Raw genomic sequence first — 72089 nt, 5'->3', positions numbered from 1 at the left:
ACAACTTATCTTCACCTCCAAAACTAATATCATCAACAAAGACTTCAATAATCAATTTGTCATCATTACCTTTAGTGAAACCAAGCTTCAAAAGATATTTATCCAGTCTTGCATACCAAGCTCTAGGGGCTTGTTTCAATCCATATAAAGCTTTCTTTAACCTATAAACCATGTTTTTGTCATCAAAAAGTGCAAATCTATCAAGTTGCTCAATATAAACTTCCTCTTCAAGATCTCCATTCACAAATGCACACTTAACATCCATTTGATAAACCTTGTAGTTCTTATGTGCAACATAAGCAAGAAATAATCTCACAGCTTCAATCCTAGCTACCAGTGCAAAGGTTTCATCATAATCAATTCCTTCCTTTTGAGAATATCCTTTACAAGCCAATCTAGCTTTATTCCTCACAACTTGTCCATCTTCATTCAATTTATTCTTTAAAATCCATTTAGTTCCAATAACATTCTTATTTTTAGGTTGGGGAACTAAAGTCCATGTGTTATTCTTTTCTATCTAATCTAATTCCTCTTCCATAGCTTTCATCCAACATTCATCTTTACAAGCTTCAATTACTGATTCCGGTTCAACTTGAGAAATTAAACATACCTCATCAGCTGCCACCCTTCTTCTTGTCATCACTCTTTTTTTTTGTCTCCAATGATCTAATCTTCTGAATGATTCAACCTTACATACCTAGGAGTCTTCTGATTTTTTGTTCCTCTACCCTAATCTTCAGTTACTGTTGAATTTTCCAATACTGTCGGAGTAACTGGTTCAACATTTTGTTCTGGTGTAGGTGCTACCAGTTTAGTTATGATCATTTCCACTACTGGTTTTCTCTAATAAGTTTTGATTTGACTTCTGTTCTGCTCATCCACCTTGATATTTGTGCTCTCCATAATTCTTTGCAATCTTTTGTTATATCATCTATATGCTTTTCTTTCATTAGATTAACCAAAAAATATTCCTTCATCACATCTAGGATCAAACCTTCCAATGGAATCATCTCTTTTGATATAGAATTTACTACCAAAGATTCTGAAATACTTAACTGTTGGTGTATGACAAAACCATAACTCTTAAGGTGTCTTACCGATGTCTCCTTTGATATGAACTCTATTATTTGTGTATACCGGCGTGCTTACAGCTTCTCTCCAATAGATATGAGGTAGATTAACTTCCATCATCATAGTTCTAGCTACATCCAAGATAGTTTTGTTCTTCCTTCCCACAACTCCATTCTGTTGAGGTGTCTGGGGTGCAGACAATTGTCTCCTTATCCCATTCTTCTCATAATAGTTGTTAAATTCACTAGATGTGAATTCTCCACCCTGATCTAGCCTTAAGCATTTAATCTTCAATCCTATCATTGTCTCAGCTTTAGCTTTAAAGATAGTTTTAAACTTTTCAAATGCTTCAGACTTCTCCCTTACAAAAGTAACCCACATCATTCTTGAATAGTCATCAATGATTAGCATGAAATATCTATCACCCTAAAAACTTTTGATTCTAGCAGGACCACACAAATCAGTAAGAATAAGATCAAGAACATCATTAGATTTATCTTGTATACTCTTAAAATAGGTTCTGACTTGCTTTCCCATTTGATATTCCTTACATACCGGATTATAGCGCCTTACAATCTTAGGTATATCTCTAACTACCTTAGTAGAGTTGATATTCACAATGCAATCAAAATTCACATGACAAAGCCTCTTATACCATAGCCAACTCTCATCAATTTGTGCAATCAAACATGTCTTCTCACTAGAGTTCAAATGAAAGATGTTACCTTTAGTCTGTGTACCAATTGCAATCTCCAATCCAAATCTGTTGATAATCTTGCATTTTCCATCCTTGAACTATAACTGAAATCCCTTATCCACCAACTATCCTACACTAAAAAGATTATGCCTTAAACCTTCAACATAATAGACATTATAAGTTTTATTCTTACCATCCAATCATATTGTTCCTCTTCCCTTGATCGTGCATGCTTTGTCATCTCCAAATCTAACCAGACCACCATCAAATTCTTGCAAAGATAAGAACTTCCTTTTATCTCCAGTCATATGATGTGAACATCCACTATCAATCACCCATTCATCCTTGTCTTCAATTTTAGCAGCAAGGGCCTTCTCTTCAAGTACCAGATCATCTTCCTTGATAGCTAAAAATATCCATCCCTTTCTATTATCAGATCCACTAGAAGAATCTTGTGTCGGTTCATCATCAAAATTAGTCACGCCTTCCTCATCAGCAAAGTAGCATGGTTTGTCTTTGTTCCTCCTATACTTATGCTTGTTTTGATAATCATGTTTAGGCCTAAAAGATCTCCTAGCTCTTTCTTCAAATCTTGAATTCCTTTCAAGACATCTAGATGCAAAATGACCTTTCTTATTACATGCAAAGCATTTAAAAGGTGATTTTCCTTCATACTTACTTCATGTTGGTCCTTTAGGAACTCTTCTAGAAAATAAGGCTTCAAGTTGCTCAAACTCTTCATCTTATTTCTTCATATCCTCTAGTTCCTTTGCATATAAAACTTTCCAATCACTCTTTCTAGTAGATGATATAGATGCATGAAAAGAAGGTTTATATTTTATAGCTCCAAAAGGTCCAAATTCCTCAAGTTTAAAAGCAGATAACTTCCCAACCAAGGTATCCCTTGATGGACTTGAAAAGCACTGAGAGGGGGGGGTGAATCAGTGACACCAAAACAAACACAACTTCAAACACTAACTGGTAGATGAACTTAACCAAGCATTTAAACAAAAAACATGCTATCCAATATGAAATAAAAACATCCACATAATTAGAACATCCACCATAACACAAGTGTTTATACATGGAAAACCCAAATAGGTAAAAACCACGGTGAGTGGAACTCACAAGTTAACTATCTGCAGTAATAGATACCTGACCGGTTAAGGTCTTACAAAGAGCTCTGCTAGGAGTGAATCTTGATAGAGATCCCAAGCTTGATTAGAAGCTTATACCCTGTTAAGAGTATTACCCTATTAGGAGTAACCTCGCTAGAGGATTTGAGAATCCAAACTAATGGATCAACTTGATAGAGGATTTGTACAATGAAGCTTCTTAGAGCTTACCCGGTTAGGGGATTTGATTTTGTTGTAATGATTAGAAAACAACAAGAATGGTTTGATCTATTCTGAGTAGCACAATACTTACTTGATCAGATCCTTCTAAGTACATTCAACACTGCTCTTCATCTTAACACTTATCTCTCTTCAACAAAATATTTCACTCTTTATGCATATCAGTATTCACATAATCTCCTCTTCTATATCAGTTATCAATCTCAAATGATTCACTAAGATTTCTTTAAATAGACACTCAAATCTTATGTCGGCCATAGGAAATCAAAACACAATTTCCTAGGTGCAGTGTATCTAGACAAGTAAACATAACTCATCACAAAAATGACTGCCAAGAAAACGGTGCTGGTAACTCATCACAAAAATAGATACCGATTAGAACAGTCAATACCGATTGGAACAAAACATGTGAATCATTGTCTTAGAATCTTCTGCTTGATCTACATCTTCATCTTCATCTTCATTTTGATGCCAACTTAATGTAACCATAGATTATCTCTTATGCACATACCGGTTGACACAGAGTACTAGTTAGAGATGAACCTTAAACCTACCGGTTAACAGTGTAAACCAATGAAGTTACAGCAGTAGTCAATGTAATCATACGTGTGTGTGTGAGTGTTTCATCAATAGGTGATGAATACATTACAATCATCATCAAGCCAACAATATCCCCCTTTGGCATTGATGGCAACACTTAGAAAATTTTAGAGTAATACAATACCACTAAGTGTGCATACACAACATATTTACACATGTATTCATACTCCCCTTTAATGCTATACTCCCCCTTAATGCATGCATAAATACAAAATTTTCAAAAACACACATACATATTATTACTCCCCCTTTGACAACAATGCCAAAATGATAAAGTAAAATATATACATATATATAGAAAATTTGTATCAAAGTGTTCAACATATATTACAACTTTAAAAAAGTTCATGCACTGGCTAGTCTCATAAAATATCATTAAAGTTTTGCTTCATCTGGGATAAAGAATTTTCCCATGATTCTAGTATGTTAGCAGTATACCCAAATGTAGACATCAACTGGGAATGGAATTCTTCCATTAAGTCTAGCATGCAGGTTTAAGGAGTAGCAAGAATAGCTTATGCATTGGAGTAGGCTCTCTGAACAATGTCGACCTGTGAGGTGAGCTGACTTTTGAGCTCTCTTAGAGATCGGAATCTCTTAGCCTTCTCATTATCATTCCTGATCAATTTGTCATGCAAATCATCTACAGACCAGTTAAAGGCATGAATGGAGTCTTGGAATGGGACATATGCCTTGCATAACCTTTCCATTTCCTGCTTGGTTTCAAATTGACTCTTAGAAATGTCAGAATAAAAGAAAGTAACATTGGAGCTAGAGGCAAGATACTTTCCTCCAGATTCAATAGCTTTCTTCAACATGCTTCCATTATTAGATAGAGCTATTTTGCCACTTTCAATGTTCTTTGCCAGTTTATCTCCATATTTCTTCTTGTGGCTCTTCTCAGCAGACATTTGAGTAGCATCTTCAAGCGACTTGATTTGATCAGATGCATCTGCAACTAACTGACCAAGTTTGTTGATGGGTATAGGATGATGTGCAACTGTTGTTTCCGGTAGTAAACCAGACAAAATTTCTATTGCATTCAGGATTGTCTCTGCTTCAATCCTTTTCTCTTTCAGTCTCCTCTTATGTGCTTGAGATTGCATAACATTAGCAATCTTCATCATTTTAGACGTGCTCAAAGTGTTCATGTCAATGGGTCTTGACATACTTAAAGAATCATCATCATCATCTTCAAGTAGCTTCTGCTTCGCCGGTTCAGGGGGTACACTTTTAATGATAGCTCTTTTTGTGTTCTTCTATGTTGTTTCTTTAGTTAACTGAGTGACAACTTCCTTAGTAGACTCCTTTTGAGTATTTTCAATAATCGGTGGAGATTGGGGTTTCTCCAGTTGTTCTGTTGCTGGTTCATTGTCCACTGTTAGTTGAATACTCGGTTGTTCAACTAATGAAACCTGTACTTCAGTGATTGTAGGAGGATCCATATCTGGTGCAGTGATGTCTCTAGATAGGTATATTGTATTCTGATCATCTTCATCAACAAGAATAATAGAATCATCCTTCTTCTTGATTGGATAGACTATGTCAGCTTGAACAATATCCTCTTCATCCATTTTCGGTCGAGGAACATCATTTGTAGTATCATCCTTATTGCTAGAGTGGATGACTTCTTCCCTCTTTTTGATTACATGGGCTAGCTAATGTGTCTCAGACTCAACAACTGACCTTTTTGCATTAAGAATCTTCAATCTTCTCACTTTAAAATCAATACTTTGTATTGCTCAACTAAAGCACTAATTCCATCCGATGATAAATTGGGAAAATATTGTACAAATATTTCATCAATAATCTTCTTTTCCAATTGAATTTCTTCCTCCCATTTATCTAACTCCGTATTATACAAAGAGATTGACATATCTTTTCCAATTCACACGGAAATCTATTGTAATGACCCAAAAATGTTATTACCTATTGGATTACTTGCTTTTTCTCATCTTCAGTGAAAGAATCAAAATATTCTTTGACAATATCAAACCTATTTCTTCCTAATGTCTTCATTGTTCTCTCAAAAACTATGTCAGGTTTGTAGGTAGCAATATCTATTGGTGTAGTTTCCTTTGGCACTACCTTTAGCTTCTTGGGTGTTCTGCCGATTTCTTTTTCCTTCTTTGGTTCTTCTTCAAAATCTATACCCTCAAGCTCTGGTTGCAAAATAAATTTTTGATTTCTCTTCTTTGGTGCATTCTCTTTCTTTATATATACTTTAGGTGCTAGTTCCTTCTTGGTTAGGACACTCCGAGTCACCCTTGTGGTCTTTTTCACAGTATATTTTTCATCAGACTTCTTTCTCTTTCCTTTCACTTTGGCTACTGGTATAGTACCAGTTTCAATTGGTGCAAATTGGACTGCCACAATGTCTAATTGTTCCTTTTGTTATCTTTAGGCAATGCTAACAGGGTATTAGCATAGTTGACCAGTAAATCATGATTAAACTCATAGCTCATATCTTCCATCTCTTCCTCTCTAGGTTCAATTGCTTGCATCAAGTAAAAGTCAGTGGTAACAGTGAAGATTATATCTTTTGCAAAGTGTTTTACCACATCTTCAAGTAACCTCATTCTCATGCTCATCTTTTTCTGAAATTCATTAAAATATGTCTTCATGACAGTTGAAAAAGTATTCTTCACAACCTTAATGTTGTTCTTGATATGTGCATTGACTAGTTGTTCTTTGGACCATTCAATATCTCCTATACCCGGTAGGAAGTTCTGAAAATAGAAAAATAACCTGGCTAATCACTGACCATATTTGAACTTTTGTGTGTTGTCCTTCTTAATGGATTTCAAATTTTGAAATAATTTCTCTCTAATGGCTTCACAAATATCATAATCTGCATTATCAACAATCATTCTATGTTTTGTGTGAATTGTTACAGATGGAGCACTGTTAAGTCTACTGGAGTAAAATACCTAGTAGCCTATCACCATTGCTACAAGTTTCACTATAGGGTCTCTAATATTGTTGATAGACAAAAGCACGCTTATCAGATATAGAACTGGTTAACTTGAAGACAGTATCCTTTGAAATTCTTCTTAACACATGAATTTCACTGGTTGAGAAATAACCCATTACAGCCCTAATATCTTCCTTGGTTATTGTATGAGTCCTCTCCAAATACATATTCTCTCTGTGGACTCGACTCAAAATGATCCTGATGTGATCATCCTCAAAATCTTCAAGAAAATAGGCGGCTTTATGAAAACCCTTTTTCAAAAACCCTAGCATATTTTGTTTCAATATTTCCGCTCTTATCACAGAGTGATTTCAACTGAGTATAGATGTGCAGAGTTCCTAAATCTTGTATCTTGCAATCTATATAGCTGGACAAGTCACCTTTGACCACAACACCGCTCGGGACTTGCAACAATGCATTATAAGACATAATTTCATCTGCCTTTAGAGCTTCCTCAGGCTCAGCAGTGATCATCAAACTCTCTACAGACTTAGAAGTAGATATCATTCTAGATAAACAAGTTTCAAAGTGGTATACAAAGAAATACCTTGTATCTTGCATGTCACTTCGTTTCCTAGTTGAAATGTTCAAATGCACACCCGTTCGCTTCTCTGCAACTTTCGATTCAACTTGATTTCTCTAATCACAAAGCAATTTGCCAATTCACACCAAGACAATCTTGTTCTGCTCTGTAATCACTTCAAATTTATTTTTCGAAAGAGTTAGGGTAAAAATGATAAAGTAAAACTTGTTTTTATCACTTTTTACCAATTGTAATAAATGCTTGCACTTTAGGTTACAAACCCTAATTTTACCGCTTAAGTGAAATATCGGTTGCTAACACGTCAACAAAAAGTCACCAAAAATTCATAATTCAAAAATTCTTTCGCTTTCATTTTACAAGGGGTCTGGAGATGTTTTACCATTAAGCTCCCCTTAGCCATGTTAAACAGGCTTAAGTCATTGGTGCTAGATTCTCTTAACTGGGTGAAGGAATAGTTTCTTCTCCAGTCGATTCATCACCTTTCTTTTTCCAGATCTGATTCATATCTTCTTTGGTTTCCTCAATATCAACTTTTTGCTTGCCTTTCTGATCCTTGAAAGAGTTGATTGGTTTACTATTTCTTGATCTACAAAATTTGCTAAGTGCCCCAGTTTGTTGCAGTGATAACAAACCATACCAGATGATCTCCAGGGTCCTACATTTCATCTTCTTGTTCTTCTTCTATAGTTCATAGCCACATGACCAAAGTTATTACAAAAGGTGCAAACAACATTTGTTACCTTTTCCATTTCAAATGGACTAAACTGGTTGCCATAAGATCTTTGCCAGTTCCGGTTTACCCTGTTATCAAAGTTCCTTATCCAGTCACCATTTGGTCTAGGATGCATGTGTGGTACAGGATTGTCTGCTCTATATCTGCACTCAATATGTCTATGCCATATATTCCACATGTGTAGCAATGACCTCCAAACTTTCTAGACACATACCTAGCATTAGTATTGTAATTTGCATTTTGTTAGGTTTGTCTCTACAGACATTTGTAGTATGACTAGGATTATGACAAACAAAGAAGACAGGTTTAAAAACCTTCTTAGTGATAGTCTTATTGACTTTAGGAGCAGTTTTGTTCTTTGGATAGTTGCTCTTTGTACCGGAGGATTCATCTTTTTCAGTTGTATGCAAACCAAGTCCAGAGATATCACCCTTCATTCTCTGTGATTGAATTTGTTCTTCCAACATGGTAGAAATTTTGACGAACTTCTCCAATTTCTCATTTGCTTCAGTAAGATTTTTGACAAGATTTTCATTATGCTTAGATAAGTTCTCTTTCAGAGACGATGCCAACTCAAGGTCTAGCTTTAGGTTCTGGTTTTCTTCTATTTCAGCAATCAAGTTCTCATGCATAGTGTCTTTTCCCCATTTGATCTTTATAATCTCTTGATCTCTTACCTTGATAAGGTCCTCAACAGCTCTTCTGGCTTCCAGTTGCCGACTCATGCAAATAGTGAGACCTTCTAACTCTCTTCTTAGATTCAACTTTTCACCATTCACCTTTTCAACTTTATTAGCCAAAGCTTCAATATTGGCTTCCTCTGAAGAACTATTATCAGATATTTCTAACATTTTTTCAGATATCTCTATCCTTTTGACTTGAGAAACTTTCAATTTTCCCCTAAGGGATTCAATTTCATTTCTGCTAGCTTCTAGCTCTCTAACCATCTCAAAGTAGCTCCTATCCCCCATGATAGTTTCAAGACTCCCTTCTAAGCGGTTACGCTTCAAAGAAGTTAGGCTCTGATACCAATTGATGGAATTGAAAAGCACTGAGAGGGGGGGTGAATCAGTGACACCAAAACAAACACAACTTCAAACAATAACTGGTAGATGAACTTAACCAAGCATTTAAACAAAATACATGCTATCCAAAATGAAATAAAAATATCCACATAAAGTAGAACATCCACCATAACACAAGTGTTTATACATGGAAAACCCAAATAGGTAAAAACCACGGTGAGATGGAACTCACAAGTTAACTATATGCAGTAATAGATAACTGATCGGTTAAGGTCTTACAAAGAGCTCTGCTAGGAGTGATTCTTGATAGAGATCCCAAGCTTGATTAGAAGCTTATACCCTATTAAGAGTATTACCATGTTAGGAGTAACCTCGCTAGAGGATTTGAGAATCCAAACTAATGGATCAGCTTGTTAGAGATTACCCGGTTAGGGGATTTGATTCTTTTGTAATGATAAGAAAACAACAAGAATGGTTTGATCTGTTCTGAGTAGCACAATACTTGCTTGATCAAATCCTTCTAAGTACATTCAACACTGCTCTTTATCTTAACACTTATCACTCTTCAATAAAATCTTTCACTCTTTATGCATATCAGTATTCGCATAATCTCCTCTTCTATATCAGTTATCAATCTCAAATAATTCACTAAGATGTCTTTAAATAGACATTCAAATCTTATGTCGGCCATAGGAAATCAAAACACAATTTCCTAGGTGCAGTGTATCTAGACAAGTAAACATAACTCATCACAAAAATGACCACCAAGAAAATGGTGCTGGTAACTCATCACAAAAATAGATACTGGTTAGAACAATCAATACTGGTTGGAACAAAACATGTGAACCGTTGTCTTGGAATCTTCCACTTGATCTCCATCTTCATCTTCGTCTTCATTTTGATGTCGACTTAATGTAACCACAAGTTATCTCTTTAACTGTGTAGTGTTTTCCTGGTTTCTATTGTTTTGTTGTTTCTATGGTACTCTGTGTCCTGATTAATTAGAGATGAACCTTAAACATACCGGTTAACAGTGTAAACCAATGAAATTACACCGGTAGTCAATGTAATCATATGTGTGTGTGAGTGTTTAATCAATGACAAGAAGTGATGAATACATTACAATCATCATCAAGCCAACAATATCCCCCTTTGGCATTGATGGCAACACTTAGAAAATTTTAGAGTAATACAATACCGCTAAGTGTGCATACACAACATATTTACACATGTATTCATACTCTCCTTTAATGCAATACTCCCCCTTAATGCATGCATAAATACAAAATTTTCAAAAACACACATACATATTATTACTCCCCCTTTGACAACAATGCCAAAATGATAAAGTAAAATATATACATATGTTGGCATTATAACAAGCAAGAAGAGATTGTTGGCATTTCAATAAGGATATTGAGAAGGTTGTTGATGATTATGGATATAACTGATTAAGGATGTTTTACTGTCTTAATATTAAGATTTTGTCATTGATGTCAAGAAATTGATTTTCTAATTCAGTATGATGTTGCCATATCTTGAGAAGTATGACTTGATGAGTATAAAGATGTCGGTAAAAGACACAGAAATAATATGATGAATAAGGGGAGGAATAAGTTATTCAATGGGCAACTATTACCGAGTTAGACAATGATGAGATCATGATGTTTAGATTGTTTTGATATCATACATATGTTATTGATTGTAAGGTTAATACTATACTATGTTACTGAGCAAGGAACCTAGTCGGTAAACCCTAAGGTTATCGCTATTGGTTAATGAAGGCAGAATGTCTATCGAGTGAAGTTTAGTATTTACCGAGTTGCAACCGAGTAATAACAGAATGCATTAAATGATTACATGCATTATTTAATGAAGGAAGCTAATGAGCTGGCTATGATTAAATGATTGGTATGTCATGAATGAAGTTTGTTAAAGAATCTATGGCAAAGGAAAATCGGCAAGAAGATCTACAACTTAGATTGAACTGAAATACCCTAGCACAAGTTCCAAGAAATGTATGCAAGTTCCAAGGTGGGGTAAAACGTTTTCAGATTGAAGGATACATTGAACCTGGTCAAAGTTTGAAGATCTGATGGCTATGATTGATCATGGGAAATGTGATCAAGGAGATTAAGCAGTTAGCTATTGTTTATAAATAAGGAACTATTGATAAACAATGTATGCAGACAAGTGTATGCACAGGGATGCTACATAGTGATTACCGAGCACAAAAGCTTGAAGACCTCTTTGAATAACAGAGTATAGAGCTCAGCAGATGGACAAGATAAGTCCTAAATTGTATTGAGAAAATAAGAATCTGCTTTAGCATTTTAGATGTGAAGTTGCAGATAGATTTTTATTACTGTTATTTTGTGAAGTGACAGAAAATCTCTTAACCGAGTGGACTTAACAGTCTTATTTATAAAACCCTCTAGCAAGGTGACATTCTGATTGAGTGTTTGAAATCCTTTAACAAGGTCACTTCTAACAAGGTGAAGATCCTAACAGATCTGAGGGAAATCCCTTAACCGAGTCACATCTAGCAATGTGTTTGTAATCTTTAACAGGATTTTCTTTTAACCGAGCATACTCTAGAAGAGTATACTTCTTAGTGGGTCTGAAATCCCACAATGGTTTTTCACTATTCGAGTTTCCACGTTAAATCTGGTGTTATGAGTATTATGATGTTTATATTCTTTTGAGTTTGCATGTTTAGCAGTTTTGGTTATATTACTGAAGCATAAGTTACCGAGGTTGAATCTGATGTTTTTATGGAAGATTAAGTTTGTATGATTCACCCCCCCCCCTACCATCTTATTAGCTTGGAATCTATACTTACATTAAGTATCAGAACTATCAATTGGTATTAGAGCTTTGGACTCAGGAAGAAAAGTTTAAAGGTACTTGAGGCAAAGATCCAAAGATGTATAAGAGGGATGCACCAAAGCTGAACAAGTCAAGTTTCTCTACATGGCAGAAAAGGATGAAGCTGCACCTATCAGGAGTTGGAGAATATGTTGTATATTATCTAGAGAATGATTTCATCACACCGAGCACCTATCCATTGACAATGGAAGAGATAAAGGCAAAGCAAGAACATATCCAAGCAATGATTGAAATAACCTCTGCATTGACCGATTCAGAGTTTAATGATCTAGAAGGCTGCAATGATGCAAAGGCAATGTGGGACAAGTTCATATATGTGTATGGTGGAGATGAACATGTTCAAAGAGAAAAAGTGGATAGTCTAAGAGGAAAACTTGAATCTATGAGGATGAATGAAGGTGAGAACATAACCCAGTATAGTACAAGACTAAAGGAGATTGTCAATCAAATCAAAGGTGCAGGTGGAACTATTGAAGAAAAGGATATAACAAGTAAGTTGTTAAGAACCCTTCTACCAGCTTATGCAATCCGAGTCTCTGCAATCAATGAATTGAGGTCTGTACCTAATATGCTAGCTTCTTTAGATGCTACTATTGGTAAGCTACATGCATTTGAGTTAAGTAACTTTGATAATAGTGGGTCATTGGTAAATAAAGTTGAATTTGCATTTAGTTCTTTTCATCTTGATGAATCTAATGATTACAATGAAAGAAAGTATAAGTACTCTAAAGGAGATCACAGTGGAGCAAGTGAAAGATTTTGCAAGAACATGGAGGAAGTACACAAACTATATGAGGAAATCAGAAAGCAAGAAGAGTTTGAAGCACTATTAGCCAGAAGGTTACCGAGAGGCAAAGGTAAGTATAAAGGAAAACTGCCTTTGAAATGTTTCAATTGTGATAAGATAGGACATATGGCTTCTAACTGTCCTGACAAAGAATCTACTGAAAAGAGAGATTACCAAGATGATAGACAAAAAGATAATCATTATAGAGGACACCAAGACTTCAGAAGAAGAGATAGAAAGTCATGCTTAATAGCCGATGAGGAATCCAATGATGATAAATCAGATGAAACTGATATAGAGGAAGTAGTTTATGTGGCTATCAAAGATGGATCAGATGAAGAAAAAGCCTTAATATCTCACATAAATACTAATGATTCTTGGATCATAGATAGTGGATGCTCACATCACATGACAGGTGATAAACACAAGTTTGTTATGTTAGAAGACTATGATGGAGGCTATGTAAGATTTGGTAATGATGCACCATGTCCAGTAAAAGGTAAAGGATCTATAACACTTCTTGATAATGCAAGATGCAATGATGTTTATTGGGTTGAAGGTTTGAAATACAATTTGTTGAGTGTAGCACAGCTAAACAATACAGGATACCGAATAGAATTTCAGAAAGGAATTGTCAAAGTTCATGACAAGCATGGAATGTTAGTTGCTATCGGGACACAAACAAAAGGTAACACATTTCACCTTGACTCAACTCAGAATAAATGTTTGTATGCAAAGATAGATGATACCTGGTTATGGCATAAAAGGTTTTGTCATGTAAATTTTGATAATCTAATCAAAATAAGCAAGAAGCACCGAGTAAGAGGTCTACCAAGTCTTGAAAAACCTGAGAATGCTATGTGTCGAGGATGCCAGATAAGTAAAATGACAAGATCAAGCTTTACAAGTAAGTCCTACACCTCTACGGGAATTTTAGATCTTGTGCACATTGATCTTTGTGGTCCTATGAAAGTTCAAAGTTATTATGGTAATAAATATTTCATATTATTTGTGGATGACTCAAGGATGATGTCAGTAATGTTTTTGAAAGAAAAATCAGAAGCTTTTCAAATGTTTAAATGGTACAAGGCAAGAGTTGAAAAAGAAACAGGAAGACAACTGAAATGTCTTAGATCAGATAGAGCAAGAGAGTTCACATCTGATGAGTTCAACTTATTCTGCAATGATCATGGTATAAAAAGACAAGTCTTTGCACCAAGAACTCCACAGCAAAATGGAATAGCTAAGAGAAGAAATAGATCTATTGTGGATTGTGCCAGAACCCTGATGATTGAAAAGAAAGTGCCACAAACATTTTGGAGAGAAGCAATAAGCACAGCAATTTACACCTTGAATCGAGTACAACTGAAGAAAGGTACTTTGAAGACACCTTATGAAATTTGGTATGACAAGAAACCTAATGTGAGTTATTTTAAAATCTTTGGAAGTAGATGCTATGTACACAAGGATGATAGAAATGGCAAGTTTGATCAGAAAAGTGAAGAAGGAATATTTCTTGGTTATTCTTCTAGAAGTAAAGCATTTAAATGTCTAATCAAATCATCTAACAAAATAGTAGAAAGTGCAAATGTGAAAATTGATGAATTTGCAGAAAGAAATGATGAAGGAAATTCCAAAGAACCAGAAGAGTATGATGAATTTGTCTATGTTCAACCGACAAGTCCTACCAAGAAAACTGCAGAAGGAAATGAAGAGAATATTCAGTTACTGAGTGATGAAGAAGATCATACAGAGCCTACCAAGCCTGTATTAGCCAAGTATGTCAGAAGACATCATGCACCAAGTCAAATTATAGGAGATAAAGATGATCCAGTGATGACAAGGAACAAACTGAGACAGAACACATGTCTGATATCTGAATTTGAACCGAGAATAGTGAAAGAGGCATTTAATAGTGAAGATTGGATAAATGTTATGACAGAAGAGATTGATCAAATCAAGAAGAATGACACATGGACACTAGTCCCAAGACTGAAGGACAAAAATGTAATTGGTACAAAGTGGATTTTCAGAAACAAGCTGAATGAAAAAGGAGAGGTCATTCGAAATAAAGCAAGACTAGTTTGCAAACGTTATGCCCAAGAAGAAGGAATTGATTATGGTGAGACTTTTGCACTTGTGGCAAGACTTGAAGGAGTAATAACATTGTTGGCATACACTGCTTACAAGAATTTCAAGGTATATCAAATGGATGTCAAATCTGCATTTCTGAATGGTATATTAGAAGAAGAAGTTTTTATTGAACAACCTAAAGGATTTGTTGAAGACAATAATAAAGATCAGGTATGTAAATTGAATAAAGCTTTATATGGTCTGAAACAAGCACCTAGAGCATGGTATGAAAGATTGCACTCTTATTTAATCAAGATTGGTTTTATAAGGACAAGTGAAAACAGTAATATTTACATGAAGAATGATGTAAATGGAATACTGATCTCAGCCATATTTGTTGATGATATTATATTTTGTGGGAATGAGTCTCTATGTAAGAAATTTGGAAATGAAATGAGCAAAGAATTTGAGATGTCATTAATCGGTGAGATAAAGTATTTTATAGGTTTACAAATACTACAAATGAAAGATGAGATTTTCATTACTCAATCCAAGTACATAAAAGAAATCTTGAAGAAATTTGGAATGGAGGATTCAAAACCAGTAAGTACTCCTATGACTACCAACTATAAACTATCAAAGAATGATGAATCTGCATCTGTTGATGAGACACTTTACTGATCTATGATTGGAAAGTTGCAATATGTTGTTCATAGCAGGCCAGACATAGTACATGCAGTAGGTATAATTGCAAGATTCTCTACAGATCCTAAGGAAACACACATGACAGCAATCAAGAGAATTTTTAGATACTTGAAAGGCACTGAAGATTATGGCTTAGTATATCAGAAAAGAAATGAATTTGATTTAAAAGTTTATACTGATGTTGATTGGGCAGGCAACATTGATGATAGAAAAAGCACAAGTGGAGGAGATTTCTTTTTAGGAGAAAGACTAGTGAGTTGGCTTAGCAAGAAACAAGGATGTGTTTCACAGTCAATAGCAGAAGCTGAATACGTTGCTGTAGAATTGAACTGTACCAACATAGCATGGATCAAACAACTGTTGGAAGGTATAAATGAGAAAGTTACCGAGACTATATTCTGTGACAATACTAGTGCCATTAACATTTCAAAGAATCATGTTATGCACTCTAAGACAAAGCACATCTCTATCAAATTCATTATCTTAGAGAAGAAGCTCAAGAGAAGAAAGTGGTGTTGGAGTATGTTAGCACAAAGGAACAAATAGCAGATATCTTCACCACGCCACTGCCAAGGGACACTTTTGAGTATCTCAGAGGTAAGTTAGGGGTCCTACCCCTATCTTCTACTCACTGACCGAGTTCGGTGAAAGCATCAATTCGATGACTCTACAAAATATCTTTTAGGAGTTGATGCTGATTTACACACTTTAGGAGGTTTTCTAAAGGTGTGTAGGAAACAATACAGGGAACAAGAATTGAAGACATAAATGGTCTGACCGAGACTAAGTTGATACATAACAGCAGGAAATCACTTCATACAGGAAGAACTTATGTTTTACTTCTTTACTTTTTGGCATTGTTGTCAAAGGGGGAGAAGATTGAAGAAAAAGCAAGACTGAAGAGAAAAGAAGAGAAGACTAATGTATGGGGGAGAATTTTGATGACAGGAGGAGAGCATTTCAGCATTTTAGAATCTGATAGCAATCCGAATCAATTAAGTCAAATCAATTGGTTTTGCCATCAATACCAAAGGGGGAGATTGTTGGCATTATAACAAGCAAGGAGAGATTGTTGGCATTTCAATAAGGATATTGAGAAGGTTGTGATGATTATGGATATAACTGATTAAGAATGTTTTACTGTCTTAATATTATTATTTTGTCATTAATGTCAAGAAATTGATTTTCTAATTCAGTATGATGTTGCCATATCTTGAGAAGTATGACTTGATGAGTATAAAGATGTCGGTAAAAGACACAGAAAGAATATGATGAATAAGGGGAGGAATAAGTTATTCAATGGGCAACTATTACCGAGTTAGACAATGATGAGATCATGATGTTTAGATTGTTTTGATATCATACATATGTTATTGATTGTAAGGTTAATACTATACTATGTTACCGAGCAAGGAACCTAGTCGGTAAACCCTAAGGTTATCGCTATCGGTTAATGAAGGCAGAATGTCTACCGAGTGAAGTTTAGTATTTACCGAGTTGCAACCGAGTAATAACAGAATGTGTTACTCTATTTCAACTGGGGTAACGCATTTTAGTCTTACCGAGGTAACGCATCAAGATCATCCACCAACATGTTACATAAACTGGTCCATAACCTAGATAACACCAGACCCAAAATAGTTCGTCATAAACCAAATCCAACACCATCGATCAATAGGAACACTAACAAGATAACCAACAAAATCTTGAAAGCCATCTAGAAGCCGCACCAACACCACTTATCACGCACATCAAAAGATCTTCAACAAAGCTCATCTAGTAAAACCCTTATTAGTGACCAAAAGGCTTACTAGAACAAATGATAGTATCTGAGTTATCAAATCCCAACCCAACTAATCATGATACGCATCTGAATATCATGAATGACATATCCAAACCAATTCCACAAACCAAAGTATATCGGAACATACCAGATCAATATCATAATCCAACCACTACCAGAACCAACCAGAAACTGGTAAACAACCAAAACAGCCGGTGTTGCCATCAATGAGAAAACATCAATGCAACACATAGTCAATTCCTCCAAATTGTCAATATTCATAATGTGGATGTGTGTTATTTTACATGGTTTAGTTATTGCATCATTGGAGAACCTAATGGTGCAGTCATGGCAGGAGTAAGTCCTCAAGGAGAACAGTCTGGACCATGCAACAAATGAAACACAATGCAAACAACTCAACGTGATGGAGGCAATACAGAAAATGAATTATATTATATGAAGAATTCAATTACAACTATCAACAACATGCGAGCTTACAAGATTCAACACACATGCCTGATTACAAACATGCTCAAATATAGTATCCAAGCTCAAGTGAGAATGCGAGCCAACTTCAGAACCTCTATCCCTATCTTTTTGCCTCAAACTTGTGTCTATCTATTTGATTATATTGATTTATATGTTCTTCATAGCTCAAGGAAGATCCGCCTTAGCCCAAGATGGAACAAATGACAATGAAGAAGATGTAATTTGTAAAACAACTAGGTCGACATCCATCAAAGAAATCCCTCTAGAAATAGCATAGAATGATGTGTGGACCCAAGGGAAGGTCAGCCAGATGACAAGGAACGTTGGAAGCAATGTGATGCAGGAGCATACCCGGTTCTTGGCAATCTTGCATCAACAAAAAATATTTCTTTTCTGTTTGTTTTTTGTTTTGCAGTTTCAGCATTTCATTCTACATTTTCTTGCATTGGCTCACCGGATCTTGTGGAGTTGGATATTGCTTGAGGACATGATCATTTTCTGGCAAGTTATCGATTCTAGATTTCGAGGCACTTTTCTGGCACTAGAACCGTTTGGACCTATTTGCATTGATGAATCTACTGGATCCCTTCTATATCTTGTGGAGCCCTATGCATTGATTTTGATGTTCCTTGGCATGTGGTCGACCTTCCCTTTGATCCGCACTTCATTCTTTGGATTTTCCAGAGGAATCTCTTTGGTGGAGCCCAACCTATTGGTTTTACACGTTTGATCTTGTTCTTTGGTATTTGATCCCTTTTGGGCCAACCAGTTCTTCTTGGATCATATAAATCATTGTAAATGAGCATTAGAGATTAACCAAATAGAACATAGTAGACAAATCTTAGGTTTGGAGGTCCGAGAGTGACCTGTTCTATAATTAAGCATGTTTGTAGCAGGCCAGTGAGACGAATCTTGTAACTAGGATATTACCGGTTATCTGTAATCAGTTTTCATGATCTAATTCATTCAATTCTACATTGCCTCCATCATAGCCTCTTGCTTCCGTTGTGTTTACTCTTGTTGCCTAGTCCAAATTGATCTCTTTGAGGTCCCTCCTAACCGGTGACTACACCACAATGGAATTAAGATTTGCAAGAAATGGGAAAGATCTACAAGATTCTCCATTAGCAAATAGGTCCAAGCGGTTCCGGTGCTTTGAGCTAGAAAACTATCCTATATTTTGGAAGCGATAACTTGCCGAAAAAACGTCCAAACGTCCTGCAAACAAAGGATAAGGTAGATGAAAATGTCCATAAATAAAATCCAGCTCCACAAGGTCTGTTGTACAAATGCAAAGAAACGCAAAAAGAAATGTTTAAACTGCAAAACATAAAGAAAATGTTTTTGGTTGATGCAAGATTGCCAAGAACCGAGGATGCTCTCGGATCACTTGGATAAGTAGATTTGTGGATTCATGTTCACTGATTGGTGAAAGTTATTAGTGGTAATTAATGTTTAAGGTAAAGTGAAAATTAGATATATTAATTCAACACCCCCCCCCCCCCCCCCACCTACCCTCTCAATATATTGTGTGCTCTTCACAATACATTATAAGAGGCCAATTCATAAGGAATAGGATCAAGGAATAAAATGAAGAAAAAATAATAATGTCATATTTGTGGGAGCTAACCTTGTCACTAAGGACATGCATGTGTGAGGTAATATTTTGACATTCTAGGATTCCATATATTCATAGTGAGCATCATGGTCAAAAGTGTCATCAAAAGTTGGGTTTTTTAAGAGTAAGAAGAGGAGGAAGGATGGACAAGCATGATTAAGATGAAGCTTCTATTAAGGAGGGAGTAAACTATATTATATCATGTATTGTTTGTTTCTTACTAGAGAAATAATGCATCTAGAGATAGATCAAATCATTTTAAAGCAGTATGAAACAAACAACACATGATATGCCCAAGGAAAGCCTTTTGAGAAAAATCACCATTAAAGGAACAATCAATATATCAAACTCAACACCTACATTACAATGCATTGTTAAAATATCAATCCTTCAATAAATATTTTGAACACAATTCTAATGAAATTTTATGAGCATAAGTCCAATAAATCTATAACCATCTAAGCCTCCATCTCTATAATTTAATTCATATACCAAGGAAACAAATATTAACTATATAAGTGGTAAATCATTAATCATGCACCAAACCAAGGGACCTAATTTGGGTGACCTAATTGGTCTCAAATTCTAATGTTCCTTATTATAAGTCCACCTTTCAAGAGCAACTTAAAATTTACAAGTTCAAGTATACTCCTAACCAATCTTAAGTGCTCCAATATAGTCCATGCATATCTCATACATAAATTATTGTGCTACTAATCAAAGGACTCCTCCATAACATTTTCAAGTCTACTTTGTAACTCCCTTGTATAGGCTCTACAACATAGATTCTCTTAAATATTTTACAATGTCATAGATGTTCCTGAACATCTTACAATGGCATAAAAGCTCCTACACACATCATGTAGAAATGCCAAGTGGTGCGGTACTATCATCACAAGGAATCTTGAGATTCCTCACAAGTAGGATGCTCTTTTCTATGTGACTCCATGTTTACAAAACAAAACATACATATTAAATAAATACAAGGTTACATGAATTCACAAGTGTACAATACCTAATCCTATCACATTTTCAACTCACTTCAACTTTGATATCTTTTATGCAATGTTAAATATAGAACAATGTAGTTTTAGATAAGATTGAAACATAATTCAAGTTGTACTTGATCATATATATTCTCATTCTTACGGACTAGTTCTATTCCTTATTTTATTGAAATTTCCCACCTAGGTTCAAATTCATAATTTATGGGGCTAATCCATGTTAGCAACATAATTTGTAGAAATGAACTACTAACTATAAAAATTGGCATAAAAAACTGGGTAGGTTTCCCTCCCTTCCAACTAGTTTTTGTGTTGAATCATAATGAAAAAGGTTTCACTTGTTGCCTTTAAAGTTGTATTTAAGGACATTTACCTAGTTACTCAAAGACTATTATCGAAGCATCCATACTACATCATTTTCTTGCACCAACATCCAAGGCATATTGCATGATTGCCTATTATCTTAGTGTAGCGTCGTAAATTGTACGCACTTGCTAGGGTGGTACAATTTCACACCTAGTTTAGCACCCGCCTTGGCGCATTTTGTATTTTGCATTGCATTTCCCCTTTAGCACTTAATTAATCAAATTAATTAGGTCTAAGGTTCTATTTCATCATCTTTCACATCACAAAGTTGGGCCCTTTCATTAAAGCGTGCCCCTTTCATTTTATTCCTCCAATACATCATTTAATCAAAAACCCTAATTAGGTCCTATTTTGAACTTAGGGGCTTGATTTCAGGGGTCGAAACATCTCAAAATCACCTGTAACTTCGGGATTCTCTCTAAAATCATCATATCTGGCAGTCCTGAAAATTTGGTGAAAAGTTGTCGAGACCATGGCGCCCGGAGTGCAACATGGTCCCGGACATTTTTCCTGAAATTTTAGGAGCGCGACCCAATCATAAAATAAAGCTTAACCCCAAGAAATTGGTGGGAGATTCAATCTCTAAGTCGGCCTAAAGTTGAAATTAAGACCTAGGGTTTCATACATAAGAGCTCTCTTTCTTCATTTGAAAGGATCCGATTTTTGGCTTTCAAGGACCTTCTAGGCAGCGAAAGAGCAGATCATTGAAGACTTCAACAACATTCAACATCCTTCTATCAAGCATTTATCAATTTCATTCATCCATTTAGGGCTTGGAAGACATTGAAGAACAATAGGAGATTACCGACTGAAGATTGGCTTGTACTCCTCCCTTGAGGGTTGGGTATGATTTCATGTTGTTTTCATGTCTTTGCATAAGCTTCAACATATCCTTTATTCATGCTTTAGATCACTTTGCATCTTGGTTTAGAGCATTTACATTATCATTTACAAGCAATTAGGGTTTACTTTCTAGGTTGCTCTAGTTTGCTTTCTTGCATTTAAGGACCTTGCACACACACTAGGTCTACACACACAATACATTTTACAATACAACTTGGCTATTCGTGGAGGTGGAAATCACTGAAGCGGGGGTTTGACTAAGGCAAAACCCTATATAGCCGTCCACCACACCTTTTCAGATATAAGTGCAGGTTTCGGAATTCGGACGACACCGCAAGTTACAGATCCGGAAGAAGCAGACGGAGACCGAACTTCACACCAAATCTCAGAGCAAAAGACCAGGACAGGGGCGTGGGGCACCCTGGTCCTGCCAAGACAGGGGCGTTGGGCGCCCTGGTCCTTTTGACAGCAGTTTTCAGCATTTTTGACAGCTTTGCAAAACAGCAGTTTTCGGAGTAGTTTCAGGGGCAGAATCAGGACAGCGACGCCCGCGCCCCCGTCCCGAACATTTTCAGTCAGATTTTAACTCCGGGTATGCATTTGCATTCTTGTCTTGTCCTTATGTTTACAGCTTTCCATTGTTTAAGTTCAATTCTGCAATCTTGTTATTAGTTCATACTTGCACTTTGGGGTTAGGGATTGAACTTGCATCATTCTATCTATCATTTACAACAAAGGAATAGAAATCCTAATAAGTAGCCCGTGGCTCTTTCTTCCACAAGGAGAAGTAGCCAATTGTGTGATACCTCTAGGCTCTTTCGTATTCCACAAATGTGTGATTGAAAGTGAGATTAGGGCATGTTTGCTTAGTCTCGCTTTTTCCCCCACACATTTTGGTGAACCCGACGTGAATCTATCATTGCTTCCTCTTGCATTGCATTTGTTAGATCTAGATCTAGATTTAGTGTGTTTTCATTTCATTTTCATTAAAAAAGAAAAAAAAAAAAGTGTGTTTCTTTGCATTGTGTGTTTAAATTTTATGCAATTTCAAAATGTCAGATTTTTATTTGCAAGATGTTCATATTTGTGATGATTATGAGTTAGATGAAGCTTTAGATGAATTTTTGAAACCTAAATATACCAAACCTTCATTTTACCAAAAACTCATAAACATTGTTACTATGCCATTTCGTTGTGATGAGAAAGACAAGTCGAATGATTCCTCTCAAGGGTACATTCCTATCAGCTCTTCCACTAAATCTAGTAACATGGTTGTTTTCAATGATCCCCTCTATGAAGAGATATCTCCTTTTGAATCAAAAGATAAACCTTTTAATAGATATGATCATGCTTTGTTGAATGATGCCCTTGATGCCTTCGTGTCTCCTAAAAAACACTCCCTTCATGAGGATCCTTTTGTGCAAGAAGATGACATTATCTCTACATTTCCTAGTGATGGCATTTCCTTTTCCAACAAAATTCCCACTAGAGATGATGAATTAATGATAAATGCTTACCCTTCTCCTAAAGTTTGTCTTATCCATAAGCATCCCTTAGAGAAAGAAGATGAAATAATAAGCAATTTCCTTAATTCTCTCTCCCCTAAAGATCATATTGAACATATTTTGAGGAAAGAGGATGAGTTTAACATATCTATTGATGCTCTCTCTCCTAAGTATGAGGAATTAATAAACAATGTTATCTCCTCTCCCGAAATTGACAATACTTCAAACATTCCTTTCAACAACTTCACTATTTGGGATGAACCATTAGAAGAAGGTGTAGATTATACTCTATCCCATGAGAGAACCCTAGCCAAAGGGGATGAAATCAAGATTGGAAACTCCCTTGCTAGTTTCTCCCCTTCCTTGAATCTCAATTATTCTCCCTCTAAAAATAAAGCATCTCCCTTTCCTCAACTTGGTTCTACTCATAAGGAAACCCTAGTTCAAAGCAAGATGGTTAACATTTCTTTCAAAGATCTCCCTCTCAAAAGTGAGACTTTAGAGAGTAGTGTTGATCCTTCTCCTAGAGAGTTTATTCCCCATGTAGATCCTGTGATGATAAAGGATGATATGACCTTTCCTAGTATTACTCTTCCTACTAGAACATTAGTGCCTACCCCTTGTCTCTCTCCTAAAATTGATTTAATTCGTGATAAGATTTTAGTGCAAGAGAAGACTATCAAAAATTCTTCCAACACTTTTGTCCATTCCTCTAAACCATCCTTAATCAATTTGATACATGTGAATGAGACACCTAACAAACCTCTCTTCACTATCCAAGGTGCTTGTCCTTCTCAAAATTCTCAACCTTTAAATAAGCCTATCTTAGTGGTTCAAGGTGGTTATGCTAATGATTCTTTTTGCACTCCTAACAAACCTATTATTACTGTGCAAGGAGGTTATTCTACTAAGAGCCCTTATGAGTATGCTAAGCAAATGACTAGAGAGAGTTATCATGCGGTTGCCCATACCTATAACACAAGAAACAATAGGCAACCTAATCCTCCTCCAGTTATCCCAACTTCACTTCCTCCTTCCCAACCTATTCTTCCTCAAGCTCCTCGTATTTCACAAGTTCTTGGTAAGGAATATGATCTCATAGAACAACTTAAAACTACTCTTGCTAAGATATCCCTTTGGGATTTGATCCAAACTTCTTCCGCTCATCATGGAATGTTACAAGATGCCTTGAAAGATTTGAATGTTCCTCCACCGAATACATCTAGTAATATAGCATCTTTAGTTAACTCTGTGATGAATCCTAAAGCTCAAATTGTGTTTACTCAAGATGAGTTGCCTACTAGTGAAATTCAACATCAATATGATCCCTTGATGATTATGGTTATCATAAATGACACTGCTATAAGACGAACACTGGTAGATAATGGCTCTGGCCTTAATGTGTGTAGCATTAATCTATTGCATAAGATGAATGTGGATACATCCCTTATTGAGCCTGACTCTCGTCCCATTCGAGGCTTTGATAATGTGGCTAAGTCTTCATTAGGTATTATCACCTTACCCATCACAGTGGGACCTGTTACTTTGCCTACTCCTATCCATGTTATGTCAGGAAATCTAACATACAACTTGTTATTAGGGAGGCCTTGGATTCACAGTATGCAAGCTGTCCCCTCTACATTGCATAGACAAGTTAAATTCATTTATAACAATAAGACACATACCTTGATAGGTGATACTAATCTTCAGGCTTGTTTGCAAACATCTACTTCCAAAGGGAGTTCTTCTAAATCTTCCTCTTCTAGTGATGACTCTTTACCTATGGACAAATCATCATCCTCTGATAATCAAAATTCTTTGGATGAGCCTAAAGCTCCTGAAGAAGATCCTTCTCGACTTGAGTCTACACATGAAAAGGCTTTTGATCCTGAGAAGGTTCTCGCAGAAGACGATTGGGGATCTCTTGATTTCAATCCCACCTTTGTAGGTGAGTATAGGGTTCCTCCTAGAGAGTTTAAAGTTAAAAATAAGGAAGAAGCTAAAAATCAGTCAATCTTACTTGAACCTATGAGTAATAATTTTGTGGCCACTTCTCAAACTTCTTCTCCTCACACCTCTAATTATGAAGAGTTTGATTCTTTGTCTTATGAAAAACCACCTTCTCTTTCTGAAATGGCTAATCGTTATGGTCGTGGTTTTTGTATTTTTGCTAAGCATGGGTATCATGGAAAAGGTTGTGGTGCTCATGGACAAGGGATAAAAGTTCCTCTAGAGACTAATTTTCACAATTATGCCTTTGGACTCGGCTATAATCCCTGCAAACGTACCAAAGCATCTAAAAGACCATCTCTCAATGTGAATGCTATATTTAGTAGTGATGATGATCTCACTTCAACTAAATCATCTTCTACTTCTATCAACTCTCATTCCCCTCATAAGGGAATCTTGGCAATGAACAAATCTCTTTATGAATCCCCTCAAATTTCTAAATCCACTTATGAATCTTTATCTCCTATTCATCATAAAGTCCTTTCCTCTAGGGATAAGGCTCTAATAAATTACACTCATTCCTCTTCTAAGATTTCATGTGACTTTTCTTCTTCAATTTTTATCATTTTATACATGTTTTTGATCTCACTTATAGTTGAGCATTTAACATGTCATATTCAAATACCTTATTCAATCTATCATGTCTTTAAATAACATTAATGGCTATTATGTTGCTCATCATTATGTGACATTGGTAGCTCATTTACTGGGGGCTCATTGTCATTCATGATGGTACAATTTCAAGTGCAATCATATTTTTTTTGAAGCAACATAATAGCCTAATTTTCTTGTTCCTATGGGGACAAGAGTGATTTCATACATCTCTTCTTTTTCTTATGTCCAAATCTCTCCCTAGAAGATTGTGTAAGTCCTTCTCATTGTCCTTATCCTTGGGAGGCAATGATCTTTCCTTATTTTTATCTAAGGATCCACTTTTTCCTATTTTGTGGATGGTGTGGACTTTATTACTTGATGTTATGCCTTGTACGCATTTGTTGTTGTTTGTTCAAGGATTCTCTCTTACAAGAGGTGTAAGTCCTTGACTACAACCTCTTTTGCACTTGGTAAAATACATCCATAATGAATTCACTCTCCCGATTGGGTTAAAAAGAGCGTCATCCTTCATTAAGAATCACTTTCACCTCGCAAAAGAAGGAAGTATTGCATTCTTATTCTCTTCTTTGTCTTATTCTAGAAGATGTTATATTTGTCCTCTCGGGGATAGGTGTCTTTTTGTACAAAGATCTCTTCTCCTCTAAGGATCTCCTTTACACATATTACAAGATATCCCTTCTCAACTATCTTATCCTTGCTTAAAGAGTGCAAAACTCTCTTGCTTGGATCTATGACATTGTTGCATTTTTGGGGTATCTTCTTTTGTGATGAAGGTAGGTATCCTTGTTCTAATTTTCTTATGACATAAACATTACACTTTTTGAGCAATGGGTCATTCTCGGAACCAGAGCACAAACTCTTAGAGCGAGATGTCTCCATTTTTTTTATGCAAGGTGATTATTCTCAGAACCATAGCACAGACTCTTAGAGCGAGATGTCACATTTTTGTACTATACATATACAGGTTGTAGCATACTCGGGCATAGACTCCTATGAGGTGCTTCTAACCTCCCTTACACACACATGCACGAGGTTGAGTGGAACTAGCGGCATAAGACTAGACTTTCTCACTCTCCTCCCTTACATGGATCACCTAGACAGACTCTAGGGGCTAGTTTTCCATGGATCACCTAGACAAGATCTAGGGGTGAGAAGTCCATGTTTTCTCTCTCACTATTCTTCTCATGGATCACCAATGTGTGTATTCATGCTTTTTTTCCTTTCTTTTCTTCTCTTTCCATTTTGTTTCCTTCATCTTGTGTTAGAGAACTCTCAAATCCTCACACTCTTTGTTGTGTTGGAATTGAGATTTAGTCCTCTTTCTTACCAAATGATTCTCCATTAGTTTTTGATCTCATATCAAATCTTCTTGTGAGCATTTGTCATCAATTTTCTTTAACAATTCGAAGTGGTAAACATGATACCCTGTTTCAACTCACTAAAATTAGCAAGCCGAAACAGGGGGGGGCATATAGCTACCCTCGAATTTTCATTACCTTCCTTAGTAAGCATTAGGTGATTTTGTGATCTAACGTGTGTTTTGTAGGGTGCGGTTCCTAACTGTGTACTGCAGATACCGCTGGGGGCTTCGTTCGACAGACTTATGGATATATCCTTTTTCAAATAATGTTTACTTTTCTGTACTTTAGCTTGCATATGCACGTAGTGTTCATATGACTGCTAAAGTGGGGGCTAAATGTAGCGTCGTAAATTGTACGCACTTGCTAGGGTGGTACAATTTCACACCTAGTTTAGCACCCGCCTTGGCGCATTTTGTATTTTGCATTGCATTTCCCCTTTAGCACTTAATTAATCAAATTAATTAGGTCTAAGGTTCTATTTCATCATCTTTCACATCACAAAGTTGGGCCCTTTCATTAAAGCGTGCCCCTTTCATTTTATTCCTCCAATACATCATTTAATCAAAAACCCTAATTAGGTCCTATTTTGAACTTGGGGGCTTGATTTCGAGGGTCAAAACATCTCAAAATCACCTGTAACTTCGGGATTCTCTCTAAAATCATCATATCTGACAGTCTTGAAAATTTGGTGAAAAGTTGTCGGGACCATGGCGCCCGGAGTGCAACATGGTCCCGGACATTTTTCCCGAAATTTTAGGAGCGCGACCCAATCATAAAATAAAGCTTAACCCCAAGAAATTGGCGGGAGATTCAATCTCTAAGTCGGCCTAAAGTTGAAATTAAGACCTAGGGTTTCATACATAAGAGCTCTCTTTCTTCATTTGAAAGGATCCGATTTTTGGCTTTCAAGGACCTTCTAGGTAGCGAAAGAGCAGATCATTGAAGACTTCAACAACATTCAACATCCTTCTATCAAGCATTTATCAATTTCATTCATCCATTTAGGGCTTGGAAGACATTGAAGAACAATAGGAGATTACCGACTGAAGATTGGCTTGTACTCCTCCCTTGAGGGTTGGGTATGATTTCATGTTGTTTTCATGTCTTTGCATAAGCTTCAACATATCCTTTATTCATGCTTTAGATCACTTTGCATCTTGATTTAGAGCATTTACATTATCATTTACAAGCAATTAGGGTTTACTTTCTAGGTTGCTCTAGTTTGCTTTCTTGCATTTAAGGACCTTGCACACACACTAGGTCTGCACACACAATACATTTTACAATACAACTTGGCTATTCGTGGAGGTGGAAATCACCGAAGCGGGGGTTTGACTAAGGCAAAACCCTATATAGCCGTCCACCACACCTTTTCAGATATAAGTGCAGGTTTCGGAATTCGGACGACGCCGCAAGTTACAGATCCGGAAGAAGCAGACGGAGACCGAACTTCACACCAAATCTCAGAGCAAAAGACCAGGACAGGGGCGTGGGGCGCCCTGGTCCCTGGGACAGGGGCGCTGGGCGCCCTGGTCCTTTTGACAGCAGTTTTCAGCATTTTTGACAGCTTTGCAAAACAGCAGTTTTCGGAGTAGTTTCAGGGGCAGAATCAGGACAGTGGTGCCAGCGCCCCCGTCCCGAACATTTTTAGTCAAATTTTAACTCCGGGTACGCATTTGCATTCTTGTCTTGTCCTTATGTTTACAACTTTCCATTGTTTAAGTTCAATTCTGCAATCTTGTTATTAGTTCATACTTGCACTTTGGGGTTAGGGATTGAACTTGCATCATTCTATCTATCATTTACAACAAAGGAATAGAAATCCTAATAAGTAGCCCGTGGCTCTTTCTTCCACAAGGAGAAGTAGCCAATTGTGTGATACCTCTAGGCTCTTTCGTATTCCACAAGTGTGTGGTTGAAAGTGGGATTAGGGCATGCTTGCTTAGTGTCACTTTTTCTCCCACACACTTAGATCATATCAAAAAAGTCATTAAAGAAATATCCTAGAGATTTGACCAAGGGAGAATCTTTGTGCCAAGTTGACTCCCCAATGGTGTTCCTAAAAACTAATAGTCGACTATAGTAAGTTACAAATAATAAGGTGACTAGATTGTTGTAGCAACATATACTCAATTCATTTTTGTGTGCATTGTTTAAATCTACAAATCCTAGATTCAATTTCATCCACTTATGCACTTGTGAATTCAATCATAGTCAAGCTTTGAGAATGACCCACTTTAGATTTTCTTATTCTTCTTCCATCACATCTAGAAATAAGTATTTTTAAATCACAATTCAAAAATTATAATAAAATAATTAAATAATTACATATCGACCTTGAAAAACAACTTGATACTTTTAATTCTTTTCATTTTCAACTTTATGATTTCTCTAATAAAATCTATCAATGTTCTAAATTAGATTTTATTATATATAATAGTCATTAAACTAAATTTATCTACTAAAAACAAGAACTAATACAAGTTTGTACTCTTTTGCAAATTCTACTTCATCATCATTTTGTCTCCCCATCTCTTTATCCACACCATTTGAAATTTCAAAAACTAGAGAACTAGAACCCCTGGTGGTCTCTGTATGGGGATGGGCACAAAAAGCCAATTGAAAAGAAGTGGCGTTTAGGACACTCAAATCAAAAGGAGGGTTTTAAGATAGACCAGACCCCACATGCACACCAAGCTTAGAAAATGTGCCAATCCACATGGCACATAGGAAAGACAGACCCCACAAGAACACCAAGCTTAGAAAATGTGCCAATCCACATGGCACATAGGAAAGACAGATGAATTGCCCATAGAACATAAGAAGACAAGACTTTGCACAAGGCATGGTTTCCCCTTTGAAAAACAATCACTCAATTTGGATGATGGCTAATTGACAAATTGGCATAGGAAGCTTCAAGTTGAGTGAAATTGACCACTATTTAAACATTAGAAAATACAAATTTTACAATACAATTGGGACCACATTTTTAAATATTAAAAAAAAAAATTTACAATACATGATTGTCATTGAGAAAGTTTTCCTCGAATGCAACAAGAGAATATTTATGCACTACCCATCACCCAACAGTCGGTCCTCTTTCTTAATATTCACGTAAAACACTTTTCCTGCCACCTGTCAGTTATGACAGCACAGATGGGCCCCACAATTTGGACCGTGTGAGCAATCTTTGGGGGTTGATTACGTGGCTTGACGTAGGTGGGCCCCGCCGCACTTTAACGTTTTCTTCAACGGAACTCTCCACTTTTTTGCTGACACCTGGCAGACTACGTGGCAAGTCCTAATAATGCGGTGAAGAACTTTTTTTTTACAATGTCGTTGCAAAGGGGACATGAAGGCCAGATTTGTCTATATATCTTTTTTTCTTTTGCTTTCTTTGGGTTATAAATATCAATTTTGAAATAATTACTTTTAGTCTATTTCCTTTTTTCACCATAAAATGCTTTTGGGTTATTATTATTAAATTCTATTTGAAGTCTATTTTGTTTATATTTTATAAGGATGGTGTGTCACAATATGGTTGAAAATATATTGGATAGTCACTAGTTTTATTTTATTGGGATACAAAAAAATGCATTAAATGAAATAAAAAAGATAAAGATTTGTTTGATGACATGTTGAGATGGGAAATTTTGTTTTGCAATTATATAAAGCTATTAAAATATATATTTTGATTGTTCGTATAGTTTGATCTCATATATTAAGATGTTTATTTTTTCATTATTTGCTATTATTATTAATCTCTACCTCATATATTTAATATTGGGTTTTTACTAAATTATGAAAGTTTTTGGCTCTTATGGCACATCAAGACTTATGATATATGCTTATATAGAAACAATGGCTTAGATTAAATTCAATAAAAAGGTAAAGACATTGTTTAGTTATAGTATTAAAGTCTTTGATGGTGGCCTGTGAATGTCCTCTCAAATTGAGGATTATAACAATTAGCTATAAAAGGGGTTTCTGAAAGTTAACTTGTGAAAGTGCCATTGTATTTAATGACATCATGGTCATTCACCAACACCATCCACATGTAAAGGGCATCATTGATATTAGTATATAAAACAAAATTTGCATGAACAACGGTGACTGATACAATACTAAAAGAAATCTCTAATGACTTCAGTATATATTGCTTGTACAAAACATTATAAGTTATTGTAGACGTCTAAAACTAGTCAATGCTTGCGGAATCATACTTTAACATTTGCGCATGGCCTTATTTTAGGGTTTTTGCGTCGCATTAACATTTCTCCTATGATTCGCACTTGGTCTTTTTCATTTGCGAGCATCGAGTCATTCTTCTGCATTCTTCATTTATCTCGCTCTCGAATTTGGTCTTGTCGACAACAATATTCGTCATGATTTTGGTCAATCTTATCCTATCGCATCAATGTGTGTATTCATTTGTCATCATTTTGGACATCGTCAATCCTAATTAGGGTTTTGTCCTCTTATCAATCTTGTCATCATGCGATCGATTTGTCATCGATCGTTGTCATTTTCAATCTTATTATCTTGCGATCGATTTGTCATCGATCCTTGTCTTTTGATCAATTTGTCATCAATCTTGTTGTCTTGTGATGGATTTGTCATCGATCGTTGACATTTTCAATCTTGTCGTTTTGCAATCTATTTTATCATCGATCCTTGTCTTCTTGTCAATTTTGTCATTTTGCGATCAATTTGTCATCGATCGTTGTCTTTCTCAATCATGTCAATTTGGATCAATTAGTCATTGTTCCTCGTCAATTGGCGCATTTATCAGTCAAATCATTTATCAAGTCAAAATCATAACCGAATCAATATCAATGATCCTTTGTCAAGACCTAATTGTCATTCTTGCATTTTCTAATTCATCTTCTAGGGTTTCATGATTTATTCATTTAACCTTGTTTGTCATTTCTCCCTCTAGGTTAAATAATTTATTTATTTATCCTAAGTCTTCTTGTCACAATTAAATGTGTATTTAATTGGCTAATTAATTCTTCCCTCTTTGTGAATTAATTAATAAATGAAAAATTGTTAATTAATTCACTTAATTCCTAATTTCCTAATTTTCATCAATTTCTAATTCCTAATTTCCTAATTTCTTTTTCATTTAATTTTCAATTCTCTCCTATTTTTCTCCTAATTTCATGGGAATGACATTTCAATTTGTCATAATTTGTCATAATTGACAATCAATCAATTTTGACATAGAAATTTGTCATAATTTTGTCAAGATTATCAATCAATCAATTTTGCATAGAAAGTGCAAATTTGTCATAATTTGTCATAATTGACATTCTTGATTTGCAATTTCCATTCGAATCTCTTCATGCTAATTTGATCTTTTCTCCAATTTGTCTATAAATTGGATGATTTTCTTCAATCAAGATCCCTACCTGGTCAAATCAATCACGCTTCGACTATTCTTGCACTACAATCTTGTCTACTTGCTTTCACATCATGCTCATACACTAGTAGGTGAGATCCACAACAAAGCTATTTGAAGGAGAAAGAAGGACAATGGAGCCACATGAAGGAGACATTCAAGTCTGCATTTGGTTTGCTTAGTTTTCAATCTTGAATGTCTTGTTTTCATGTCTTTATTGAGTGTGTTTAGGATTGATCATTGCATTTGAGCTTTCGTGATTGAGCTAGATTACTAATATTGATTTGCTTTGATGATTTCTAGATTTCCTAGCTATAGTTATAATTGACAAGTCCACTACTAAGCTACATCTCACTTTTTTCCAACACATTTAAGAGCTGAGAAGTCATAATACTACTAGAGTTTTCATTGCCCTTCTATATTTGCTTCATGCCACATATATTCCTTTGGGAGACTATGCCTTTATCAAAGGAGATAATTATTAATATAAATATATGACTAAGCATAACTTCTCAATAATCAATAGTCTACCTTAGATTTTATTTTCTCTATTATTCTTTCTACTCTTATCCATTTTTTTCATATTTGTAGCAAATAAACAACTTGAATTTTATCCCACTTAGATATATATGTGAATTAATAGAATGCATAATCAATAATCTTTGCCTTAGAATGTTATTGTTAGTCTGCTATGGTGTTCTGAGTAAAAAAAAAGCTACAAAACATGCTAAAAATAGAAGATATAATATGTATTGTTGCAAATGACCATGCTAGTAAATACCCAAATCTAGGTGACAACTTTATTGTGTAATTTATACAAAGGAAGCAAGCAAATTGATGTTGGATGCCCTTAACCAAGGATGATTCTTTGGAGAATTTTTTTTATTCTCATTAACAACAATGAAAATATTTTGTGGTTGGAGGTTAGTGATGTTATAAGTTGTTTGGAGAGCAATTTAATAGAATAGGAAAATTCACTAAACTTGTGAATATTTCCAAATGTATAGCTGTGTCGAATATCTCGAACAACTGAGAGTGGGGGGGAGGGGGGGTGGTGAATCAATTATTCATCAAAACATTTAACTTTTCCCACAAAAATAGATCCAATAAACAAATCTCAAATTACTTAACCATAAGCAGATATAAACATGAAACACTAGATATGACATGGAAAACCCAAGAAGGGAAAAACCACAAAGAATGTTAATTATCAATATAAAAACACCTATTAGGGTGACACCGGTTAAGGTGATTTTTACAAGATGGCTCACTGGTAGAAATACTCACCGCAGGTGGGCTTATTGCCTGACTAAAGCCGCCAGAAAAAGAAAGAAGGGCTCACTGCCTAGAAGAAGAAGAAAGAAAGAAAGAATCCACCACTAAAGCACGCAACTGACTTGCCAGAAGAAACCTTAGGTTCACTACCACCGGTACCTAACAACATCAACACACAACCATATTGATCATCTACAACCAAACATAACTTTGCACAAACCAATAGGAGATAAATCTTTTCAATCCAATTCCTCTATATCTTTCTACCTTTTTTCTATATCTTCCTCATTACAACCATTCTTTATTTTTTTTGATCTCCGAAATAGAATTCTCAAGTTGGCCAAGGAGATAATTAAAAATAGGTCTTCACTAAGTATTCCCGTGATGGAAAAGAATGAGAAGTGGACCACCACACGATGCAACAACATGTTATCCAAATATCACAACACTGGATCCAAGATAGAGCATTCGGGTTATCCAGACTTGAACTTATCATATCCAAAGCCACAACTCTGAAGTATACCAACATGTGAATCAAAATAACAAAGACGCGTGAATAACATAAATCTAAAATCTCATCAACATAACTAAAAATGCGGAGCACTGCAACTTCTGCCAAAAAACATCATTACTATATAGAATTTCAGAGCACAACTTTTGGACCTCCAAAACAGGAGAGAAATATCTCAAAGCAATATCCAACATCATATCAACACATCATGAACACATCTGCAACATATCAACAATGCAAAGAAAAACCAAACACTGAAAACATAGAATTAGCATGTTGACATCAATGACAACCATACTGACACATCAAACAACTTCACTTTTGCAACAAGGTGCATATTCAACCCAATTGAATGCATTTTATAGAGCTTGAAGTGTATGCAAACCATCTCATACATGAGCTTTCCTAAAGTTGCATAAATTTATTATTAAAAAAATGTTACAAATTTGTATTCTATAGTTGAAATTGATGTTAATGGTATTACTAGATGAGTGTTATGCTAGCACATATAATAAATACTAACAAAATTAATATCACGCAATAAATGATCTGAACAACAAAAATAAAAACTAAAAAAATTTTGCAACAAATTTAGAGAAGGTTGTGTAGAAAAAATATTTCAAACCCAAATGATAGTGCACAATCAAATATTGACCATTATAGTATCATACCATTGTAGGTACTAATAAGTGTTTATGAATTAATACGATATTTACCCTTTGTGATTAACTATTTAAATTCAACACTTAAACTATATAGTTTTAACCTAGATATTTTACAAAATTGTTATTAAAAAAATGTTGTTAGAACGTTATATAGGCTCTCAAAAAGATTAGCACTTTAATGGTGGGAGGAGGAAGATAAGAGGGGAAGATTGGTGTGGGGTTCACTTGGCTTCCAAATTATATCTTGATTAGAGAATTTGTGTAGGATTTGGATTGAATATTTAAATTCTTTATAATATTTTTGCAAAGTGATATTAAATACAAAAAATATTAAAAAAATTAGTAATTTATGGCTAAAAATGAAAAGGATAATTTTTTTTAATTTGTAGTATCCATTCAAACTAGTGATCAAATATAGCCTGAAGGGGTAGTAGAGTTGGTCAAAGGTGTTGGGTTTAGGTCACATACATCCTAAGATCAACTCATTGCGTCAACTTGCTAGTGCAATTTCTTACAGGTTGTACTTGTGACCTTGAGGGTTTATAGGGGTGTCTCACCCTTGTGCAAGGCTACTTGGTTTCTTGGTCACTCCTATCGATTCCCCTTGGTTATAAAAAAAAAGTGACCAAATATAAATAACCTATCTTTAATATTTACAAGTAATTTAATTAAGAGTTGTGCAATAATTAAATGACTATAGCAGAGATGTCCAAATATTCATATGTGCATGCATTACAATCTAATGTTTATTTGTTGTAAGTGTAACATGTTATTTTTTGGGCTCAATTTTTTTTTTTTAAAGATTATTTGACCCTTGTCTTTGCCTTAGCCTTATCCTACTCTCTACGCCAAATTAAGTCCCTTTTTCTCTTTAGATTTTATATTGTATTCAATACTTTATTATTTATCTTGTGTCATGCTATCATTCCAAGTGTTCATTTGTATTTATTTTACTTGAATGCCAATCTAATGTAAATATGTTCATTCAACATACAACAACCATTTTATTTGAATCTTTTTACATTTATTTAGTTGAGCACGCATAATAAATTCTCTTGGATGAATCCTAATGGTTGATTCAAATTGTATTCCTCTTCATATTTTTTTAGATCTAATTTAGGGATTCAACACTCAATCTTTTACTTTTACACATTCTACTCTTTGTAAGAAACTCCATTTTTAAAGTTTTTGATGTGATTGTGAATCAACCTGAAGTGTCAAAAATTGCATACCCCTTTGTAATTCGACCTACATCTTTTGTAACCACTTTGGTATCCATTTCCCTAGCACTTGAGTAGGCTCACTTTAGCCCTTGCATCAACCTTTTCCCTCTCAAGATGCTCAGGACCCCCTTTCAGCATCTATCCTTTAGCTTTTGTTTCTTGTTAGTCGTGTGTCTCCCTTGTCTCCTAATGTTTTGGAGAGTGATTCATTTGGACACTAGCACACCACGTGGAAGTCTATGTGCTGCACATTCATCTCGCAATATCTTAACATTCGAACGTCGGTTCTGACCACACCTTTCCACTTGTCACTTGTGTATGTCAGTGGAAACGACTCTAAACCTTTCAAATGACTCACCAACCCTATTTTCCATCCTCTTCTCTCATTTTTAAATCCATCCTCTCTTCATTCAAAGTCTCTAGCTTCTCCAAGCAATTTCTCTGGGTTCTTGGCTCTCTTGGTTATTCAACCTCTCTAGTTCCTCCATACAATCTCTCTTATTCTTTGAGCTCTCACAACTTTCTCTTGTCCTTGCTCTTTCTACAACAATCTCTAGTTGCTACAACACTCTCATGCTCTCACAGTATTCTTTGGCAACTCTCTTGGCTTTCTCAAGCCTCCTTGGTAATATCTTTTTATCATTCTATATATCTCGTATTTGAGCATCTTGGGATTTATCACATCCCTCTTCTAACATTTATCATCTATCATTTATTTTATCTTGCATTTATCTTTTATTCTATCAATCTATCTGGGTTGCCCGTGGAGGTGGAAAGACCAAAACGGGGGTTTGGCTAAGGCGCAGACTCCAAAACACAACCCCCAACATTTTCCTTCTTGCTTGTGTGCAGGTTTATAATCATAGGAAGAAGATCATTTAGTTGGAGGCTTCATAGCATGGACCCATTGTTTGCCTATTCTCTTCCCTTTTCTCCTTCCATTTTATCTTGGTTATTTATTATATCGCATTTACTAGCTTAGCTTCATTCTTTTCTGTATTTTATTACATTATAATCACACTTGGAACTTTCTGTATGAACTTTGTACCTCGTCCGTATAGGTGATAGCACGTTGCACTGGTTTCTCAGACCTGCGTGCTCGTCCTTTGGACAGAGGCTTGACAGAGTCGTTCGAGAGCCTTGAATTGCGGTTAACTGCTTAACTCTGTTACTTTTATCCCCTAACTCACCTTAGCACCAATTTAAGTGAGGTAGCGGCAGATCGATTTTTCCTCTAAGATTCATCATCTTGGAGGTGACAAATCCCCTCCTCTACACAACCTTCATCATTTGGGTTTTTTAGTGGGTTACACATTCTAGCATTAGTCATTTTGGCTCTATGTTACTCATAAGGATATAATATTTAAAGTATTTGCATGGTTTCATCTCTATTCCAATATATGAAGTGACTTTTTTTAAGAATCATTATTTAATTTCATGGTATTTATTTCTATTATATTGTCATCTTGTGTGTATAATTTTTATTTGACATAAGGAGGAATCGTCATTACCATTTTCATTGTCACTCGCACTAATTTATTAGTCCATGTAGACCTACCATTCAATATTCATATGTTTTATGTCATTTGGATGCTCTCAATTCTAAATAAATATAGGCTAGGGACACATAAATTTCATTTCGCTCATCATGGTTGACTACCCATGATGACCATTTGTGGAAAGCTTCTAAGTACTCCCAAAATTTTCTCTTGTCCAAACCATAGGTCTTTAAAGTATTAAAGCATATAGAGGTTTTTGTTGGATATTGTTGGTCATTGCTGCTGCTAGGATATGTTGGTGTCATTGATGTCAACATTTTCCTATGATTTTCTCTGGTGATTGTTGATTGGGAAGATATTATGATTTGGTTTGTAGTATTGTTTTGATGATAACTATTTTGCAGAGTTTGGTATTTCCTTTGGTATATTCCGATGTGATTAGATCTTATGCTAAGATTTTTGGATATTTCTTGGGATCATATTGTGTATCTTCATTTTAGATAGTTCATGATTTGGTGCTCCGCAAGTTATCTTTCTTTGTGACAGTTGCTGATTAGTTGTATTCTTGAGTTTCAGATGTTGATCGATGAAGATTTGATAAGTGGTGTTGGTGCAACTATTATTGATGATCCTAACGTGCTTGCTAGTGTTTCCTAGTCATGGCCTATTTATTTTGGTGATCCGCATTGATCATTGTGCATTTTTTTGGAGGGTTCTATGAACCGGTAATTATTTTCGTGTTATGCGATATTTCTTGAGGTGTAGCATGTTGCGGTTGATCTTGGCGTGATTTCTGATGGAATTGTGCATTTGGGAATTTGAATTAGGTCCATTTTATGTCATGTAAATCATAATATTGGTCTGGTAGTCGATCATTGTATCATGTGATGTAATTTTATAATTGAGGGTTGAGGGTTTAGCCAACCATGTTGTCAAGGTTGATGGATTGTATATATAGGTGATATATTAATGTAATTTAGGTGTCGATGTTGTGTCTGCATTATAAAAGAGTGGTGTATGTTTAAACAAGTGATTTATCCTTTGGTGTTGTGATTGTGTGGAGATTGGTGTTGCTGAGGAGACATTTGTGCTTAACTGTAACTGTAATTAGGCATTTGGAGATTCTATTCCTTTAGTTCATTTCTTTCAAATTGTAGTCTGAATCTTGTTGTAAGTCAGTGAGACTTCCCTGCGGGTTGTAGCCTTCCGGACCATTATCTTTTGAGCAGTGAGTTGTAGGCAATGTGCCTGAATGTATGTACATTACCCATTGTAATATTTCACATACTACTACAAAGTATCATCTTACTGTAGGTAGGTTCCCACCGTGGTTTTTCCCTTAACCGATTTTTCCACGTCAAAATATTGGTGTTGTGTTTTGTGTTGTTAATTTGATTATGTTTATTATTGTTGCAGTTTATCAGATCTGTTTTTGTGATTAAGTTAGTAGATCCGATGAGGACTGATTCACCCCCCAACCTCTCAGTCTTCCTCCTCTTTGCTGCTAATAGTTTTCTTGTAGCTTTTCATTTAATTGTTCATATTAACATTGTCTTTAGTTTATTTAGTTTAGATCCATGTTTATAATTTTATGTTATTTAGGTTTTCCCCTCTTTTCTACTTCGATTTTCATTATCTCTTGTTGTGCAAAAATTTTAAATATGGTGAAATATTTCATATTTATAACATTTTGGGATGACAAAATTGAATGTGATTACAATGTGTGAGAAAGATGATAGCACATCATGTAAAAATCCATGCAATGTGTGTTGAACACACGACAAGACTGACAAGGGGGGTGAATTAGTCTGAATCTCTAACACAACTTTATTTCTAATCTATAAAACTTCAAACCATTTCTAACATATTATTTTATTTAAATCATGAAAGTATAAAACACAATCAAATCATCAATACTAGATTTACATGAAAAACCCAAGAAGGGAAAACCCATAGTGAGAATCACAATCATAATATAGATATAAATTATTACAATAATTATGCCATGGGATAGGGAGCTCATTGCTCCAAACTTGCTAGCTAAGGCACACAACCTTAGGGAAAGATACAAAGGATTTGCACAACTAAAACTCATTGTTTCAAGGCAAGATACAAAGAGCTTCAAAGAGAGACACATTGTCTTCTGACAAGAATAGCTAAACTAAAATGAATAGGATCTTTTGATCATGAAATTGACCTTTAATCTCTGTATCAAGACTCCAATATCATGGAAAATACATTTGACCTCAAAATTTGTTACCAAACACTGTTAAAGCTCTTCTCAACTAACCGTCGCACACCTTTTCAATAAAATCTAGCTACATATCATCCACATCCACATCGCAAAATTTCAAACATATCACATACATCTGTACATCTCAACACACACATTTACTCATCCTTATATAAAAAGATATTCATTAAAACTCTCAACTAGGTCAACTTAAAATAGAGTATACAAAATTACATAAACTAGGCCATCCAGACCAAAAATATCTAATATGGTACACTCCCAAAGAAAGAGGGGACCCAAAAAAAGCACCACACATCCCTCTAAATTGATTCCAAGGAGCTGTACACCATGACACATCTTCCAAAGCCGGTTCCAAATGAAACGTGTAGATAAACAATAAAACTTAGCAACCATTCGGCCCAAAAGCATCTTCCGATGCAAATTACCAAATGTGGATCTCCACGTGCCATGGTGAGAGCCAAAACAATATTCCAACTTAACCTCTAATGCATAGGCAAACCAAAAAGCATGATCAAAACAAGATAATCCATCTCAACACACTAAGACCCAACACAATTGATCATTCCAAGAACTGACTAGCATAACTCACATGCGGAATAGAAGCAACACTAGAGCTTCAAAATGGAACATTGCATGAACCAAATAAGCACGTCCTCAAAACTACAACACTTGAATTCACATATCTAGAAGCCACACAGAAATTTTGGACCAGTTTGACAGACACTCCCACTATCAGAGAACAATACAACTAATCTCATCATCTGAGAAACTAGAGGACCTGCAAACTTAATAGTAAATCATTCACAAAAATTTAACATTATATCCAAGTCTGCACACCATACTCTTCACAATCTAGATCAAAACAGTCTTCCACTAGGGCATTGAATACTCTTTCTTGCATATAGAAATTTTTGCTACTCTAATCTTCTTAAAACTCTTTATGTAAGCACAACATCTGAACACTCAATACCAAACCAAATATACCACTAAACATCTGCTACAACTTTATATAACTTATTGTAACACCAATGACAATATAACCTCAATTCAAACTCAATAGCAATACCAGGTAACACATATTGATATCATACATCTCTAATCATCTTACACAACAAACTTTAACTAGAGGCACCAATAAAACTCAACAACAACACCAAGCAACACATATTAACATCATACATCTCTAATCATCTTCCACAACAAACTTCAACTAAGGCACCAATTAAAATCAACAGAAACACCAATTACTAACACCCTTAATCAACAATACAAAATTGAGAAACCTTCATATACGTACATGACAACATCTAAACAACTAACCTACCACCAACTATATTTTTCACAAGACAAGACTATATCTGGATTAGACAATGTCTAAACCAACAAGTTTGACATCAATGACAACATAACTCATATTTCCATCAATCTCCCCCTTTGTCATTGATGGAAACATGTGTACCATCTCTACTAAAATCTCTCCCCCTTTGACATCAAAGACAAAGGGAAAACATATGAAAACAATCACCTTCCTTTGAATCTCTCTCCTCCTTAGTAATATACCTCTAAACTCATTCATCTTGGCACATTCTCTTATACTGATACATGCAACACTCCACATAATAGGGACCACTCCCATAACCGGAACACTACATCCATCATTGCTCCCCTTAGAGAAGACACAACATCAGTCCAAGAGACAAAATATAAGCCTCAAATCTCCCCTTAGAAATATGCATCACATCTATGCATCTAGGTAGATAAAGGAGGATCATTAATCCCTAATTTCAGCTTGAGATACTCAAAAGTGTCCTTTGCCAATGTTTTAATAAAGATATATACAATCTCTTCCTTTGTTGTTACATACTCCAATCCAACCTCTTTCTTTGCAACCTTCTCTCTCAATAAGTGATACTGGATAGAAATGTGTTTAGTTATTGAATGCATTACTAAGTTCTTTGAAATGTTTATGGCACTGGTATTGTCACACATAATGGGAATTACCTCATTATAGATTACTTTGATATCTCTATGAGTCTACTTCATCCACATAACTTGAGTACACTAGGATGTTGCTGCAATATATTATGCCTCTATAGTAGATAATGAAACTGAATTAAATTTCTTACTTAGCCAAGAGACCAACCTGTCTCCCAAGAAAAATGCACCTCCACTTGTGCTTCTCCTATCATCTACATATCTGGCCCAATCAACATATGTATATGCCTTTAGCATGAAGTCACAATTCTTTTTATACCACAAACCATAATTCGAAGTACCCTTCAAATATTTGAATATTATCTATATTTCTTGATCATGTTATTGCTTCAGATTACCCTGAAATCTTGCAACCAAACAAACAACTTGCATAATATCTGGTCTAGAAGATACCAAATACAACAATCCACCAATCATAGATTTGTATTTCTTTTGATTAACATTCATATATTTATCATCCTTCCTCAATTTACAACTAATAATAATAGGGGTCACAACCGATTTAATGTTCTCCATCCCAAACTACTTTAACATTTCTTTGACATACTTGACCTAAGAGAAAAAAAAATCTGTTTTCTAACTAGGTAACTTGCAAAGCAAGAAAGTGTTGACACTTTCAAATTCGGTATATTTTTTTCAATGCACATGAGTTCAAATCTAACAAAGATACATTAATATGCTTTTATCTAATGCTTCTACAAGTACCTCAAGGCAAGACAATTCAAATCTTGCCTTGCTTTCAAAGTAGTTTCAAATATTCCTTTGGCATATTTTTATGTTCTTTCGGTGACCTCCTTTCTCGGTCACCCTTGGCTTAGGTTCTTCCCTCATGGATTTCTTATCATTTGAAACCAACACCATGTCTTAGTTCTTTCCTTTCAGTCGATAACTATATAATTTGATTTATCCTAAATCTCTTGTGTCCCTCTTATTTTAATCTTTATATGCCCAAGCATTTGGCCCCTTCCTCATGATGTCCTAGGGGCACATCTTAAGTGCACATTCTTTAAGCCAACCTTTTTTTTTTGTTGGCCCTTGACACGTGTTGGAATGTTTCATATGGTTGGTCGAGCTTCCAAGTTCTATTTGACATGGCAGGTTCGTGACTTCTCAAAGGGATAACTGAGGACTTGATGAAATCCAATTTGGTTCCTTATCGAGCCCTAAGTGATGAATCTTCTGCAAGTATTACAAGCATATGTGACTCGGGCACTCGGTGAGTTGTTCCATAAGCTTCTGTCGAGTTTCGAGTCCCATGGAAATGTGAAGAGGCTAATGTACTTGGAATTTAGTGAAGTGTTTCATTGTGTCTTGGAGAGCTTTTGAGAAGGTATACAATAGATGACTGGAGGATACTCAGACTCGTTGAGAGTTCCCAAGAGGTTGTGGCGATTACCTGAGAATGTAAAAATATAGCTACTGGGTGTGTAATGAATAGGCCATCTCAAAAATAATATATGGGGCAGTAGGTAACTCACAGTCAATGAGGAGTTATTATCTTGCATAGGGTCTTGATGATCGATGACAAGTTAAGATCATTATCCCTACTGCCAAAAATCCAAGAGTATCCCAATAAATCTTCAGTAGCTCAAAAATGTTGGTGCGAGTGATTTAAAAATTGATGAGTCATGTATGTATGTCAGAATCATAACTGCCATATGAGAATGAAAACTTACCTCTTAGGGCATTCTATATCTAGAAATAATAGAAAAGTACAATTCACATGAATTGATGCAGCATTTGGATAAACCAAAATTACAATAGTGTGCAGACTCGATATTAAAATGCAGTTGCTTCAAAGTTTGTAAAGGAAGAAAATTAAATGAGATGGAAAATCAATCACCTTTGATCATTAATCCTCAACAAGGCAACTATATTATATATAAGTTTCATCACCAAATCTTGAGAGATGAGTGTATCTTCAAAGACAAATCATTTCTTTTAAGAGGCTTTCTTGCTTTTTCCTGTAAAGGTTGCAAGATGAGGTGTATGAAGAATGAAGCTTATTTTTTCCATAAGGAGAGATGGCTTGATAATATTAGAAGAACTGTATCATAGAAGACTTGCAAAAGCTATAATATGAAGTAGACAAATAATTCACCTTGTAGCCAAAGGGGTATCAAAATTGCCAAAGGTAGTTCGAGGGATATGAAAAGGTTTGAATGTGGTTGTGGGCTTTTGTAACAGTTAAAAATAATTCCAATCTCACTACCAATTGTCATCTTCCCCCAAGAAGGTTGGGTTGTGGAGAGAGAATTGGGTGAGAACATAGAGAATGTGAGTTTTGAGTCAAGCATGCCTGCCTGATCATAAATCTCAAAGTTATCCCCTACCAAAGATTGTAGTGAGAATATTACACCCTAGAGACTCTCCACACATAGTGCCACAAAGTAGTTTACTTCTCAAGAAGCATTTTGGTTTTTGTAGCAACAATTTCATGTATCTCTCCATGGTGGCCTAACGGTTTTGCTTGAGGACAAAGTAAGGGCTATGATTCTTTGATAGGGGAATATTATTTTGGGAGTGTATCAATGTTAGGCCCAATATGGAAAGCTAATGTACTGAGAGGGGAGGGGTGAATCAGTACTTCAAATCCTTTTATCAACAATATCTTTACTGTTATGCATAAACCACAAACTGTTGTAACATAACATAAAGCTAAAACAAATAAATAACAATCATACATGATTCACTCCATAACACATATATTTTGGTTATGCAGAAACTCTTGGTTAGAGAGAAAAACTGTGGTGGGGATGACACCCACAACTTCACTACTGCAATAATAAAGGTTGCTCGGTTAGAGCTACATGTTCAACTATTTCTGATAGCTTACCCTGTTAGGAGTATCAAGATCTTTAGATCTACCTTGCTAAAGGATTTTACAACACTTATTCTAATGTTGCACCTGGTTAAAGGCTTTACAATTTATAGACTTTGTTGAAGTCTTTTACCTTGTTAAAAGTTTCTCTTACAACTTCAAAATATTACAATAAAAACTTTACAAGTATCTGCAACTTTACATTTGGAATGTTATAGCAGATTCTATGCGCTCAAAATGAGATTACCTTGCTTATAGCATACCTCGGTAAACCCTTCTGTTTACTCTATTCTTTGACTGTTCTCTGAAATCCTTCTCGGTGACCTCTGTAACAATCATAACACTCAGTGCTTTCTTATGTATCACACATGTCTTGCTTCATACACCTCTATATCTCTCTGATCTCAATCCATGCTGTATAAATAGATATCTTATGTCAGTGATCAGGTTCATTGCTTCGATCTTACAAACATGATTTATCGAATGAATAACTATACAAAATATTTCATTGGTTAGATGACCTCAAAATCATACACAATCTTTAAGTGCAATTTCCAATGTGATAACAGTTCTATGTTCCTCGATCTTGTAACATGTTTCCACATGTGTGTCTAGATTCAATGAATTTGGTAACACGTTTCACTCAATGTATATCAAATCGGTGTATCATTGTTTCTGCTTAGTAGACATGGAATGTTACTCGGTAGACAGCTCGGTGAATATTGGGCTCTGTGACTACTTTCTTCTATAACTGACTATTCTGTGCATACCGACTAAATGTTTCGATAGTAGTAACCGACTAGAGTATATAGAATGACTTTGGATATAAAACTAATGGCAACTATAATAAGTAGTAACAATCAATGGCAAATGAAATAACACAACTTGTAAATGACGGGTAGCTTGTTGCATTCCTTGTCATTATAAAAGGAATATCATGGCCATAGGTTAAAGATTTTGATTTTTGGTGTCAAGAAGGAATAGAACAAATTAATGCTAATTTAAATACATAGATAATAGCTTCAGAATGTCATGGATTTTATTATAGATGAATGATATTAGTTTATAGTGTGACTTTAGACTTGTGAAATTGTCTCCATTGTCATGTATTCACTTTTATACGAACTCAATTTATAAGCTATTTTGAGTTTGTCATTTCAGTCTTCCTGATCTTTTGTTATGTGTTTTGTGCATTCTTTCAAGGAAATAATTAGAGGGCTCTAAATATATAATTGTAATATTGAATACTTTGTATAGATCTGTAAGTATAGTTTCATGAATACATGCATGGGTTTGTTAATATAAGGTACTAATAGTTATGAGATCCCCTGGTATACATGAGATTGTTTCTAGGAATCTATTATATCTTTGTGCTGGTCTAAAATGAGTTTATTATATATACAGATCTATGAATTAGGAATACCCTCCTGAGTTTGGTGGAGCTCGAAGTGAAGAAGGCTTGTTTGGCCTTGTTATGTTGTGTTTTCTTGTACCCAGTTTGTGGATAGGTTTGAACCGATTAACCTAAATTCTCAATCCCATAGTTTAGGTTTTATGATTTCTCTTAGGATTGAGGGTAGCAAGAAAAACCGTCAACGAAAAGATAGACAACTCACCAATCAAATACATTTCGAATTCCTTCTACATTTCTTCAACAAATATCTTACACATGTTGTCATCACTTCAAAAGATAATGTCATCAACATACACAACAACAATCAACAACTTATCACCTTCTACTTTGAAATAAATATTGTGTTGGCAAATGCACACTCCAATGAGAAATTGTAGGTGATTGAAGGTATTGTCATTGATGGCAACCTTACAATCATGTGATACCGACAAGAAGACACAAGCATAGGCACCGACAGACTCTACACCGACATACAGATCACTGGCACCAAAAGAAAGATTACCGGCACCTTGGCCGACAAAATTTTTGTGTAAATATACTTTGTAATTAATTGTAAAATCTTTTATAAGATGGCTTGGCAGATTGTAATATGACTCATATATGTATGAGATCATTGTAGATCATTTAGGTGATATAGAGAGAAAGGATTAATGCAGACCTAATATGCGAATTGTAAGGCAAATATAGGATAAGGGTTTATGTATGTAGCAGAGCTTAAATCGGTACTGAATCTAGCATAGTAGATGTTGATCTAAAGTAGTACACGACTTTGGATTTATATAATCCATTTGTAAGTCAGTGTGACTTCTTTGTAATTGAGCAATGAGCTCTAGGCACTTGGCCTTCCTGCATGTGTAGGCCCCTATTGTAAGCAGTAATATTCTCTTATTGGCCAATATGTGAATATTGTGGGTCACAAATCCCATCGAGGTTTTTCCCACACCGGGTTTCCTCATTAAAAATATTGTGCTATCACATGACAAGCTTAGGGAAGTCTGCATGAAGTTAGCACCATTAGAAAGTTAGACTTGTGGTTGCCTTTGAAAGAGTTTGATGGTTGCAAACTTGTCTGATCTTCCGACTTTCCAACATCCTTCGTGTTGTGATTAAGGTTGATCTTCCTCGAGACTTTAAGGGACATCTTCGATTCCAAGCAAGGGCATTCTAGTGATGTAATTTCAAGTCATTTCAGTAATCTATTGGGGTTGCAGCACAAATGATGGTGAAGATAAGTCGTGCTTGGGCGTCGTTGGAATTAAATGAGCCTGTTAAGTCGATAGGGATAATGACTTCTTGTAGTTCCTCTTTCTGCCTTGTCAATTGCCATGTTATGCACTACTTCCAGGGAATAAATCAAGGGAAGATTTAAAAAGTACCGTCATTAATGGAAATTAAGCAACTAAGGATATGAAAAAGGTGGCGGCATGCATTACTACATTTTATGCTGTCATTTTTGCAGAAAACATTAAATATAGCTAAAAAGAGGAAATTGTCATGATTTTGCCTGTATCAGAATGGTTTTGCCTCATTATTGTGAGTTGTTGTTTCACAACCCAAATTTGAATTGACCAGAGAAGGAGTATGAGGATATAGTCTGACAGTTACAGTCTTTTGCATGGAAATCATGAACTAATTTCAGTGAATATAGGAAGGTCATCACCATATTAGATAAGATTGCAGAACAAGTTGAAAATAATAAAAACACTTTCAAGGCGAGATTACAACAAGAAGGAACTCGAATAATTGACTTTGATGAAATGGTGCTCCAAGCTAAGAAAGGCCATGCGGTATAACCAGACGTCAAGACATTGCAAGGATGTGTGCTTTTGGACCTGTCTGACTTTTTCTGAGCTACTTTTTTTGATGAGGAAGAATTTGAAGATATCATGTTGACATTGATTGAAGAAGAAGAGAAGGCAGATGAGATCAACAAATGGATTGCAGAGCAGAACCCGATGCCTAATGCTGGAGCTTAAATCCGATGACTCTATAGCCTTACCTATTGTGAAATGGTCTATATTTTGATGTTGCTCTGTGGAAGTTCTATTTTGAAATGGTCACTTTCAATACCATTACTTTAGTAACCACTTCTTGAAAATGGAAAGACTTAGGGTAATAGTTATAAATAAGTGGATTAGTAGATCTTGAGGGATCTTTTGGGCAAACTTTGATTTACTCTTAAGAGAAAAAAAACTTCTGTAAGCATTTTTCTATTTACTGTTTTGAATATAGAAATTTTTTTGGTGGCTTCAAATATTCGTAATATTTGAATTATGGTGTGTGAATGTTTTCTATTCTTTTGAATGATTATGAGTGGATGCATCTATATTTGAGATGATGAATGGTTTCAGTTTTCTTTTGCTACAAAAATATTATCTTTGAATAGTATTTTGTAGTGATCTAGCTGTTTCAAAATCTTGGAAAATCTTAAAAAGTGTTTGTATTTTATGCATGCCTTTTCAAAGCTTTCTAGTTAAAATCTCTTTCCTTATTTTCTGTCTGGTTAAAAGCATTTCAGTTAACTTCTATTCATCGAATATCATCTAAAGGTAGCTGCCACCTTATAAAATAAGAAGAGAATCGGTCAGTAAATAGTTTGTTCATACTAGTTCAACTGTGGTTATATTTGTCACCTTTGTGGGCGCGAGAATATGGAGTTAGGTGATAAATCTGTTAACCAACATATTTTTGGTGACTTCGCTGGGGACTAACTAGAATATTTACAAGAGCTCGTGGTTCTAGTTGCTAATCCAGTGCATGCTCATCTTTAGAAACATTTTAAATATCTTCTGGTAGAAGAATGTCGACTTTGTTTGTGAATAGACTCAGAGGAGGGTTCTGGGCTAGGCCTAAATTAATAAGTGATTAACATTTGAAAGAGAAAGTTAGTTAATAACTAACTCTTCCTGTAAATACTTTGGGGAAGAAATTAATGGAAATAAGGGATATTCTATTGAGGATTACATAAATGTGTCACTGCTAAGAGATGTGTATAGAAGATATAGCCATTTAAATTGTTTTGAAAAAGGATCCTATCAGATTTTAGTTGAAGAAACACAAGAATTGTTCCCTCGATTCCTTCACCCTCATAGAGAGAATTTTTGAAGCCACTTTGTCTAAGACATTAATGTCATGGGGCTGATGTGAGCAACAAGAAAAGAAGAACACTTGATGGGAAGTGTAAAAGTTGAACCCTTTCTGACGTGCACACTAGTTGAGCCCAAGGAACTACTGCTAGATACCTTTAAAGAAGAGAAACAATAAAAATAATTCAAAAAGGATTATGTTTCAAGTTGTCTCTGGCGAGGTTTTGAAGGTGTCTTTCAATGTGGTATAGTTGACGATGAAGGTCACATCACTAAGGTTGAAGTGGAAAAGTTCATAAGCATTTTCGGTGGAGTTGAAAAGAAGGAAGAACTACCTCAAGTCACTCTTCAAGATGGGCTCTTGTATGCAAGGGAAGATGAATCCTCCCAAGGTTTGATCCTATGCGTTTGGAATATGACAATCAAATGCCATCATGTACCACATGCATGAGTCCTATTTTGACTTTAGGTAAGCTAAGAAGAGGGGCCCTTTCCGATTGCCTTCTATCTGACTTGGCTGGCTTTGAGTGGGGCATGGTACTCAAAGAGGATCTCCTCTCCTTTTCCAAAAGGTCGTCCCCTACCCAAGGGATAGAGATTGAATGGAATCCTATAAATCCCCTGTATTACCCTTTAGAATCCTTTGAGGATACCAAGGTTAGGGATAACCCTCTTTTTGAATTGACAAATCCTCAACCTCTAAAACAACGACCATTCCTCCATAATTGTGATGAGCCTGAGAAATGTATTATTGAAGATAACTTCGATGATGATGAGTTCCATTCTTTATGTTATTATGCAGAGACAGGAAGTAGAGGTGTTCAGTTCCCAAGTCCAAATCCTAGGGCTCTTGTCAATGATTATTTGTCTGTTAATGAAATCATTGATAAATTATCAACTGTTGAAAGTCTCAAGTCGTTGCCATGTGAAGTCTACGTACAGGGTCATGATAGCTGCACTGATATCTTAAAATAGAGTTGGGAGGCGTATGACCAGAGATAGGATGCACTGGTTAAATCTTTTCAGAAGGATTATTATTAGTTACCCCAAGCAAGTCATGAAGAGGTAATGGGTCTAGTTCCAAAAGTCTATCATGAAGAGTGGTTGTTTGGGCATGAATGCACCTAAAAGAAACTTTTGTATAACTATAATTGGAAGCCTGGACTCAGAGACATCATTGGACATTGTTCATCTTTCATCATGTCATATGTCTTAAGCCCTCTGTTCCATACAGGTATATATTTCTCTCAGTCTGTAAATGGTTTTGCTTGAATAATATTGTCCTGCTTCATCATAAGGCCCATATGGCCGTGTATATATTTAGGTTCTATTTTTGGCTTGGCTTGGTGTAGTTTGTTTTTCTTTTCAGTTTTGGATTGTTAGCCTTGAGTTTTGCCAAGTTGTCCCTCCACCCTACTACAAAGCAACGCCCTTTCCTTCTATTACATACAACTCTGTTGCCCAATTTTTCATGCACTGGTCTGAGTTCTGAAATTCTCTGTGTCCTGCTAGTCCTAGTCCCCATTCTAATCCTGTATGTTACCCATAAATTTTTAAACTTCAGGTAGGGTATAAATCCTTATTGACTTTCCTCATTTTCCTCCCTTATCGTGGCTTGTTCAAGTTTCTTAACCTTTGTCACGGTGTTCTTAACTTCTAGAACCACCCGATCACCTAACAAGCTTAGGGAAGTCTGCATGGAGTCGACACCATTATTAAGTTAGACTTGTGGTTGCCTTTGAAAGAGTTTCATGGTTGTGAGCTTGTCTGATCTTTCGACTTTCTGACATCCTTCGTATTGTGATTAAGGTTGAGCTTCCTCGACACTTTAAGGGACATCTCCAACTCCAAGAAAGGACATTCTGGTGATATAATTTTAAGTCATTTTAGTACCCTATCGGGGTGGCAGCACGGGTGATGGTGAAGATAAGTTGTGCTTGGGCACCATTGGAATTAAATGAGCCTATCAGGCCGATAAGGATAATGGCTTCTTGTCATTCCTCTTTCTGCCTCGTCAATTACCACGTCATGCACTGCTTCCAGGAAATAAATGAAGCGAAGATTTACAAAGTACCGTCATTAATGGCAATTAAGCAACTAAGGATATGAAAAAGGTGGCGACATGCATTACTACATTTGATGCTGCCATTTTTGTAAAAAACATAAAGATAGCTAAAAAGAGGAAATTGTCATGATTTTGCTCGTATCAGAATGGTTTTTCCTCATGACGGTGATCTGTCATTTTAAAACCTAAATTTGAATTGGCCAAAGAAGGAGCAGGAGGATATACACTTACAGGTACGGTCTTTTGCATGGAAAACATGAACTAATTTCAGTGAATATAGGAAGGTTGTCACCATATTAGATAAGATTGTAGAACAAGATGAAAATCACGAACAACACTTAGAAGGTGATCTTGCAGCAGGAAGGAACCCGAATAATTGACTTCAACAAAATGGTGCTTGAAGCTAAGAAAGGCCATGTGGTACAACTAGACGTTGAGACATTGCAGGGACATATTCTTTTAGACCTGTCTAACTTTTTCTAAGCTACTATTTTTGATGAGGAAAAATATAAGATATCCTGTTGATGTTGATTGAAGAAGAAGAGAAGGCAGTTGAGATCGACAAACAAATTGTAGAGAAGAACTCGATGCTCGATGCTGGAGCCTGAGTCCAATGACTTTATAGCCTTACCTTTTGTGAAATGGTCTATATTTTGATGTTGCTCTATGGAAGTTTTGTTTTGAAATGGTTGCTTTCAAAGACCTTTACTTTAGTAACCGTTTCTAAAAAATGGAAAGACTTAGGGTAATAGTTATAAATAAGTGGATTAGTAGATCTTGAGGGATCTTTTGGGAAAACTTTTATTTACTCTTAAGAGCAAAAAAACTTCTCTAAGCATTTTTCCGTTTACTATTTTGAATATAAACAATTTGCTGGTGCCTTCAAATATTCCTAATCTTTGAATTATGGTGTGTGAATTATTTCTATTCTTTTGAATGATTATCCATGGATGCATCTATATTTGAGATGGTGAATGGTTTTAGTTTTTTATTGCTGCAAAAATATTATCTTTGAAGTGTATTTTGTAGCAATCTAGTTGTTTCAAAGTCCTGGAAAATCTTAAAAAGTGTTTGTATTTTATGCATGTCTTTTCAAAGCTTTCTGGTTAAAATCTCTTTACTTATTTTCTTTTTGGTTAAAATAATTTCAATTAATTTCTATTCATTGAGTATCATCCGAAGGTAGCTGCCACCTTGTAAAATAAGCAGAGAATCAGTCAGTAAATAGTTTGTTTAGACTGATTCAACTGTGGTTACATTTGTCACCTTTCTAAGAATGAGAATATAGAGTTAGGTGATAAATTTTTTAACCAACAAATATAAACTTCCTCTTCAAGCTCTTTGTTCAGAAAGGTTGATTTGACATCCATCTGATACACCTTAAAAACATTATAAGCAGATAAAGTGAGAAATGTTCTCATGGCTTCCATCCTATCTATAGGAGCAAATGTTCCTCAAATCTATACCTTCTACTTATCAGTAACCTTTATATACTAGTCTTTTCTTGTTCCTTGTGACCTATCCATCCTCATTCAGTTTATTTTGGAACATCCACTTAGTTCCTATCACATTTTTGTCCACTGGTCTAGGTGTCAGTTCCCATGTCTGATTCTTCTCTATCTAATTTAGTTCCTCTTCCATTTCCTTTATTCAACTTTCATCCTTTATTTCTTCCTGTAATGCCTGCCAAAAATACCCTAGAGAAACTAACCAACCAACTAAGAAAATAGAGAATTTTTTCTTTTACAAGAAATAATACAACACATATAACTCAAGATAAACACATACATTAACTAAATATGTTCATATGAACATAAATATGCAAACAATATTTTTAACTTACAATATATAGAATTAAATTCCCTTGGTTATCTCAACCTCATTACTCAACTTAACATTAGGACATGATAACATCATATAACTCTACCTCATCATTTCCTACAATAATCCTAATATTCTTTTCATTTTAGGAGCATAGGAAAGTAATCATTTAACTAAACCATTATGCATGCATGCGATATAACCCATTAACAATATCCATTGACCACATTATCATTTACTCATAAATCTAGGACACATTAATACAATCAATATGATGGGTCCATTTTTAATGCACTAAATCCAAATGTTCCTAACCTTTAATTTCCATCGTCTAGATAAATCCTTCCAAACTAGAACATAATCAACTATCTCTTAAATAGAAGAATCCATACAAGTCTTTACATGTTACACAACTCATATTACAATTAATACAAATATATTCATTACAACTAAATACCATATATTCCATCAAGGAACTACAAACGCTACTTACAAGAATTATAATCCAAATTACATATCATGTCTTACCCAAGAAAATTACTACATTCTTTTACACAACCAAAATCCAATTGTTCTTAAGCCATTAGGACATTCAACATGATAGAATATATCTATGGGTGAAAACATCATTACAATATGTAATATCTCTCATACATGAATATGTCAACGATATAGGTCAATCGTCACAAATAGAATGTCATGATACAGAGGTTACATGATTGTTATACAAATACAAAGGCAAAGATGAACCTCCTCATATAAAAAAATATTATAATGAAGTCTTCAAACCACAAGGAATACATGATAACTTATCCAAAAATCTAAGCACAAACTGAGGAGATAAAGATGTTGGAATTTGCATGAAGATTGCATTAATGATATGTTGTTGTCATTGATGTCAATTAACCGGTAATGATATTGTTGATATTGTTGTAATAATGTTTTGTAGCCGGTAGGAAGAATTTGTGGAGTGAACCGGTATTGCTATGTATTGGAGAGTTGAACTGGTAAACCCTACATGTTGAATTGATAAACCTTAACCGATTAAGTTTGGTGATTGGTTATATTGGTTTATGATATGATGATGAGCGATAATGATCATGATACGTATGATTCTTGTATGAAGAGAGTTTCAAAGTGATTTTGGCACATTGATGAAACAGTTTTTGTCTAGGGAATGAGAAAGTATATTGCATATATTACAAAGCACGTGATGAGTTACTGAGTTTGATGAAGTGGTGATCAAGGAGCGATCAAGGTTTTCTTGATTGATGTGCAAAGATTTCTATGTAATCCAACAGTCATACTTGAACCAACTTGTTTGTAATCTCTATGAGAGAATTAGGTTTTTGTTGTGTTACCAACCTAATTGATTTGTTTATAAGGTCGATGAGTTGTTTAGTTTTAGAGTTGGAAAAGTTTTAGTTGAGTGTGTGGCTGTCGAAACAGATGATGAATCTGCAGTTTGAGTAAATGCAGATAGGAGAATGAAAAGGATCTAAACAAGCAAGTATAGTGCTATTCAAACAGATCGACAAACTCGTATTGTTTTCTAACAATTACAACAAATTGAAATCCCCTAACCAGGTAAGCTCTAACAAGCTTGGTGCTATTCAAATCCTCTAACCAGATGATCCATTAGCTTGGATTTCAAATCCTCTACCGAGGTTACTCCTTACATGGTATTGCTTCTAACAAGGCATTATAGTCAATCCCTTAACCAGGTGGTCCCTAACAGGATTTGTTCTTAACAAGACTTTTGTAAAGCTTTAATAGGCTAGGCTCCTAACAGGGTGAACTTCAGAAGAGTTCAGATAGTTATCTTATGAGTCTCATCTCATCATGGTTTTTCCCATTTGGGTTTCCACATCAAAAATATTGTGTCAAGTGGTGAGTGTTTTTGTGGTTATGTACTTATGGTTGATTTTCTTAACTACCTAATCCACTTCAATAAATCATGATAACTGGAAGCATTGTGAAATGATGTTTTACTTATGTCAGTAAAAGCATTTGTATGTTTATGAGTTTGAAGTTGTTTACTGTTAATTTGTTGTAACAGTCAACTAGTTTATCTTGAGGGTTTTTATCTTGATAGTGATATTGCATTGATAGTTCTAAGTTTACTTTGAGAGATTGATTTTGAGATTGGTGAAGTTAGTATTAGTTTGTCTATCTACTGATTCACTGCCCCCCCCCTCTCAGTATTTGAGCAGATTCTTATTCTTTCATCATACCATCAATCGGTATTAGAGCATATAAGGTCCTCTAAGGTCTAAGCCTAATAGCCCGAGGTAAAGATCTTGCAGATCATGATGAAGAAGGAAGGTCTGAAGTTTAATAGAGAGAACTATAGGATATGAAATGATAGAATGAAAATTTATATCAAGAGTATAGGAATTCAATACTGGGAACATGTTGTTACTCAATATGTTGCACCTAGTGGGACTATGACTGATGATCAAAAGAAAGAGCAACAAGAAAACAATCAATCATTAGAGGTTATTATTAGTTCTTTGTCCAATGCAGAGTATGTAGATGTTCATGGTCTAGAGACTACATATGATGTATGGAAAAAACTTGAAGAGATTTATAGCGGTGATGAACATGTTAATATTGCTAAAGAAGAGAGTCTAAGAGGAAAGTTTGATGACATGTAGATGGTTGAAGGTGATAATATCCAGTAGTATGGTCAAAGGATAAAAGAGATAGTCGGTGAAATTAAGAGTGCATGAGGTAAAGTAGAAGATGCCACAATGATCAGTAAGGAACTGAGAACCTTGCTACCGGTCTATGCCATTTGAGTTGTATCCATTCATGAGCTAAAGTCTTTTGTCAAAACTAAGGTAACCCTCGACTCCATCATTGGGAAGCTTACTGCTTTTGAATTTGGCATTGTTGTCAAAGGGGGAGAAGAACTATGTGATTTGTATGAAAGAGAGAAGGAAGACAAGCTGAATACTTGATAATGTAAACCAGGATTCCTATTCACAATCACAACAATCAATGGTATTGATATTTATATTGCCATCAATGCCAAATGGGGAGATTGTTGGTATTTGCATGAAGATTGTATTAATGATATGTTGTTTTCATTGATGTCAATTAACCGGTAATGATATTGTTGATATTATTGTAATAATGTTTTGTAACTGGTAGGAAGAATTTGTGGAGTGAACTAGTATTTCTATGTATTGGAGAGTTGAACTGGTAAACCCTACCTCTTGATTTGATAAACCCTAACCGATTAAGTTTGTTGATTGGTTATATTGGTTTATGATCTGATGATGAGTTGTAATGATTATGAGACATATGATTATTGTATTAAGAGAGTTTCAAAGTGATTTTGGCACATTGATGAAATGGTTTTTGTCTAGGGAATGAGCAAGTATATTTCATATAATGCAAAGTGCGTGATGAGTTACTGAGTTCGATGAAGTAGTGATCAAGGAGCGATCGAGGTTTTCTTGATTGATGTGCAAATATTTCTTTGTAATCCAACGGTCATACTTGAACCGACTTGTTTGTAATCTCTATGAGAGAATTAGGTTTTTGTTGTGTTACCAACCTAATTGATTTGTTTATAAGGTCGATGAGTTGTTTAGTTTTAGAGTTGGCAAAGTTTTAGTTGAGTGTGTGGTTGCCGAATTGGATGATGTATCTGCAGTTTGAGTAAAGGTAGATAGGAGCATGAAAAGGATCTGAACAAGCAAGTGTAGTGCTATTCAAATAGATCAGAAAACTCCTGTTGATTTCTAACAATTACAGTAGATTGAAACCCCCTAACCAGGTAAGCTCTAACAAGCTTGGTGCTATTCAAATCCTCTAACTAGGTGATCCATTAGCTTGGATTTCAAGTCCTCTATTAAGGTTACTCCTTACAGGGTATTGCTTCTAACAAGGCATTATAGTCAATCCCTTAACTAGGTGGTCCCTAACAGGATTTGTTCTTAACAGGACTTTTGTAAAGCTTTAACAGGCCAGGCTCCTAACAGGGAAAACTTCAAAAGAGTTCAGATAGTTATCTTGTGAGTCTCATCTCACCATGGTTTTTCCCATTTGGGTTTCCACGTCAAAAATATTGTGTCAAGTGGTGAATGTTTTTGTGGCTATGTTCTTATGGTTGATTTGCTTAACTACTTAATCCACTTTGATAAATCATGATAACCAGAAGCATTGTGAAATGATGTTTTATTTATGTCAATAAAATAATTTGTATGTTTATGAGTTTGAAGTTGTTTATTGTTAATTTGTTGTAAAAGTCAACTGGTTTATCTTTATGGTTTTTATCTTGACAGTGATATTGCATTGATAGTTCTAAGTTTACTTTGAGAGATTGATTTTGAGATTGGTGAAGTTAGTATCAGTTTTTCTATCTACTGATTCACCCCCCCTCTCAGTAGTTGACTAGATTCTTATTCTTTCATCATACCATCAGATGTTAGTATTAACCGGTGACTAAGAGGGAGAGGTGAAGCAGGCAAAACAATTTAGTCACAATTCAAACTTTCAAACTGATCAGTTTGCAACTATCCTTCTAAATTAACTTAAACATTGCATTAATCATGAAAGCAAAGAACATCAAAGAAAAGATATTTGCATGCACAAATTAACATCACATAACACTAGTAATTATACATGGAAACCCTCAGTTAGAGGGAGAAAACCACGGTGGGGATAAACCACAATCTCTTTTACTGTATTGAAAAAGAGTGTCTTGTTAAGAGCTTACAACTAGTTCTTTATGAGAACATCACTCTGTTAGAAGTGACTGGTATCCGGTTTAGAATACCTTAGAACCTGTTCAAGTTCACCTTGCTAGAGGATTTTACAACTTCATATCTGAAGTGACCCAGTTAAGAGATTTTACATAAAGAACCGGTTAAGGTTCACCCTATTAAGGGATTTACAATGCTGCAATTATTAGAAGGAAACAAAGATTATTGATCTGTCTGATGACACTACCTCTGTCTTATAGATCCACTTTGCATGCTTTGTTCTTCTGATCGGTGTCGGCTTCACTGATTCATACCTCTATCTACTCCACTCTATTTTGTCCACCTTGTTAACATTCACACAAATCCTTTTTCTCATAGTCCTAATCATCATAATCAAAATGAATGATGTGAATATATTAGCCTTTAGTTCTGGGGCTAAATTTTCCCTCAAAAAATCAGATTCAAAAATCTATTATCATGCCTCAAATTTCTCTCCAAAAATCATTCCAAGAATATCGATCAAGACAACCGTTCATGTCGAAAAGCTCGTCGGTTGAAAAGGGAAGACTATTTGTTCAACTGGATGTTTCTAAGTCTATTAGTTGAGACACCTATATTGCTGGTTGTTGCCTATGTACCAGTCCAATTATGCCTAACCGGTTACCTCCTTTATGCCGATCTACTTTCTACTTGGTCGGTTAACCCCTGTATACCGATCTACTCACTACTTAGCCAGTTAACCCATGTATATCGGTTTACTCACTGCTTAGCTAGTTAACCCCTGTATACTAGTCTAATCACTGCTGATAGGAATAAAAACTCTTTTTCTTCACCGGTTACCCTTTACTCCTTTACCGATGGACTATAGAGACTTAGAAGCTGATGTTGCGAACAATGACAACCATTTCACTGGTCATACAGAATGCATCATAATGCCAACAAACTCCCTGTTTGGCATTGGTAGCAAACACTACAAAATAGTCATGTATGTGTCAGTTTTGATCCCTTGTTTATGTGCCTCATGTATATACAAACTCGCCCTTTTGACATCAATGACAAATAATATACAAAAGAATTCATGAAAGTAAAGCAAAAATGTCTTTGAAATTTTCCTTAGTAGCTTGCAAAGAGGATTCCCATGAAGGCTTCACCTGTTTGATGGTGTTGAAGTGTCCATGCAAAATATATCATCTACTATCTTACAATCAGGTGCACTTTTGAGGTTTTCTGCTTATTTGACATTCCTTTGCATGAAATCATTGATCAGTGCAAGGTAGCATTGTAGCTCTAATAGATTAAGAGCTCGATTATCCTCTTCCTCTTTTAAATTTTTTATTTTATGAGTTAACTATTTGACCTTTCCACTAAAGTTCATTGCAGAGCTTTTAAGAGGATCAAAAGAACCTATTAGATCTTGGATTTCCCTTTGAGTCTGAGCTCTTTTATCTTCAAGATCTTTGATTAAATCAGTGAAGCTTTATGACTTGACCAATAATTGGCCAACTTCCTATAGTATAGATTTGACCACTTCAGTTTTATCTGATTCCTTGGTCTCCTCTGTTTCCTTCATCTCTTCTTTCTTCTTTTCTGCTTCCTTCCATTTTTATTCCTTCTCCTCAGTTTCCTTCTTCTCTGATTCTTCAACATGTGGTATTGATGAATTTATCACCTTTGGATTTCCTTCCTCTACACCTTTTTCTGACAAAAGAGGTTCATTATCAGTAGGATTTATTGTTACCGAAGTTCTATGAGGTTTATCTTCATAAGGTATATCTTCAACTATGACTTCATCTTCACCGGGATGCTTAGTTTTATTGGCTCCCTTTACCACTGTAACATCAATATCAAAAGTTTCAATAGTTGTGTTTGACCGGTTTCTCAAAATCCTTTTTCAGATTAGGAATATCTGACACAACATTACCTATGATATCATGAACTGTGAAAACACCAAAACCTTTAGTAGAGTCTTTGTCTTTACATTTCCCTTTGTCAAGGGCAGCTGCACCTTGGTCCTATTTTGTTCCCTTTGCTATTTCTTCTTCAACTTCCTTTTGTTGGCTCAAGATTGTTTTCCGTAAGGCAACACCCTCATCATGCACATCTTGGAGATATCCTATGGACACTCTCCCTGTCTTGTTCCTTATTTTGAAGCATTGAACACATGCTTCTACCACTATTGAAGCTTGATTGAAATCTAAATCATGTTGCACTTACATGAGTACTTTTATCCTATGCTCTTTCTCAATTGCTAGGGTTGTTTTCCATCTCCCTTCAATTTGATTTTGCAATTCTGATGGAATTATTCCATATAGTTCGCCAGGAGTTCTTCAAAACTTATGCAAGTTCCAAATAAGTGCTTCTTCAATTTTTCTTTTTTCCTCCTTGTTGCAAAGGGGATGTTTTATCCCAACACCAGATAGACCTACATACTCTTTGATCCCATGGACCAATTCATCAACAGTTGGAACTACATTTCTACCACTTCTTCTGAATTCTTTTATTTCCACATCAGATTAGGTGTCACTGTTATTACCCTCCTTTTCATCCTTCTTCAGCTTCCTTTTAGCCTTTGTGTCAACTGTCCCTTCACTCTTTTTCTTTCTTGCATATGTCACTCCTACCAGTCCACCTTTACCTGGGGAAGATGCAGGAGTATCTGAGTCCTTTTCTTTTGTGTATTTTGTCAACTTGCTGGATGCAGTACCCTTGGTTTTTTCCTTTGACATTTTCTTCTTTTCTCTTGATTGTTTACTTGTACTATTGGAAGCAGTGGTACCAGATGCTTCTCCTCCATACTTTTTGTCTAGGGTATCAATCATTTTCCTTACTCTCTTTTGTATGATATTCTCCTTAAGTTCCTTTTTTATTTTGGAGCATACGTTCTCACAAGTTCCAAATCTCTTTGCTTTTCTACCTACCAGTTTAGACAATAACATGTTTGCATATACTTTAGTAATGTCTTCCCTGACCTCATAACCCATAGCAAGGACTCAAAAGGTTCTAGGTTGAACCTCTTGAATAATGCAACAATCAGTGTCAACAAGAAAATAAATGTTGTCCTTGTACTTTTGAACTATACCGGTTGGGATTCTCTCTCTTTTGTGCATTCTGGTTTGGAATTCTTTAAAATAACCCCACATTGTTTCTCCAAACTTATCACCTAAATCTCTAATCATTTCACCTATTTGAACCATGAGAGGTTTATCTTCAAAACACACTACATTACCCTTACCAGGAAATAAATTTTGCACAAAGAAGAATATACATACCAGTAATGAGCCATACTTGAATGATTGCTTCTTGTCCTTCTTAATTCGATCCATGTTCAACATGAATTTACATCTCATCATCTCACAAATATCGTATGTAGAATCCTCCTTGATGATTCAATAGGCTACATGGATAGCACCGCTCAACACACTTTTCATGTGGCTTGATTGATAGACCCTATAACCCAGCACTGTGGAAGCAAACCTCACTTTTGCATCTTCAATGTGAGTGATTTTCATTTCTCTCTTGTTATATCAAGATTGAGTCAACTGAGTGACTTAAGTGGATGGTATTGTTCTTAGGGTTAGTGCTTCACCAGTTGCACTAAACCATGTTACTCTTTGGATCACATCTTTTGTGATTTTGATTAGTGCTTCATCTTCCAGCCATAGAAATTGATCATGCACTCTTCTAAGCACATACTTGACCCAATCGACATGAAATTTATCGGGAAAATCAACACCATTCAACAAAACCTCGGTCTTTAGATGCAAATTTTCTGCCTTCAACAGATCATGATCACAGAACCCTTTGAATTCATTTCGAATGAATTTATCTCCAAGTTCTTCAAGCTTGCAATGGATGAAGGAGTGAATATCTTCAGCCAATAACACCCCGAAGGGCACAGATGTTAGGGCACCGGTCATGTCGATCTCTCCAACCTTCATAGGATGCAACTTGAACTTGAGTTTTGGTTCTTTAATTGCTTCAACCAACACAAGAGTCAACACAAAAGCTGCCATGATGAACTTCAAACAATTTTTTCAAAAATAGGGTTTGAATACCTTCTCCTCTAGGGTTTCCAATCACCACTATCACACTGCTTGATCACTTCTCACAAATAGCGCTAGCAAGATTTAGATCGCCTTAGGTCGCACAAGAGCTCAATAATGTTCACAAGAAAGAAAGGTAAATGAAATGTATTGTCATTTCTTTATTTATTCGTTAAGGTTTATCAATGCTTCAATACAACGACTAGTTTTGACCATTTACAACTTAAGGTACACTGATTTACTTCTTACCAGTTCCTTGTTACTGTTATTGGTACACAAACAACATTCACACTAACCCTCAAAACATTTACCAAATAAGAGCTTTACACACTTCTATGCATCTAAATTATCTAGATAGACATAACCTCATATCAGTCGAGGGGATTCAATAATGATCTTACCATATGTGCTCCCCCTGAGCATCGGTATGCTTAGTTTGAAGAGGAACTGTCATCATCAGTGGATGATGACTTAGTTTCAAAATGATTCTCTCCTTCTTTGCTTTCTTTCTTCTTAGTCCATATCTTTTTCATTTCATTCCTCACCTCTTCAACTGTCTTCTTTCCTTTCAAGTCATTTGGCCCTTTCTTCTTGCCAAACTCGTTCTTGTCTTTAGACCGGTTGTAGGATCGGTTCCTGAATTCTCTGGCTAAGTGACCGATCCTATGGAAATTGAAACATGCCATACCAGTTGTCTTCCATGGTCCTGCATTATTTCTTTGACCCATTCTCATCTTGCAATTTGTTGCACCATGACCAAAATTGTCACAAGTGGAATAGGTGGCATTGAACTAATTACTCTTTCTACTATGACTAACTGGTTTGGATGTTGATCTTGATGCATTTATCTTGAACATGCATTCTTCAACTTTGTGTGCATATTTATTGCATGTAAAATAATATCCATTAAAGCTTCTTCTACTAGACATGTTGCTAGATCAAGATCTACACTCATAAGCAGTGTGTCCATACTTGTGATAGTTATAGCAATAACCATCAAAGGTGAAAGACTTATTTTGACTGACCGATTGATTTCTACAGACATCAGACCTATGACCCGGTTTACCACAATAATTGTAAGAATATTAAGAAAACTTCATACCTTTCATTCCTGATTCGTTTCTTTTATCATTCTTCATCCTTTGGATTTAGATGATTCTCCAGTTTCCATAGGACTTGTACCGGAGTAACCAAGACTGGTTGTCTCCTTTGTTCTCCTCTGAGCTTTTAATTGTTCATCTATCTTCTCAGAGCTTTCATTAATTTTCTTAGTTTTTCATTTCTCTCATTTGTAGCTTTCAACTCATTTGTGAGTTGTTCAATCTCTTTCATCATCTTCTCCTTTTCCTCTACTTTGTCATGTAGATGCTTATGCATGGCTTCATTCTCCTAAGTGAGAATTTGGATTTCTTCATCTTTTTAAATGATGATTTCATCATTTTCTCTTAGGGCTTCTTCAGCAAGCATTTTGGCTTTTTCAGCTTTTGACAAAAATTCTTATGCATCTCTTTTTCTTTCATCTGCTATCCTGCTGGCTTCTAGTATTTCAGTCATTGTCAAGGCCCGACTTTCATGCTCTCTTTTTAGATATGTCATTTCTTCAATCAACTTTATTCAGAGAGTTGATCTATGATGTGCTAACTATCATTTAGTTGTAGAGTTATTTCCTTTCTTTTAGCAAGTGATTTTCTCAGTTTTTCTTTCAGCCGAGCAATCATTTCATTAGCTTCATCAATCTACTTCTGATACCAGTATTATTCAATGATGTTTTTCCTCAAGCTGTGAAACTTTTCTTCAGAGAACCTAGGCTCTAATACCAATTGTTAGTATTAACCAGTGACTAAGAGGGGGGGGGGGGTTGAATCAGTCAGAATAGTTTAGTCACAATTCAAAATTTCAAACTGACCGGTCTGCAACTATCCTTCCAAATTAACTTAAACATTGCAATAATCATGAAAGAAAAGAACAACAAAGAAAAGAGATTTGCATGCACAAATTAGCATCACATAACACTAGCAATTATATGTGGAAGTCCTTGGTTAGAGGGAGAAAAGCACAGTGGGGATAACTGACATTCTTATTTACTATAGTGAAAAAGAGTGCCCTGTTAAGAGCTTACAATCAGTTCTTTCTGAGAACATCGCCCTGTTAGAAGTGACTGGTATCTAGGTAAGAATACCTTAGAACCTATTAAAGTTCACCTTGCTAGAGTATTTTACAACTTCATATCTGAAGTGACTCGGTTAAGAGATTTTACATAAAGAACAGGTTAACGTTCACCCTATTAAGGGATTTACAATGCTGCAATTGTTGGAAGACAACAAAGATGATTGATCTGTTTGATGACACTACCTCTGCCTCATAGATCCACTTTGCATGCTCTATTCTTCTGATTCATGTTGGCTTCACCAATTCGTACCTCTATCTACTGCACTCTATTTTGTCTGTCCTGTTAACATTCACACAGATCCTTTTTCTCATACTCCTAATCATCATTATCAGAATGAATAATGTGAATATATTAGCCTTTAGTTTTGGCGCCAACTTTCCCTCCAAAAATTAGATTCAAAAATCTGTTATTGCGCCTAAAATTTCTTTCCAAAAATCATTTTGGGAATATCAGTCAAGATAGTCATTCATGCCAAAAAGATTTCCGGTTGAAAAGGGAAGATTGCATGTTCAACTGGATGTTTCTAAGTCCGTCGGTTGAGACTCCTATATTGCCAGTTGTTGCCTATGTATCGATCTAATTCTGCCTAACCGATTACCTCTTGTATAACAGTCTACTTTCTACTTGGTTGGTTAACCCCTGTATATCTGTCTACTCACTGCTTAGTCGGTTAAACCCTGTCTACCTGTCTACTCACTACTTAGTCGGTTAACCTCTATATACTGGTCTACTCACTTCTTAGTCGGTTAACCCCTGTATACTGGTATACTCACTTCTTAGCCGGTTAACCCCTGTATACTGGTCTACTCACTGCCGATAGTAATAAAAACTCTTGTTCTTCATTGGTTGCCCTTTACTCCTTTACCAATGGACTGTAGAGACTTAGAAGATGATGTTGCCAACAATGACAACCATTTCACCAGTCATACAAAATGCATCATAAAGCCAACAAAAGAATCCCCATCCATGCACATGAACATCCAACAAAGAAGATCCTGTTACTATTTACTAAGTTGTCATTAGTTTTATGTCCAAAGTCATTTTATATACTCTAGTCGGTTATTACTATCGAAATATTCAGTCGATAAGCACAGAGTAGTCGGTTACAGAAGTTACAAGTCACAAAGTTTAGTATACACCGAGCTGTCTACCGAGTAACGTTCTATGACTACCAAGTAGCAAAGATGGTATACCGAGTTAATACACACCGAGTGAAACATGTTACCAAATTCATTGAACCTAGACACATATGGGAAACATGTTACAAAGACTGAGGAACAAGAAACCGTTAACACATTGGAAATTACACTTATAGATTTTATTTGATTTTGAGGACATCTATCCAATGAAATAATTTTGTATGGCTATTCATTTAATGAATCATGTTTGTAAGATCGAAGCATGAACAAGATCGCCGTTACAAGAGATCTATTTATACAACATGAATTAAGGATCAAATATATGTGTGTGAAGCAAGACATATGTGAAAAAAAAAATCATGGGAAAGCACTAAGTGTTATGACTATTATGATTGACAGAGATACACGGAGGTCACCGAGAAGGATTTCAGAGAACAGTCAAGGAACAGAGTAAACAGAAATGTTTACCAAGTTAATTTATGGTTTATCGAGGTATGCTATAAGCAAGGTAATTTCATTTTGAGCACATAGAATCTGCTATAACATTTCAGATGTGAAGTTGCAGATATTTTGTAAGATTTTGATTGTAATATTTTGAGTTGTAAGAGAAACCTTTAACAGGGTAAAAGACTCTAACAAAGTCTATAAATTGTAAAGCCTTTAACCAGGTGTAGCATTTAGAATAAGTGTTGTAAAATCCTTTAGCAAGGTAGATCTAAAGATCTTGATACTCCTAACAAGGTAAGCTATCAGAAATAGCTAAACATGTAGCTCTAACCGAGCAACCTTTATTATTGCAGTAGTGAAGTTGTGGGTGCCATCCCCACCATAGTTTTTCTCTCTAACCAAGAGTTTATGCGTAACCAAAATATATGTGTTATGGAGTGAGTCATGTATGATTGTTATTTATTTGTTTTAGCATTAAATTATGTTACAATAGTTTTCGGTTTATGCTTAACAGTAAAGTTATTGTTGAAGAAAAGATTTGAAGTACTGATTCACCCCTCCCCTCTAAGTACATTAGCTTTCCATATTGGGCATAATAGATCCTAATGGAAGAAGGCATCAAACCACCTAACCATGTGGAACTCAAAAGGTCCACCCTTGATTCTCTATAGAATGACATAAGGTCCCACACAAACTTTGAACCTAGGCTGATACCTAACATCCAAGGAAAATAACAAAAGACAAACTCTCAACAAGAACAACTACAACATATATGAACAAAATACTTAACAAGGCTTATCTCAAAATCACCAGAGGCTACTATCAAATCAAGGCTAAGGTAGTAGGAGACATATAGGGAAGGATTTTCATCACATTCTATCAACAAGGGTTTCCCTGGTAGTGTCTCTCTAGACCCCGACACCCAAGTGATACCCATGCAGAACCAACTCAACCTTTTGTGAAGACAAGGGAGTATAGTCATACCAACAAGGCCCTCCCAATATCATCTCGTGCCTATACTTGCATGCCAGGCCATGAGTGTGGCACCACATATTATCTTGTTTAATGTGAGAACTACCCAAACACCTAAATTAAGTTAATTAAGATCATCACTTGATTATAGAAAACTTCCAATGAGATTCCCTGGTAACAACTTGAGGGCCCCAAAATCCACTTGGAAGTCACTCCCCCTATCATGTTCCTAAAACCTAGGGTGAAACATCAACATAGTAAATACACATAGAATCTCAAGAATCTCATGATAGAACCATCCAAGGGTTCCAATATCCAAAACTAATCCACAATCACAATTGAATCCATAATGCCAATACCAACAACATCATACAATAATCTATTGGCAACAAGGAAAAAAAATGAGAGGGGGGGGTGTGAATCAATTTTCTCAAAAAGTCTACTTAACTCAAACACAATTTCAGATCTGATAATTAACAATGAAAGCACAAATCAACACCTCATCAATAACACACATAACACCAAGATTTTTGATGTGGAAAACCCAATCAAGGAAAAAAACATGATGGGAACCTACTCACAATATGATGATACCCTATTAGAAGTATATGAAATATTACAATGGGGAATGCACATGCATTCAGGCACACTACCTAGAGCTCACTGCTCAAAACACAAAACAAGGAGGACTACAACCCTTGGGAAGATTCACTATCTTACAAGAACATTCAAATTACATCCGGAAGATCATGAACTGATAAAATAGCATCTCCTCATGCATGGTTATATTTCTGGTTAAACACAAAACACATATACTGCTCCTTCGCACTTCTTCACACTTCTTCGCACTACTTCACTACTTCCAAAAGATCAAATCATTATTTACACACACATATATTCTCTCACATGAGTATTAAATTTATTTATATATATCATCAACCTATTTTTCAAGGTTGGCTCAACACACATCAAAAATTACAAAGCTATAACCATACATGCTACAACATTACATGTGGACCAAAAAAATGTCAGCTAAGACATAGTATGGACCTAGATCAACACTTTGAACATGAAACACCTCCATGAATTATGCCTCAAATATTTGCAACATGCTACAATTATCATGTTAGCCAAGAACATGAAGAACACCATTGGATCATGCACAATGATTAATGCAAACCATCAACACATATAGGAAATGATGTAGAAACATTCACAAGGACCATCAATTACCACAGAAACAGCCGCAACATCACCACTTACTAGAATCTTCATCATCATTATACCGAACCTCAAGAACATTAACTAAACTGACTGTCAAACTAAAATATTCACTTCCGGACCTCCAAATCATGAACCATCTGAATTGAGGACACACTAGAATGTCCCAAACACTCTACCAATTTTGTAAACCAAGATATTACAACATGGAGCAATGTGGAGAAAAATCCAGAACACTGATCAACACCAAACAACTGAGAAACCAACCACAATACTAGATCTCATAACTTGATCAAATCCCTATGCAAAACTCTAAAACTATAGCTGGATCAACTAGAGATACTTATCTCTAAACTATTTAATCCGTAAAAACTCATCTATAACACACTAGCCAAACCAACTCATTTAATCTAACTGCAACACTGGAACACATAGAGGAATATGTTGACATCAATGGCAACACATTATTCTAGCAATTTTCTCAACAATATCCAATAATCTCCCCCTTTGGTATTGATGGAAACATATGAATGTGAAAAATAATCAATGCAAAGAAAGAATTCAACTACCAACAATCTCCCCATAACTCTCAACAATTTCCCACATGATATTGCATTTTTTCACATGATTCTCTCCCCCTTTGACATCAATGCAAAAGGCACATATGCAAATCATGATTCTCTCCCCCTTTAGAACTAATTCACAAATCTAAACATCTTGAACCAGAATACTGAGTATTGTTGGTATTTTGGTATGGTTTTGTCATTGATGTCAACACCTACTAACACTTATCAACTCTGGCACTTTGGAGAATCAACAACATTCACCGGCAAGCAAATGACTCATGCACAGTCATCGGTATCTAGTACACCGACAGGATATAATGATCACCGACACTTGGAATGGAATGGAAAACACTTGGTTATGTCGAAGACATCATTTGGACACTTTGTCTTGGAGATTTGATTATTGGCATATTCGTATTTGCATATTTGTTGTTACTGGCAAATAGGTCCAGGTTATACACCGACAGGTTTATCTTTTCCAGACCAGCATGACACGCTATGGAGATGATTTATTATTGTTGAAAATGCATTAAGCTAACATGTCGAATCAGTTATTGCATCGGGAATTAATTTATTTGTAAATTGATTTTATTGTAATATCCTTTAGAACCGACCTACTAAAATTGGTTCTAGGTTATGATATAAATGTAAGATCTTATTTGTAAGATCGGATGTGGAATGCGAAGAAGAATTGTGTGAAGGTATATGTGAGAATAAGCAAAGCTATACATGCAGAAATCATTTGAAGGTGAAGCAAGGTTTTTGTGAAAGCATATCAGAACTACATTGGTATTGAATCCAGCATATGAAGATTCTATTTTGAGCAGTACATTCTTATTGGATTTAACCATCCAATTGTAGTCAGTGTGACTCCTATTTTGTGTTTGAGTAGTGAGCTCTAGGCGCTTGGCCTTTCTGCATGTGCAAACCCCATTTGTATACACTTACTATCTACAGTACTATCATCTGATTGTGGGTAAGGTTTCCCATCGTGGTTTTTCCCCTTACAGGGTTTCCACGTACAAATATTAGTGTCAAGTGTTGTGGATGACTTTGTCTTTTTGTTTCATGCATTAATATTTACCGGTATTGCAATTAACTGATAAAACTGTCTATCGGTATAAAATATTGGTTTACCGGTATTAAGAAATAAGTTGGTTAAGTTGTTTTGGTTTGAATTTATTTGTCAACTGATTCACCCCCCCTTCTTAGTTGCCTCCGGGACCTAACAACTACTCCCCTGAGTAGCAGCCTCACTCATCGATCTAGATCACAATATTTCTCTGTGAAATTTACCACACTGATGCAACTCAATGCATCTTAGTTCTCATCAAGAGGGGCAATCACCCCCAACTTCACTCAAAGATACTTAAAAGTATCCTTGGGCAAAGGCTCAATAAAGATATCTGCAATATGTTCCTTTGTAGATACATACTCCAATATGACTTCCTTCTCATTCACCTTCTCTCTTAAGAAATAAAACTTGATTGATATATGCTTAGTCTTAAAATGCAACACCAGATTATTACAAATTTGGTTAGGTCCAATATGGAAAGCTAATGTACTAAGAGGGGAGGGGTGAATCAGTACTTCAAATCTTTTCTTCAAAAATAAATTTGTTGTTAAGCACAAATTGAATATTGCTGAAACATAATATAATGCTAAAATAAATAGATAACAATCATACATGATTCACTCCATAACACATATATTTTGGTTACACAAAAACTCTTGGTTAGAGAGAAAAACTGTGGTGGGGATGACACCCACAACTTCACTACTACAATAATAAAGGTTGCTCGGTTAGAGCTACATGTGTACGTTAGGAAATAGGAAATCATCACAAAACAAGATAAACGTAATAGCTCAAATACAAATGCATTCATTGCAATGAATCTATCCTAAGACACATTCAATAGAGACATGAAAATGAAGCATACAAAACTAAATATTATGCAAACCGGATGACGATTTGAATGCTCCTTCCATGCGGCTCCATTGTTCTTCTTTCCTCTTCAAATGGTTTGGTTGTGGATCTCACCTACAAGTGCACACACAATTGAAAGCAAGTAGACGGGATTCTTGATCAAGAGTACTAGAAGCTTAGATTTGATAGCCTGATTATCAATTTCCAATTACCAAATTAAGGGGTTTGATTGAAGAAATTCATCCAATTTATAGAAGAATTGGAGAGATGACAAGATTAGCATGATTCAATTCAAATGGAAATTGCAAATCAATTATGTCAATTATGACAAATTATGACAAATTATGCACTTTCTATGCAAAATTTGTTGATTGATAATTCATGACAATTTATGACAAATTTCTATGTCAAGAATTGATTGATTGTCAATTATGACAAATTATGACAAATTTCTATGTCATTTCCATGAACTTAGGAGAGAAATAGGAGGAATTAGAAAATAGGAAATTAGAAAATTAAGAAAATTGAAATTGATGAAAATTAGGAATTAGAAATTAGGTAAATTAATTAATAATTTATCATTTATTAATTAATTCACAAAGAGGAATAATTAGCCAATTAAATGAAGATTTAATTGTAATGAGAAGACTTAGGATAAATAAGTAATTTATTAATCCTAAAGGAAGAAAATGATAAGCAAGGTTAAATGACTAAATCACGAAACCCTAGAAGGTGAATTAGCAATGCGAGGATGACAATTAGGTCTTGATTGAAGATAATTAATGTCGATCATGATTTTGATTTTGGATTGATAAATGACCAATGTGATAAATGATTTGATAAATGCGCCAATTGACGAGGAACAATGACAAATTGATCCAAATTGACATAATTGAGACAGACAATGATCGATAGCGAAATGATCGCAAAATGACAAAATTGACAAGAGGACAAGGATTGATGATAAATAGATTGCAAGATGACAAGATTAAAAATGATAAAGATTGATGACAAATCGATAAGAGGACAAAACCCTAATTAGGATTGACGATGTCCAAAATGATAAGATTGATGATAAGATTAATAAGAGGACAAAACCCTAATTAGGATTGACGATGTCCAAAATGATAACAAATTAGCACGCACATTGATGCGATAGGATGAAATCGATCAAAATCATGATTGGATAGTGTTGTCGACAAGACCAAATTCGAAAGTGAGACGAATGAAGAATGTAGAAGAATGACTCGATGCTCGCAAATGATAAAAACCAAGTGCGTGACATAGGAGAAATGGTAATGCGACGCAAAAACCTAAAATGAGGCAATGCGCAAATGTTAAAGTATGACTCCGCAAGCGTTGACCATTTTTAGGTGTCTACATTTTGCCCCTCTTTGAGACAATGCGATTTTAAGCGTTGTTTCAAAGAACAATAATGAAAATGCCCCGGATGCTGACAATGACATATGAAAATGCCCTAGACAATAACAATGACATATGCATGCCCCCTCGAGGAATTGGCCGGAAACATGCAGAAAAGAGGCCAATTGATCGATAAGAATGATAGAAAATGATAGGATCAAACGGACTGACAATCGGATATCGGATGCAGGAAGGACAAGCAATTTAAGATGCAAAAGACCGCGACCAACATAAGATGGAGAGGGTGCACGTCCATCTATGCATTGACAAAGATCTATAAATGAGGCAAAGAGAATGAAATTTGCTCATTTGCACTAGACAAGGAGGAGAATTTGTTGCTCTGGACAAGGACACTTGCAGATAGATGGTGAACATTCCAATAGCAGATCA

This window comes from Cryptomeria japonica, chromosome 5 (genome assembly GCF_030272615.1).
Source record: "Cryptomeria japonica chromosome 5, Sugi_1.0, whole genome shotgun sequence".
NCBI classification, from domain to species: Eukaryota; Viridiplantae; Streptophyta; class Pinopsida; order Cupressales; family Cupressaceae; genus Cryptomeria; species Cryptomeria japonica.
This window is presented reverse-complemented; position numbering follows the sequence as displayed.